Raw genomic sequence first — 67,000 nt, forward strand, 5'->3', positions numbered from 1 at the left:
ATTTTATAATACTAATGTCTGCATCTACGAAGTTTCGGACTTTCAAGACAACGTTGACTCAAAAGTTCATACTTCCATTTAAGGATGAACCCTTAGTCTTGCAATTTTCTCCCCAACAATATTCTCATATAGAGCAAGATCATTGGACATCGTTCGTCAATGAACGATTGAGTGAAGAATGGGAGGTAAGTCATTCACAATAAATTATATGTCAACATTATCATTATTTTGATAGGTAACTTCAATAGATTTTTTGTACAGAAAATCAGTCGTCTTAAAAAAGAAAGACGTGCAAAATGTGTATATAATCATCACATTTATCGGAAGGGCTATGCGAATCTTGCTCAAGAATTAGTGAGTTATTCGACTTAAATTAAATCTTTTATACTAATATGTTTATACTAATTAAATATGTATGTTCATGGAGAACCTATTGAATGGCCCTTCTTATAGGGAAATTTTATGGAAAGAAGCAAGAAAAGGAAGGAATAATGAATACTTTGATGAAGTTACTCGAGAAAGTTCCAATCGGATTGTAAGTATATATTGTGCAAAGTTTAAGATGACATATATATAATGTTTGGAACTTGTGATGATATAGATATTGTGTGAAAATTGTAATATATTTTATAGGATAAATTGGCTGAAATCTATGAAGGTGAAGATGTTCTCACCAAAGCATTGTGTACGGAGGAACATTGGAGACGTGTTAGAGGAATGGGTGATTTTGTTTCCCATTCTCAATATTTCAAATTAGTAAAACCAAAGTTCTCAATGAGCCAAGAAATTGAAGGAGGCTCTAGTGAAAAAATGTTCGACATGGTAAAGTGTCAAGAGAAAGAAACCACAACAGACAATCTCGTCAATCCAAATCATCTGTTGGAAGTGTTGCACTTAGTGCATCTGAAGAAGAAGATACTGAGAAGATGTCTAAAGAAGATTTGGAGGTAATTTATTTATTGTGACTTTTAAATTTTAATCATATTGTACGTGTTTAACCATGCATGACATAAGTTCTTTTAAATTTGTGAAGGAGAGGCCACTTGGCTATAGGAACTGTAGATAACATTGTTGCAGTAGCCACAACATTTGATGATGATGTGTCATGCTTAACTGTTAAAGTTCTGATTGACATTGTCATTAGAGAAGATTTGCCTACACCAATTCCATTTTTTAACCTTTTTTATTTATTATTTATTATTTATTTTGGTGTGTGAAGATTTGAAGAAATTTCATATATATCTCACAAACTATTTGTTTACCTCTAACCATGAAGGTACAGTCCCAGTTGGCTCCCAGGCTGCCATTCCACATTTTTGGCCTATTTAGTTAAAGAACAAAAACTTAGTCCTTTAAATCGTTTAATTACGTCATAAATGAAAAGATATCATGAAAATAGAAAAAAAGCACATTATGTTAAATTTAGAATTATTTTAAAAACTACAACTCAAAATATTTTGAATTAGAATTACTACACCTGTAAAGAAAGTATTAAGTTGACTGCATCGAAAAAACATTGTGGTTCCATAGGATCTCCCACAATGTCTGGAGACATTGTTGAAAATATCAAACAACACTAGAACATTATTGATAATACATTATTTACATTTTTAAAATTTATACATCTTAAAAAAATTTCAAACAAATGTCCATCCTCCTTTTGACATGTGATGATACATTCAGTTGAAGATGAAGAGTTTTAGGATTTTAGAGTCCTTTGGACTTCTTCCTTTTACCTTTTTTTTTTTTTTTTTTTTTTGTACTAAAATGAATGAATGTAATAGCTACAACCCTATTTCTTCTATACACTCATTGCCCTAATATGATTCATAATAATACAAAGAATAAGAATATCACACTTGGTATTGGTTGATTGGTGGTGAGCAAAACCAATTTTCAACAGAATGGTGGTGACTCACCTTCTTCTTCTTCCACCTTTGCTTTCCCTTTTCCATTTTCATTTTCTGCTCTAACATCTCTTGAAGCTGGAGGGTACTTCAAGTACTCCCAGTTTGGCTCGTAATGTGTAGAAGTGTGAGTTTTTGAGTGGTTTGGTGAGGCAGTCAGCTAGTTGGTCGGCCGAAGATACGTATCGAATAGTGATGTTACCTTTTAGAACATGGTCCCTGATAAAGTGAAGATCAATTTCTATATGCTTAGTTCTAGAATGAAATACCGAATTCGCAGCTAAGGCTCCTGCCCCTAGATTATCACACCATATGGTCGGTCGAGTGTTTGACTGTAATCCCATCTCACCTAGTAGTTGTTGAAGCCAGAGGACTTCGAATGTAGCATGAGCAAGTGCCCTATATTCAGACTCTATACTCGACCATGCAACCACCGCTTGCTTCCTCGAGGACCATGATATAATGTTATTTCCTACAAAGGTATAATAAGCAGCCACTGATTTCCTGTCATCAAGATTGGATGCCCAATCAGCATTGGAATAGGCAGAGATATATCGATTCGGGCTTGGTTGAAAGTAGAGTCCACAGTGTTTCGTGCCGCTGATGTATCTAAAAACTCTTTTAGCTGCCTGCCAATGGACATCAATTGGATTTTGAAGAAATTGACTGAGTTGGTTGATAACATAGGTGATGTCCGGCCGTGTATGTGTCAAGTACTGAAGGTCGCCAATGGTGCTTTGATATATATAAGGTTCAGAGACGGGTTGTCCATTAGTCTTTGACAATTTCCTGCCTTGGAAAGTTGGCGAGAGCATTGGTTTCACATCTGTCATCTGAAGTTTATGTAGTAAATCATCCACATATTTCGACTGGTTGATCAATAGGCCAGAGTCTATATAATGAATTTGTATTCCCAACGAAGTTGGCCCAAGTCCTTCAGTGCAAATGGTATATCAAGAGTTTCTATAAGTTGCTCTGTTTATTGTGAGTTGTTACCTGTGATAATGATGTCGTCGACATAAACAAGTAGGAATATGACAGAGCCCTTCGTGCGGTAGATGAACAATGAAGTATCTGATTTAGACTGATAGAATCCCCATTTTGTAAGAACAGAACTGAGGGTTGTATTCCAGGCTCGTGGTGCTTATTTCAGGCCATGGATGGCTTTTTCTAATTTGCAGAAATTGTTCGGGTAATGAGAGCTGACATACCCGGGTGGTTGACACATATATACATCCTCAGCTAGTTTTCCATTTAAGAACGCATTGTTGAAGTCTAGTTGCCTAAGAGTCCAGCCATGTGATAGCAACACTGATGACTACTCAGATTGTTGAAGACTACACTACCGAGCTGAATTTCTCAAAGAAGTTGACTCCATGATGTTGATGAAAGACCTTTGCAACTAGTCGGGCCTTGTATCTTTGTATTGTGCCATCCATGTTTTGCTTGAGTCGAAATATCCATTTGTTCCCAACTATATTTTGAGACGGAGATAGGGAACTAGTGTCCAGCTCTTGTTTTCCATGAGATTCGTGTATTCCTCATCCATCGCTTTCTTCCATTGAGGAGTTGCAAGTGCAGCTATGATTCTTGTGGGCTCTATTTGGGACTAATTAGTGCTTTTGCTTGTTATCTAGGCTTTTAGTTTAAACATGCCAACTTTGGCTCATGTGACCATCAGATTGTTGGGTTTGATGTCCTAAAAACTTGCAGTTTGTAAAATGATAAACATTTTCTATTATCAATATACTTGTTATTGATCTCATAAATTGTATGAAAGTCTAAATCCAATAAACTAAGACCCATGACTATTGTATGAGTACTTGAATTTTATATGGAGACATAAGAGTGGATTGGATTCGAGTAAATAGTCAAAATGATCTATGGTACTTGAATGAGATTGGGTACCTTATTCTGGTAACACCATTGGATGCGACCTACTCTGTAGTTGTTACAAAGAGTTGTAAAGTGCTACATACGATGTGATCCTAATTCGTACATGTTATGACATGAGGAGTGGGGGGTCCTATGCAATGAGTTTGCATAAAATCCGAACCAAGAAATAAGTCACTCTTACTTTATAACGCTGTTTACTATTTAAGACTGAATATTTCACCAAGATGATCTAGGTAACTCGATCTTAATCCTTAACTAACTATGAACTCCGATTTATTCGAGATTGCCCTTACATATGCATAGTTGAGGGTTGGCTCAACAGCGCCGGCTCACTAAGACTCTCATTTCAGGGGTAAAACCAGATAGATAGCTGGAGACATAAGGTGCAAGACGGAGTTCACACCTACCCGATTTAGGGATAGAAGAAAAGTTGTTCTCTCAAGTACTGAATCTAGGTCTTGAACAAAGGGCCCTACCCTCTCACTAGGCTGAGAGAGTTTGGTTTGGTGATTGGATCACAAACCAGTTGTTCATTAGAGGATCAGTAGGGACTTGAGGAATAAGACGTAATCTCGAGGGTAAAACAGATATTTGATCCAGCCATTATTATGAACAACCTGTGAAGGGTCGACTTGCTGATTATGGTAAAATCATGTGGACATAATATATCTACAGTGAGGGGAGTGCAACTATGGGCTTTAGTGGAATGACCCATTAGTTAACGAATGGCGATTAATTTGGTCTAATGAGTTTAGCCAATTAATCTCGGATCGTTGGAGCCCATAATCTATAGGTCCACGAGGTCCCCTACTAGCTCATAATGGACTAGCTCTAGAATAGCATGATAAGTTAATTTGAAACGTTCAAATTAGAATTAAGGAAATTAGTGATTATATGAGATATAATTATGCTTAATTTTAGAATTAAATGGAATAGATATTAAATTAATTAAGTTTTATTTAATAATTAAATTATGAAATTAATTAATTTTCATTTTTAAAATCAAAATTTGATTTTTAGATAAAATTGAAAAAGGAAAAGAAAACTAAAACACAAATGGAAAAATGGATTTTTCCATTATCCATCTTTTAAGTAGCTCACACATGAAATAACCATTTGTCTTGTCTTCTCCAAGCATGGGCTACAACTCATGTAGCTCTTCTCTTTGCATGTTGATATGCAATATAATGAGAAGATTGGAGTGAAAATTGGGCATGCAATCTATAGAATTTTGAGAGAAAATTCGCTTTGAAGAAAGGTTCTTCAACATAAGTTGCTGCAGTGAGCTTTTCTCCTTCATCCCTTGATTTAAGATTGTTTTGAGTCCAACAACTCAATGTAGAACCAAGAGAATAGCGGAAAGATCTTGAGGTGGTATACAAAAAGATATAGAGAAGATAGCAGCTGAAGATGAAGTTTTGAAGAAGTTCTACAAGAGGTATGTCTTGAAACCCATTTTTTCTGTAGAAGCATGCTTTATATTATGCCAAAATTAGTGAATTTAAATGTTTAGATGATCCTTGTGCTTCCGCTGCAATTGATACAATCCTACAATGGGTAATTAGAGTTTGTTTGAATTTTATCAGCATGTCAAATTCTTCTACTATAGTCACTTCCAATGTACATAATAGTAAAATCAAATCATCAAACAAATTACTCGTGGTTGATTATACCAAAAGAGTTTTAACAGAGGATTATCCTCTATCTCCCAACTCATCTGAAATTATGAATTATGTAGATGAAAATGCTGAATTCGAACAACAAGATAAATATGATTTATTTGTTATCGAAGCATGTTTAGTGGAAAACGATAAAATCTGGATAATTGATTCAGGTACCGCTAATCATGTATGTACTATCACATAGGAAAATAGTTCCTGGAGACAACGTTGAAAGAAGGTGAAACAATCTTTAAGGTAGGGACCGGGGAGATTGTTTCAACCAAAGTAGTGGGAGATATGAAGTTATTTATAGGAGATAAGTACATTTATTTGAAAAATGTATATTATATTCCTTCTATGAAAAGGAATCTAATTTCTGTCTCTTGTTTGCTAGAATAAAATTATAAAATTTATTTCGAAAATGGTGAAGTGTTCATCAAAATGGAAAATAAATAGATTTGCTCTGCAAAATTAAGAAATAACTTGTACATGTTAAAACCAACTGAGGTCAAAGCTGTTTTGAACATAGAGATGTTTAAAACTACTGGGACTCATAAGAAGAGGAAGATTTCTCCAAATGCCTATCTTTGGCATTTGAGACTGGGACACATAAATCTCAACAGGATTGAGAGATTGGTTAAGAACAGTCATCTAAATAAGTTGGAAGACAGTTCATTATCACTATGTGAGGGATGGGTGGGGCTCACCGTCGGGGAGAGATTTGGGCTATGGTGAGATGCATATCCTGGTGAGATTGTCTGGTTTATAGAGTTTGGAGCATAGTTGGGAGTAAAGGCTGGTGTTGGATTTACTCGAAGGAAGGACTGTGATTGAGGCAGGGTGTTGAGTATGGGTTGAAGGCTCGGGATTAAGGACTCAGTTATGGGAGGGGTTTTCGCCTGACGATCGTGTTGGACGATGGAATGTCAACGATCATGGGGTTCTTTGTAGTGATCTTTCTGTGTGATGAGCTTGCACCGATTTGTCTAGTTAATGGACTATTTGCGATCATTGTGTCTTTGGCCTTCGCAATCGTCCTAAACAATGAAGATTGAGCGATCGCTTTATCTTTCGTCTGGGTGATCGTTCTATACGATGGACGCTAAACGATTGCATTGTCTGTTGTCTGGGTGATCGTTCTAAACGATGAAGGCTGAACGATCGCATTGTCTGTTGTCTGTGCGATCGTTCTAAACGATGGAGGATGAGTGATCGTGTTGTCTGTTCTTTGGGCGATCGTTCTGAGCGATGATGCCTCAGCGATCGTGTTGTCTTTCTTTTGGCCTGTCGTCTGGGCGACTGTGCTAAAAGATGGATGTTTAGCGATCGTTTGGTCTGCCGTTTTGGCTGTCATTGTGCACGATGGGGATGCAAAAGGGAAGTCACTCTCATTAAATTTCACATGTCTGCTGGTGTAAATTTGGCCCGATGGACTGAGACATCTGTACTCTTTGTTATATGAGTTGGGACCAATATACACACATTTCTCCGAGTGTAATTGGAATTTTTTACTGTGGTATGGCCGTAGGTAAGGGTAGCAGGCACACCCAAATGTGCTAAGATTAAAAAAATGAAGATTAGAACCAAAGATTATAGGAATGGGTGATTTACCATGCAATACTGTGGTAGGCATTCCATTAATGAGATAGGCAGCTATTGAAAATGCCTCCCACCAAAAGGACAGAGGCATGGTTGCATGTGCAAGGATTGTGAGTCCGGTTTCAATGATGTGTCAATGCTTGTGCTCAGATCTGCCGTTTTGTGCAGAGGTATAAGGACATGACTTTCTGATTAAAATGCATTTGGACTCATAGAGATGTTGTATTCTGTCATAGTCTTTCCCATTACCTGATTGAAGCATTTTAATCCCAGATGTGAATTGAGTTTGGATCAATTGAGTAAAGTGATTGAACACTGCCAATGTCTCACTTTTCTGTTTTAGAGGATATATCCACACATATCGACTGTGATCATCTAAGAATGATATGTAATATCGGTATCCATCAGTAGATTCAATAGGGCTGGTCCTCATACATCTGTATGTATTAATTCGGACTTATTGGATGCTCGAGATTGAGAGTTAGGAAATGGTAAGGCACTTGCTTTTCCCAATTGACATGAATCATAAAATTCTTTTCCTTCATTCGATTTTACTGGTAAATTACATTCTCTAATAATATAGTCTAGAGTTTAAATTGATGGATGTCCTAATCTTCTATGCTAGACAGCTATTGACTTAACTACATTTATCCTAACTCCTGATAGAATTAGGGGGCAGTCAGGTTGTTATTTTCATACAGAGCAGTACCTCGTCTCTTGGTGTTGTCCTGTAGTACTTCAGCCCCTCGTATTCAGTATAATCCTCTGTCAAGCTCCCCTTTCAACAGTGTTCTGCCTGTAGCCTTGTCCTTAATGACATAACAATCAGTGTGAAATTCAACAACCACAGCATTATCATGAGCTAACTTGGATATGCTAGTCAGATTCTTTGCTATATTAGGCACACATAGGACATCATTTATTATAAATTCATTCCTTCCATTAGACAAACATGATTGACCAGTGTGAGATATGTGTAATTGTTCACCATTACCTACGGTGACCAGTCCATTACCTCCATACTCGGTTGGGTTGTTAATGTTGTTATAATATGGAGTGACATGGTTAGTAGCTCCACTGTCAATGTACCAGTTCAGATCCGCTAATGTCTCTGGTGTGGCTATAAAGGGGTTGGAGGGCTGTGATGATGTGAACATGGCAGCAACATTATTGTTGGGGCCAACTGACCCATGATTTCCTCTGCCTTGTCCAGCACTCTGAGAGTAATCCTTGTCAAACTGATGATAACATAAAAACTTGATGACGGAAAATTAGAAGTCAATTTTACTCGACAACTAAAGTCCCTTGGATGCGGTATGCGATGCATGTTCCTAAGATATGTGTTGATAGTCATGCGTCGATGGTCATATGTTAGAATGGTAATGCGCTAACGAATGTATACCATGACCATGCGTCCTATCACAAGTTTTCTTGCGCTCACGCCAATTATAACACGAAAGCATGTTTCTCAGATAATCCGAGGTCGAACGCAGGGACTTGTAGCCATATGTATGTGGTATTATGCATGCGGTGGTTTAAATAAAAGAATGGAACAGAGGTTGCTAAGTTAACCCTACTCCTACTCCTATCTAACAGACAACGCAATGAGAATATGCATGACAGGTAGAGACACAACAACACTTGACATGAAATAAATGTATGGGAAAATAGATAAAATGTGGAGATGATTTCATTGCAACCCTTAAGAGTGACTACAAGGGCAACCTTAGTTAATGTAAGCCATGCAGTTATGCTACACACACGTGAACCTAACTTTAGGACGTATGCGGTGTATCTACAATATTGCTGAGAAGCTTATGCCTGCCTAGACCTCTATAACCAGCCCACTAGCTTCCGCCGCATGGGCGTGGCTGCCGCATAACCCCTTGTCCTACTTCCTGGACACATGCAATATCCAATCTGTAGGGTGCATATGCTGTGTGAAGCAAACAAAGTTTATCTCTAAGATCCCCATTCTTGCCTATGCATTCCAATTCGCTCTCCCGAGTCTTAGATTTGTGTTTTAGACTACTTTCCCAAGTATGACTAAATGATAATGAAGCATTCATAGGACAAGGTAACCACATGAACTTTGCTGACCTAAGATTGTTTCTATCCTAGTGAACAATGCATACATTGCTTAATGCAATCAACCACTTACCCTCCCGGGCAGTTGGTTGTTTTTGACTTTACTCATAGACAACCAATGCGTTAGCCTATAAACAGGCGTTGCCGTAGCTTCACACTAAGCAAATAAGGTTACTCACACATTCACACAACGCACACCTCTCGGTGGGTCGCTACATGCTTCATATCCCTAATCCGCATGACTAAGTGTGCGATACCCAAACAATCTCACTAAGTGTTGCAATGAAAGTAAAGATGCTAAGCAAAGAAGATAGAGATGGAGTCGAAGGAAACTCAGAAATGTATTAAAAACAAATTGTATTATTTTCTTAATCACAAATGTCATACAATACAATATAAGAAAAGAAAGGAAAAGGAAATGACCGGGTGGAAGCAAAGACTTGCTTCCAGCGGATGTGCGTCAAGGTTGCCGGTGGTGCCATGGATGGGCAGAGGAGCTGACTCTCTCCGGTCGAAGGCTCCGGTCGTCACTCGGAATGGATGAAGGAGGTGAAGAACTCTCAAGCGTCTTCTCACATATTTTGTTTGAATCGCGGGGAAAATCCTCAGATATCTTGAATTTCTGCTCATTGACTTATATTTATAGAGCTTGGGTCGTCGACAGCATTAATGAACTGCTCTGAGTCTGACATTCGGCGCGTTAATCCTTTTTGAACCTCTGCTACTAATAACGTGGTAGGTGAAATGTTAACATCATCTTTTGGCTTTTCTCAAGGTAGATGCATTGATACGTTCATTCCACCAATCTTGCGTTGATCCCATTAATATTCGTTGTCGTGTGGCTGCAATCATTCAATGATCACATTCACTTAATACCGCAACTCTACATGATGACCGCAATCGCTTGACGAGCGCGACTCCCAGGCGATGGACACATACGGCTGATTATCGCAACATCTATATGTTGATCGATGCGTTTGCCTTTGCGATAGAGAGTTTCTCCGTATGCGATCATCTATGCGGTGGTCCAGTTTTTGCATTTACGTCCATTTCCTGCATTGGCTACAAAAATAGAATATTGAATGTATAACTAACGCAAAATAACGGGTTAGCTGAGATTCGACATGCTGATCGACGCAAGCTCACTTTCTCGTGAATTCCTAGCATAATTGCCGCATATTCTGCCTAACAACCTTCATAATTCTAAGTAAAGGCTTAAGATGATATGCATTTCTGCATGTCATCACATACCAGGGCTGAGTGATCGTACTTCCTACAAACTTGACATGTTGGTTTGTTTGAGTTGTTATTTCGACCTCTTCCTCAACCTCAGCCGCCCCCTTGTCCATTGAATGTATTATGACTGAAGTTGTTGCCTTTGGAATTGTTCCCTTGCTGCTTATTCCCATTGAATGGGGGATTGAAATATGGCCCCTCCATTTGTATTCTTATTAAATGCTACATTGACGAAGGCTACTGTGCAAAGGAGCTATGTATTTTGATAAAATTTTGGTGTTCCAATCTTTTTTCATAAGAGATAAGTTCGGATTGCATATCTAACCAAGAAATACCTGGTTTATCTTGGATGCCTACGACAACAGGATTATATTCTTCATCAAGGCCAAGGAGAACTTGTGCGATTAGAGCTCTTGTCGACACAAGGCTGCCTGCCTGTGCAAGGTTGTCAGAGTGCATATTCATCAAGTTGAGGTACTCACTCAGTTTCTGACTGTCTTTTCTTGTCTATTGGAACAGTTTCCTTAAGTAGTCTTCTTCTGCTTGAGATTGAACACCGAATAGCTCTTGAGGCTTGCCACAATTCTTTGGCATTCTCGTATCCCATGAGTTGAACTACTACGTCTGGAGCCATGGAGTTATATAGCCATCCTAGCAGAAGTTGATCGATGGCAAGCCATGCCTCGTATTGAGGATTCAGTGACCGTTCAACAGATGAACTGACTCTGTCATCACTTACCATTTGAGAGTTGGACATCAGAGGTCGTTTAGATAAACATTGATGGGTAGGGTATTTGTTCTGAAAGATGTCCTTCGAGCTTGTAGCTTCGGAGGATGGACAGCACGAGCGTCTTCCACAACATGAAGTTCCTGCGTTCTAGCTTTGTGGTGGTGAGCTGATTCAAGAGCTAATTGAGGGGTGGTGTGGTGAACTTTACTGGTTTGGCAGTAGGGGAATTTTCGGTGAGTGTGGCGTCGGCCATGGAGTTCTGATACCAAGTTGAAGATGAAGAGTTTTAGGATTTTAGAGTCCTTTGGACTTCTTCCTTTTGCCTTTTTTTTCAATATTAAAATTAATGAATGTAATAGCAATATCCCTATTTCTTTTATACACTCATGGCCCCAATATGGTTACATAATAATACAAAGAATAAGAATATCACACTTGGCATTATTTGATTGGTAGTGAGTAAAACCAATTCTCAACAGAATGGTGGTGACTCACCTTCTTCTTCTTCGACCTTTGCTTTTTCCATTTTCATTTTATGCTCTAACACATTCTTCTAAAATTGCCATGAGGATTCTCTTTGCCACACCCCGCCCCCAAACCACCTTTTCAGCCTGGAAGAGGGATGCGACTGCAGCAGTTATCAACCCTTGAGCTGACACTTACTGCCTAATGACTCTTGCGGAATAACTCGGATACTATACTGTAACTTATACATAGCGGAATGATTAAGTCAAGGAGATAAACTATAATGGATTAAGTAGGCCCATCTTTTATTATGATAGTGATATAACGTTTATACAACTTAAGGATTTAACAACAAAGTTTACAAAAGACAACCGTAAAAACCCTCCGGAAGTGTAATTGGGGCACGTGGAAGACCTTGACCTTAGCAGTACCCTAGAACTCCTCATCTTCCGCTACCTGGGGGGGGGGGGGGGATTAAGAAAAATATTTTGAAGAGTGTGAGCTACTAAGCCCAGTGAGTGGTTCTTTTTAAGATGAAAATCATTTTGAAAATCATCATTTTGGGAAATCAATCACATAATAATAATCACAGTGTACCCATGCATGATCATGGATTTATTCATGCAATGATTAACCTTTATTCCAAAATGATACAGCGGCATGCATATCATATCTTCAATCAATACAATCACCTATGGAAACTTTCCTATGACCCCAATTCCCGACAATGTGCACATCGACCATTTTATTTATCCCGCTAGTCATGCTTAGGTACTTGACCATTTTATTTATACAATCACGTGGCATGCATATCAAATAAAAAAAACTTTTACTTTTTTTTTTTTTAATTCTTCAAATTTTGGATTAGATTTTAAAAACACTCCTAAAACGTAAATAATAAAACAAATACATCAAAAGATGAAATGAAAACTGTTTACTAACTTAATTAATTTTCAAAAATAAAAAACTAAAGCATAAGTAGTTATTAACTCTCATACTAATTACAATAATCAATCAACTACTTAAGTTATGAGCAAAATGTTTTCCACACATCCAACTATGATGTAACGACTACAATGATCTTTATAATTAATGTAGAGCTTATTTATTTGGATAGCACGATTTCTGATTCTTCTAAATGTCTTGCTATTGAGAATTGACTCTCCAAGATATTGAAGAGCATCCGATACTAATTTTTGAATTAGTGGACGTTCAAAGTATTTAGCATGTGCAATCAACATATAGTGAGAGCCCAAAAATAATATATAATATTATTCCATAAATTAAAAATTCCTCAGTTGATCAATTATTAATGGTGTTCTTGAATTTTTTTAGTTCGATCATTTGTACCCATACAAACATTCGAAACTATGATTGAGTCCTCACCTTTGTTAAATTTTGCATCAATAAATGAGTAATGATTATTCTCATGCACCCCTTCACATATAGAAAAACAAAATTAAAATAAGAAAAATACTTAAGTGCATCTTGAATAATACATATTTGTATGCATTCAATTCAATTATTTTTTTAATATATTTTAATCATTATTCTGTGTGAATGATGTGAAATGGATCCATACAGATATGTGTTTTTTGAAATACACCCAAATATTATCCTAAAAATAATTCAATTTAAAAATAAATTTTTATTTTAAAGTATTTGAGTTACACAAAATCAATGTGGGTGAATAAATACCTTGCACAATAATTTTGAGTTCAACTCCATTTAATGTTGGTGTAAGATTAAGTATATATTTCTTGTCGTAGTTGTAAAATGAGAGAAGTGAGAGGTCCCACAAAGCGCTTGCCATATAAGTATGACATTGGAAGATATGTTAATCGACAATAGCAAAAAAGTTCTCTTGAATTCATAGCTACTTTTTCTGATCCAAACATCCAAATTTCTGGTGGCATTGGGATTGTTCCCTCCCACTCGTACACCCCCAAAATCTATATAATATTCATATGGAATTACTCACTTTAATAGAAATTAGGTAAAAATAAAAAAGGAAAATTATAATTTTGATCAATAAGTTTTGGGTCTAGCTAACTTTTATTTTGTTCTTAGATTTTATAATATTACATCATTAGTCGTTATGTTTGATTTCAATTTAGTCCATAAATTTCAAATTAAGATTTTAGTTTTGTTTCAATTTAGTCCATAAATTTCAAATTAAGATTTTAGTTTTGTTTCAATTTAGTCCATATGTTTTAGGATTTAGACTATTAACCTCACTTTCAATATTTGGCATCGATTAATTTAAAGTAATTATATAGTGAAATTTTTTAATTTTAATATTGATAAAATTAGTAAAATTTAAGAAATAATAATACTATTAATTAATGGACTATTTTCAAATAAAAGAAAATGAGTCTATTTATTTACAAATATAGCAAAATTTCACCATTTATCACTTATAGATCGTGATAGACTGCGATAGATATTTATCTGTATTAGCGATAGAAATCTAATGTGGTCTATCTCTGATAAACAACAATATTTTGTTGTACTTGAAAATATTTTCAACAATTTTACCATTTACAATAATAATCCTAAATTAATTAATAGACATTAACGCTAAAGATGAAAAATGAGTGTTTAGTGAAAAATCAAGGTTAAGAATATAAATATTGAAACCTATATAAACTGAATTGAAACAAGACTTAAATCTCAAAGGTAACATGGTAACATTTTAAAACTTAGCAGGCGTCAAGGACACTAATTTGGTTATAATATTCAGTGAGTTATAATAGTCCATGAGTTACAATAGTATATATTCGAGATGTAAACTATGTTAGTATGGATAGAAAATAGTGCACTATAACAAAGAGACAAAGAGAGGATGAATAGAAAATAATAAATAAACACTACAACGATGAAGGTTTTAAATAATAATATCAATGGAGTGGTTATAATAGTCACTCCACCTACTTAAAATTGCGGCCCCAAACAACCATGAAACTCAAAACTTAAAGGATTAAAAATGTATTATTTTAAAATCCGTGTACCAAATAAAAACTTAAAACTGAAAAAAAAAAGTATTTTTCCCAAAGGTAGAAATTAAATATTATACTACTCACTGCAAGCCAAATCTTTGCTCAAGAAGGTATGTAAAGTGCACCTTCATGATCTAGATCCATTTTCGAGCTTTACTGCAGGCTTCCTCATCAACTTCTTCTCCCAATAAACGAAGTTGAATATAGTTTAGGACAGTGCAAAGTATGCAATTTTCTCCCATAATCTGCAGTTCCCATCCACCATCTTCCTTCTATTTTAGCTCATTCAATGGATAGAGACGTCAATTACCAATCTAAAGATAATATATTTCATTTTGAAAATCAAAACAAGATTTGAAAAGGAATATATATATAAAAATCAAAACAAGATTTGAAAAGTAAAACCTTTAATAAGGAGTGTTTCAAGCCCTTGGTTCCAGTTGTATTATTTAATTTTATATAAGTGGAATTTTAATAATTATCTATAGAGATGATTAGTGACCAAAGACTAAGCTTTCTCCCAACCAAATCCAACTAATATTTTTCCCTTTCAAATAACTCCCATCTTTTCTTTCCAAAAATAATAATAATAGTAATATAATAATAATTTTTCTTGGTGTGTTTCAACGTGAAAGACAAGTGAGTTAAAAAAGTTGTCTTTTATATTTATTATGAAAATGACGTCCAATTTATTTTAATTTAAAATTTTGGGGCAATATAAACCTAAAATGTTAAGTCGTATTGTTAGAAAATTGTTAATTTCTAGGAATATTTAACTAAATTGAAATTTGAAACGGCTAAATTAAAACTTTAAAATATTATAGGACTAAGTTGTAATTATTTACAAAATAGCAATGCTTATAATTGAAGCAAAAATTATAGAAAATATCTTTAAATTACAGTTAGTATTGTATGGAAATTGTTAAAACATGTGTGATTTAGACAAAATTTGATACTTGCTTATTTATTTATTTAATCTCTCCCACAATCAATAGAATATGAATGTGGATGTGATTTTAATACTCGTGCGTAGACAATTATTATTATTATTATATTTTGTAAATATATTGATGTTTTTAGTTTAATAATATGTATAGTGGAGGGATAAAAAATTTAACGTCTTAATATATACTTTATGTCAGTTGAGATATACTCATGTAGGTTCTTAATAGATTAGTTTGAACTCATCTCTTCTTTGACATAAATATTTGTGCATGATAGTTTGAGATCATCTCTTCTTTACCATGATATCTTATGTTGAAGGTTATCCTAAGGAAGGTCCAAAGTCTATGGGCGAACTTATATTCAAGGAAATCGGGAAGTGATAGGGAACATGCATCCCAAAAGAAAAGTTAGACCTTCGAGTTCCAAGCATCCCAAAAGGAGAAAGCTTAGTTTCTACGTTTTTCTTCTCCCAACTTCTTATAGTGAATGATATTTTCCAAGTCTGATTACTTCTTCTTTCATCTTCTCATATGTCTTTTCTATCCAAAAACAATTTTCTTGATTTTGTTCCTTTCTTCGATGAGTGTACATCTAAGATTAGAGGTGGTGGTAACCTTGGGGAGTAACCAGCAATTGCGCTTTAATACTAAAGTCGTATCGATTTTTGCTTTCAAGGTAGTGGGACACAAGTAAAGGTGTCTCGAGACTGAGTATAGATCTCACGGTGTGAATTTATAAAGAGATACGTGAAAAAAGAAAAATGAAGTATCATATACCTCATTTTCCTCCGTTTTACCTAGGGCTAATTTAACTTAGAAAAATACGGCTAATTATTTTATCAAGTGATTGTTTAAATTTACCCAAAAGTAACACTTACTTTGGATAGTTAAACAATCTTAGTTAATGTTCATTAAACACTTTAAACTTTAATAAAAACTTGTATGCTTTTAAAACATCTATCTAATTCACCTTTTCATGTCTGTTCTTAGGTACGGGTGTTTCGTTTCTGCCAACTTAAATACCCCAACTTAGACAAAACTAGCCTTAGAAAAAAAGTCCCTTATAGATACATTTCCTACAAACTCAATCTTTTAATTAAATCAATTTAATCTTATTAAACTTATTTATAATCTCATTAGAAATGTGATCTTAGGTCTATGTAAATCATATTTTAAAACTATTTTAAAAAATGATTTTAACATAAGGTTTGCATGCAATATTGAATTATTGATTTTAATTTCTAATTTCATTAATTATAACTTTTATAAAAGAAATGAAATAAAATAAAACCAATTATTGCATGTTAAAGCATAATTATGTAAATTATAACAATTATAAAATAATCTAAAGGTAGACACGCTTTATGCAATTCCATTTCATTACTTAACATACATAACCCTTATATATTAAAGTAATGAAATAATTAATAACATACTCCATCCATACATTCAACTATATATTATAACACTTGTAAAATAAATGATGCATGACTATGTTACTAATGTGTGCAAATATATATGATAACATTTATATTATATGATCCTTGAGCATGCTATAGAATTAAATCATGCAACTATATATTATAATGTCAATGATGCATGAATAATGCATAACATATTGTGGGATTTTAATATATAACATACATTATGACATATAAATATATAAAATAAATCATACATCATATACATAATTTAAAACAATTATTGGACAAGGATTGGACTCCTAAATAATTAATTAAATTAAAACAGCACTTATATTAATTTAATTAATTAAAAACAACTAACTATTACAAAAAAAAAAAAAAGCCAACCAGTTCAAAACAAGCGAATTGGGTCTTGAACCGCACGAACTGGACCGCCAACATCCGAACCGACCACGGACCGCTCAAACCAAGCGAACCAGACATGAACTAATTGAGCCACGAACTGAACCATGCGTGAGCCGATTCATTCTTGCCATCTCGGAGCGTTGCAACGCTGTGATCTAGTGTTGCAATCCTACGGAAAGAACATTCCGTTCTGCCCTTCGCAATGTTGCAACGCTACTGTATAGTTGCAAATTCCTTTGATTTTCCTCCGATTTTGACCTCATTTCGTTCAGATAAACGCCGAAATGATCACGAACGATTCAAGACTTTCAAAATACAGACTCTATTGTAATTAATGCCTAAAAACAAAGGCCCTTACAAACCAACATTTGTAAAACAAAGATGTAAAACTATGATCCAATCCCGAAAAAATCCAATAATTGCAAACCAAAAAATTTTTCATTCATCACATGAATCAATTTATAAAATGCAACCCATTAGAGGTCTATAGATGCATTTTGAAAAATTAAAAAAAAAAAAAAAATTGGGACCAAAACTACGCTCTGATACTAATTGAAGTAACTGTAAAGTTTCGTAGCAGAAACAAGGATTGACCCAATTTTTATTTTCACATAACAATGAAATTACAGAACATAAAATTATGCATTAATGAAGAATTTACGACATGCAACTTTACGGAAAAAAATAGAGAAAGGGTTGGGAGAAATAAGTATCCTTGAAGAAACCAATTTCTTCACCAAATTCCTCCTCGAACAGTCACGATCCAAAATGGCCACCACCACAAGTGAGACCTCCGTATTCTCTTTTGGGATGAGAATTTCTCAAGAGTATGTGGCTTTGTGATTTTGGAAGAGGGAGAGAGAAGAGATTTGTTGTAGGGAGTCTCCTATATGTTTTTTTAGAGAAAAAACTAAGATCTTTTGTGAAATAGATGAACATCACCCAAAAAAAAAAAAAAAAAAAAAAAAACCACCCCTATTCCCACGTCTAATCAGAGAAAATTGGGGGAGGTCCCTTTAGTTTTGAAATTTTAAATTAAATTAATAAATTTAATTTAATAACTAATTTGTTATATATATATATATATATATATATATATCAAATATAACAACAAACCTATAGTTTATATTGTATCAGATACAATATAACTTACAGTTTTATTTCTCTCATACGTGTATGGTATTTAATATAAATCACATTTATAATAAATTTAATTATACGAATCTCATTCATATAATTAATATTTAAATCATATTCAAATATTTATTTTCTCTCAATTAAACTTTATATTATAATGTATCAAATGCAATGCATCATATTAATTATATCATATATAATTATGTTAAATTAATTATATCACATATAATAAATTTCCTCAATTAATTTAACCAATTCAAATTAATCCAAAATTAATTCTCAATAATCCCAGTTGAGCTACAGAAGAGAACTTATGGACTTGTAGATTGAAACTTCAATTGTACTTGAATAATTAATTAAATTTCTTTAATCAAATTATTCAACATCCATTAATGGCGGGCCACTCTAGTAAAGACCGACAAATTAATTCTTCGCACTACAAATATATTTTTGTGTCCATTTAGTATATCTAGTCAACTGCACGATGACCCTTCACAAATTCCTCGAAAGTACAGCTGGACCAAAAGTACCAGCGGTCCATCTAATGAACAATAAGTCATAGTCCAACTATGACCATACTCTTTTGGGGCCAAGAGAGGGTGTGGTGCCACATTGTTCAAGCCCCGAAATCAGCCTTTAAGGGAGTAATTTATCTACTTACCCAGACATCAGGAAAAGAATGAATTCCGTCTTGTGTAGTTGTATTCTCAACTTCTCAATCACACAAATTCCCAAGATGGTAGACTTATTGAGTCGGTGATCTGGCCACCATCACACATACAAATCAATGGAATGCCTTCATGCGAAAGAATTCACAACTCATTTAGGATTCAGGTCATGTCATCTAAGGATATATTGATATTGATCTATACAAACACCATTCGTAGGGGGACACTCACGATGCCGCGAGGCCGAGTATAAATCTCACGATGTGAACTTTTAGAGAGAAACGTGAAAATGATAAAATGAAGTATCATATATCCCATTTTCCTCCCACTGGGTGTTTTACCTAGGGTTAATTAACTTGAAAAAATCCGGCTACTGATTTTAACTAAGTGATTGTTTAATTTGCTCAGAAATAACATTTTCTTTGGATAGTTAAACAATTTTCATTAAAGTTCATTAAACACTTTAACAAACGTTAACCAATAATTGGATGTTTATAACAAATCTATCTAATTCACCTTTCTAGGTAAGTTTCTAAGTAGGATGTTACGTTTCAGTCAACTTAAACACCCCAGCCTAGACAGAACTAGCATTAGACAAAAGGTCTCTTATAGATACATTTGTTACAATGTTAATCTTTTAATTAAAACCAATTTAATCCTATTAAATCGGTTAAAAGATTAAATTAAATTTCTAATCTCATTAGAAATTTGATCTTAGGTCTATATGATTCAAATTTTAAAACTATTTTAAAAAATGAATTTAACCTAATGTTTGCATGCAATTCTAATTTATCGATTTTAATTTATAATTTCATTTTGTTATAATAATTATAAGCAAATGAAATAAATTAAAACCTTACATGACATCCACTGATATACTTAGTAAATTATAACAATTATAACTTACCTAAGGTAATGTCATGTATCATGCAAATTTATTTTCTTACTAATATACATAACAATTATATAATAAATTAATGAAATTATTATAACATACTTTAAACATACATTCATACTATATATTATAACTCTTATAATATAAATCATGCATATATATGTTATTAATGCATGCATACATATATTATAACATCTATACTACATGATGCATGAGCATGCTATAAAAATAAATCATGCAACTAAATATACATTATAACATTTATAATATAAATGATGCATGAAATTAAATGCATAACCTATAGTGGGATTTTATACTATGGCATACATTATGACATATAATAATAAAAATTAAATCATACATCATATGCATAATTTAAAGGCAATTAATGGACTGGGATTGGACACTTGAAAAAAAAACTAACTATTACAAATTAATAGTCATTCGGTTCAAAACAGGTGAATTGGGCCTTGAACCACTCGAACCAGACTACGAACTACTCGAACCAGCCATGAATCGTTCCAGAAGAACCCATAAAACTCAAACTTGAGAACCCACAAACTGAACTGGACCAGCAAACCACGAACTGCGCGTGAACTGGACCTGGATCATGCATCTTCTTTGTCTTGGAGCGTCGAGACGTCGTGCCATAACGTCGCGATGCTACGGAGATGACTTTCGTCTGCCGCATCGCACCATCGCAATGCTACGGCACAACGTCGCGACCCTACTGTACAGTCGCCCACTGTACAGTTTCGAACTCCTTCAGAACGCTTCCGATTTTTGCCTCATTGACTCCAAAAATCGACCAAGAAACAGCACGAGTGACTCAAAACTTAAATATACAAACTAGATAACAATTTTATGCCCCAAACTATGGGCCCTTACAAAAAAAATTTGTAAAAAAGAAGCAATAATCTAAATTTCAAATCTCGAAAAACATCCATAATTGGAAAACCAAACACATTCACAAAGATTCATCAAATGAAAATTACACAATGCTTAAATCCCACTAGAAATTTTAAAAATATTTTGACACTTTGGAAAAATTTAGGCCAAAAAACCTGGCTCTGATACCAATTGAAGGAAACGTTGAAAGTTCTTGAGCGAAAAACAGGATTGGACCCAAAAACCCTAACTTAGAGAATATGAACTTTACAGCAAACATACAGAAAAATTATGCATTTGATTAAAATACAACATATTTGGAGAAATTATAGAAGAAAAAAGGGGTTTAGAAAACCTTTGAAGACCGATCTTCAAATGAAATCTCTCGAATCGATAGGAACACCACCACGATGGAAACCTCTATATTCTCTGGCTGAGAATCCAGGCGTTTTGTAGACTCTGACTATTTTGGATTATGGAATTTGAGAGAGAAGAAAGGAGGAGGAGAATTTAGTGATTGTGAAGGATTGGAAAAATTACAGGACCTTTTTGTAAAAGGCACATAGAGGAAGAAGATGAAGAAAACTGTTTTACTCTTCTCACTATCACATTGTAGATAGAAAAAGGGGGAGGGAGTTCCCTTCCTAAAATTATTTTAAAAAGTCAAAATTAAAAAATAAAATAAATTTTAATAAAAACTTTAATCTATATTTATATGATAACCATGTTGTCATGTAATATATATTAAACTATATATTTATCAAATATAAGATATAATCTATAGTTTAATATTGTATCCAATACAATATAGCCTATAGTTTAATTTTATCAACAAAGAAATTTAATATAAATCCCATTTATATAAAATTTAATTATATAAATCCAATTCATATAATTAATATTTGAATCATATTCAAATATTTATTTTCTCTCAAATAAATTTTATAACGTATCAAATACATTATCGTAATTATATAATATAGAATTAAATTAGAATAATTATATCACATGTAATTAATTCCCTCAATAAATTTGAACTTAATAAAAAAATTGATTCTTATTAACTCTCGTTGAGCTACAGAGGGGGATCTCATGGACCTGTAGTTTGAAGCTCCAACGGTATGTGAATAATTAAGTAAACTCATTTAATTAAATTATTCACCTTCCATTAATTTTCGGGCACTCCACTAAAGATCGACAATTGTACTCTTCGCACTACAAATATATTTCTTTGTCCAGCGGATATAACCAGTCAACAATACGATGACCCTTCACAAATTCCTCATAAATACAACTTGGCCAAAATTATCGTTTTGCCCCTATAGTTACATCTAACTCCTCAAGTACCACTAATCCCTCTAATGAACAATAAATCGTAGTCCAATTATGATCAAACTCCTCCCGGGCCAGGAGAGGGTGTAGCACCCCATTGTTCAAGCCCCAGATTCAGCTCTTAAGGGAACAATTTATATACTTATACCGACGTTGGGGAAGGAGTGAATTCCTTCTTGTGTGGTTGAGTTCCCAGCTCTCCAATCCACAAACACATTTCGACAAGTAGAAACACAAAGTTCATCCTTTTTGAAGTCATTCTTGACCTCTTGTACCAAAGTTCGTCCACAAAGGTACAAAATTCCTTTCCAGAGTTAGAAGTACCTTTTGAATCAAATTTCGTCCAAATTTGGACTTGGAGCACATTTCCACAAGTAGAAACCCATAGTTTATCCTTTTCCAACTCTTCCTTGATCTTTTGCGTCAAAGTTCGTCCACACAGTTACAAAACTCCTTTTCAGGGTTCAGATGTATCATCTGAACAAAGCATCGTCCAAATTTTATCTTGAAGTACATTTCGACAAGTAGAAACCTAAATTCGTCCTATTCAGGCTCTATTGTTGACCTCTTGTGCCAAAGTTTGTCCACAGAGGTACAAAACTCCTTTCAATGGTTCATAGGTACCTTTTGAACAAAATTTCATCGAACTTTGAATTTGGTGCACATTTCGGTATGTAGAAACCCAAAGGTCATCCTTCTTGGGCTTTTTATTGATGTTTTGTGCCAAAGTTCATGTCCAAAAGTACATAACTCTTGTCTAGGGTTCATGAGTACCCTTTGAACCAAACTTCTTCCAAATTTGGACTTGAAACACATTTTGACAAGTATAAACCCAAAGTTCGTCCTTTACGGACTCTGTTTTGATCTTTTTTGTCAAAGTTCATCCAAAAAGGTACAAAACTCCTTTTTAGGGTGCATAAGTACCTTGAACCAAACTTCATCCAAATTTGGACTTGGAGCACATTTCGAAAAATAGAAACCCAAAGTTCTTCCTTTTCGAAGTCTTTCTTGAGCTTTGTGCCAAAGTTCATCCACAAAGGTACAAAATTCCTTTCCAGGGTTCAAAAGTAACTTTTGAACTAAACTTCGTCCAAATTTGGAATTAGAGTGCATTTCCACAAGTGGAAACCTAAAGTCCGTCCTTTTCGAAATCTGTCTTGACATTTTGTGTTAAAGTTCGTCCATACAAGTACAAAACTCCTTTCTAGGGTTCATAAGTAGCTTTTAGACAAAACTTCATCCAAATTAGGTAGGGGTGTTTCGTTTCTACCAACTTAAATACCCCAACATAGACAAAACTAGCCTTAGACAAAAGGTCCCTTATAGATACATTTGTTACAAATTTAATCTTTTAATTAAATCAATTTAATCCTATTAAACTTATTTATAATCTCATTAAAAATGTGATCTTAGGTCTATGTGAATCATATTTTAAAAATATTTTTAAAAAATGATTTTAACCTAAGGTTTGCATGCAATTTTGAATTATTGATTTTAATTTCTAATTTCATTTAATTATAAATTTTATAAAAGAAATGAAATAAATTAAAACCAATTATTTCATGTTAAAGCATAATTAGGTAAATTATAGAAATTATAAAATAACCTAAAGTAGTAACATGCTTCATGCAATTCCATTTCATTACTTAATGTACATAACCCTTATATACTAAAGTAATGAAATAATTAATAACATCCATCCATCCATACATTCATCTATATATTATAACACTTATAATATAAATGATGCATGACTATGTTATTAATGCATGCAAACATATATGATAACATTTATATTATATGACGCATGAAGATGCTATAAAATTAAATCGTGCAACTATATATTATAACATTTATATGTTAATGATGCATGAATAATGCATAACCTATTGTTGGATTTTACTGTATGACATACATTATGACATATAAATATATAAAATAAATCATACATCATATGCATAATTTAAAACAATTATTGGACCAAGATTGGACTCCTAAACAATTAATTAAATTAAAATAACACTTATGGTAATTTAATTATTTGAAAAACAACTAGCTATTACAAAAAAAGAAAAAAAGCCAACTGGTTTAAAACAAGCGAACTCGGTCTTGAACTGCACGAACCGGACTGCCCAACATCCGAATCGACCACGAACCGCTCAAACCAAGCGAACCAGACACGAACCAACCTAGCCATGAACCGAACAACGCGTGAGCAAGTTCATTCTTGCTGTCTTGGAGCATTGCAACGCTGTGATCTAGCGCCTCAATCTACGGAAAGAACATTCCGTTCCACCATTCACAATGTTGCAACGCTGTGCGGCATTGCAACGCTATTGTATAGTTAGGAATTCATTCGATTTTGACCTCTTTTTGTGCAGATAAACACTGAAATGATCACAAACGATTCAAGACTTTCAAAATATAGACTCTATTGCAATTAATGTCAAAAAACAAAGGCCTTTACAAACCAAAATTTGTAAAATAAAGTTGTAAAACTATGATCCAATCCTTTCAAAATCAAATAACTGGAGACAAAAAAAAAAATCATTCATCACATGAATCAATTTATAGAATGCAACCCACTATAGGTCTATAGATGCATTCTGGAAAATTAAAAAAAACAAAAATTCGGACCAAACCTACGCTCAGATACTAATTGAAGGAACTGTGAAGTTCCGTAGCAGAAGCGGGGATCGGTCCAATTCTTATTTTCACAGAAAAATGAAATTACAGAACATATAATTATGCATTAATGAAAAATTTACGGCATGTAACTTTACGAAAAAATAGAGAATGGTTAGGAGAAATAAGTATCATTGAAGAAACCAATTTCTTCACAAAATTCCTCCTCGAATAGTCACGATCCAAAATGGCCACCACCACAAGTGAGACCTCCATATTCTCTTTTGGGATAAGAATTTCTCAGGAGTGTGTGAGCTTTGTAATTTTAGAAGAGCAAGAGAGAGAAGAGAGAGAGAAGAGATTTGTTTTAGGGAGTCTTCTATATGTTTTTTTTTAGAGAAAAAACTAAGACGTTTTGTGAAAAAGTTGAACATGACCAAAAAAAAAAAAAAAACCCCTATTACCACGTCTAAGGAGAGAAAATTGAGGGGAGGTCCCTTTAATTTTAAAATTTTAAATTAAATTAATAAATTTAATTTAATAACTAATTTATTATATATATATATAACTATATGTTATATCAAATATAACACATAACCTATAGTTTATATTGTATCAAATACAATATAACCTACAGTTCTATTTCTCTTATACGTGTATGGTATTTAATATAAATCACATGTATAATAAATTTAATTATATGAATCTCATTCATATAATTAATATTTAAATTATATTCATATATTTATTTCCTCTTAATTAAACTTTATATTATAATATATCAAATACATTATATTAATTATATGATATATAATTATGTTAAATTAATTATATCACATATAATAAATTCTCTCAATTTATTTGAACAATCAAATTAATCCAAAATTAATTCTTAATAATCTCAGTTGAGTAACAGAGAGGACTTTATGGACCTGTATATTGAAACTTCAATGGTACTTAAATAATTAATTAAACTTCTTTAATCAAATTATTTAAGATCCATTAATTGCGGGTCACTTCATTAAAGACCGACAACAGAACTCTTTGTACTACAGATATATTTTCGTGTCCATTTAATATATTCAGTCGATAGCACGATGATCCGTCACAAATTGCTTGTAAGTACAACTGGACCAAAATTACCGTTTTGCCCCTATAGCTACATCAAACTTCTTAAGTACATGAAGTGGCAACTCCACTCGAGCAAAGAGAGGGTGTGACACCACTGATCCCTGTAATGAACAATAAGTCATAGTCCAACTATGGCCAAGAGAGGGTGTGATATCACATTGTTCAAGCCCCAGAATCAGCCCTTAAGAGAGCAATTTATCTACTTACCCAGACGTCAGGGAATGAATGAATTTCATCTTATATAGTTGTGTTGCCAGCTCCCAAATAAAATGAATCCCCAAGTTGGTAGGCTTATTAAGTCGGTGATCTGGCCACTCTCACCCATATAAATCAAAGGACTACCTTCATAGAAAGGAGTTCACAACTCACTTAGGATTCAGGTCATGTTATCTACAGTCATCCTAATGAAATATATGTCACTATTATGAATGGTGTTATATAATGAGACTAAGATCCAAAGTTATTTTATGTAACTTAAACATATATGTGATTGACATAAAGGTAGATCATGTTTAAGTAATAATCTAAATGATTTGTAACATATGGATAAGGTTGGGTGCCTTAACCTGTTGACACTACATATACGACTCATTTTGTAATTGTTACAATTGTTATAAAGTGTTATAAACGATTTGATGTTAATCCTTCGTGGAGAAATGTGAGTGGAAGGTATCCTATACAAAGAGTTTGTATATGACCGGACCGCGAAATGATTAATCTATTAACATAGCTAATAGCATTAATCTATCTATTAACCTTGGATTTTTGTTATTGGATTTTAGTTATGCAATTATAAAAAAGTGAAATAACAAATTATTTTATTAATAAATCATTTACAAAATCACAAACCACCCCTTTAAGCATAAAACCCAACAAACCAAACCAACTATATCCAAGTAAAATCCCTCTCTCAAATTGAAAATTTAACCCATGCACATTCAATCAATGGCCAGTTGATCAAAAGATTTTACACCGATAGATTAGAATGCTATTGTATATTTATTAAAAAATTCCAAACATCAACAAGTAACTAAAGATCAATCCATGCTCAAATTAACACACTAGAATCAAAGAATTTAGGTACACATATTCATGAATTTAAACGATTCCTATACAAAAGTATACATCAGAACAAACAAGAGAAAGAATATATATAAATATGGGTGAATCGACCTCCCTTTGCCGACACAATCTCACGATCGACAAGCTTTTGACCTTCATCTTCGAGTTCTTGATTGATCTTCAGCAACTTCAACCTCCTTTGACATCTATCCTTTGCTCTAGGTTTAAATTTCACGAAGTCTTGATACCCCTCGGATGAAAAAACATCATTTAAAATAAAGCCTCAGGTCAAGGCACTGTGGTGCCATAAAGTCATTGCCTGCTTGTTCGAGGCGCCACTACGCGAGCACAAAACACCCTCTCGAGTTTTTAGGGCGCTGCATCGCCACTTTCTCTAGGTTTTTAGCCCAAATTTTCCCTCCCTTTTTCATGGTTGGCCTTAGACATCATATTTTAGATGTTCATTAATTAAGTTTACAAAACTTAATTTACATTTTACCACCTACTAAATCCTTTCATTGGTGTTGAACTAACTATAGTGAAAACTCTTATTTATTTTGTTTGGAAGATTCAGAAGTTTTTTTCAATATGGCTCCATTATAGGAATTTATAAATTTTTGTATGTCAAATAAGATCAAAAGTATTATTGATTTCAGAAAAAGTTGCCAATTAATCAATATTGGGAGCCATTAGTCAATATTAAGGTTATATACGGGGGCTCCTCTTCTTGCATTGTCCCACTTATAACGAGGGTTCATGTTGCCTTGAGAACTAAGGTTCTTCGTCATTATAGGGTAAAGTCTCCAAAGTACCTCATATAATAAGTAGAGATTAAAAAAGGAAGGTAAATTTATGCATTCCATTCCTACGCTATAAAAAAAATGAATTTACAATGATAGTAAAACACAAAATTTTTAAAAATGATCATATTAGTAAAACACTAAATTTTTTAAAATGATCATATTTGTAAATAATTTATTGTGGTGACACACAATACAAATATCCAATACATAAATATTTTTACCACAACTAATTTGGGCCAAAGAGTTATACTTGCAATAAGATTCAAAATTAAACTATAGAATAAAATTAAATTTATTATATTTGAATAAGATTCAAATATTAAAATGAATTGGTTTCATATTAAAACTATAGGTTAAAAGTTAATATGAATGAGATTCATATTAAAAATTAAACTATAGGTTATAAGAGAGATATATATTTGTATAAAATTCAAATATATAATTAAATATTAGATAATTAATTTTTTAAATTAATTAATTATTCAATTAATTAACTCAAGTTAAATATAGAAAAATGAATAAAAATATTTACAAATATAGCAAAATTTCATTGTCTATCTACAGTAGATCGTAATAGACTGCGATAGATTACTATTTTTGTTTATCTGTGTCATGATAGTAGTTTTCAAAGGTAAGTTTCTTCTTCTCTGTAGAAGTTTTTTTCATACTCAACTAAATACATATTGATGTATGTTACTTCTTTTATGTGATGTAATTTTAAAATAAAACCGAAGAAGACCGATCACTCGCTTCCGCTGTGAGATTTGATCCCTTCAGTGTCATCTCTCTTCAATTTTTTTAATTTTTAATTCGCCATTAAATTCAATTAATATTCTAAATATTCATTAATTAAGTTTACAAACTTAATTAAACATTTTAAGAACTTATTAAATTATTTCATTCGTGTTGAACTAATTATAGTGCAAAACTTTATTTCTTTGGTTAATAAGATCCAAAAGGTTTTTCAATATGTCATGGGCAAATAATTCATAATAGACATTGATAAATTCTTATACGTCAAATAACATCAAAATACTATTGATTTCACAAAAAGTTGTCAATTTGTCAAGGATGAGAGCCATTAGCAAATGTTAAGGTTAGATATAGTGGACTCCTTTTATTGTCCCACACATAAAAGAGGATTTATGTTGTGTATTCTTGCCCCTTGTATGGTAAAGTCTCCTAGGTGCCTCGTACGATAAGCTATCTAGGATTAGAAAAAATAGGTATTAAGGCGTAGGCACAAAATATTTAAGCATACTATCCATACACTATAAATATTGAATCTACAATGATATCAAGACCCGAAAATTTTAAAAATTATTATATTTATGCAAATTACTCACTTGTGTGACATATTTACGAATATGTCAACTAATTTTGCCACGCCTTACAATATTTCGAAATGTAGGAGGTAGAGACTTAAGGCAATGAAACAAAATTATAATACTCTGCAAGTGTCCATAGGGGAAATACATTCCTATATAGTGCATAATGTAGCATGCAAGTGTCTATAAAAACTCCAGCTATTTCCTGCCATATAAACAACCTTTTTACATAAGAAATAATAAATAACAAGTAATTATCTATTGCAAATATAATTTTAATTAAAAATGAACCCACCTGTTGAGGGTAATCACCATCTTCCAATTGAGAGTTAATTAGCAGTTTAGCAGCACGATGGAGAGGAGTTGGATCCCTCCTTGCCTGCAACCATTATTAATCTCATACTTACTTTTATATGCATGTAATTTTACACAATATTATAATTTGAAGAAAAAGAAAGAAAAAAGAAAAAAAACAAACCTGTTGAGAGTGGATCAAAGCCATTAAAGCAAAAGAAGTTTGAACCTCACGAATAGGTAAAGAATTTTCTTTTAACTCAATTAGAAGTTCATTCTTGACCAGTCTCTCAATCCTATTTAAATTTATGTGTCTTAATCTTAGGTGTCAAAGATGGACATTTTTTTCTTTATGAGAAATTTTCCGTCTTTTATTCTAAGTTAACACGGTTTTAGATAGTTTAATATTAAGGAGAACCTTAGTTGCTAACTTTCTTAACACATAAATATTATCTTCGAGATTTGCAGAACAAATATATATTCTAGTTTTGTAAACGAACACTTTATTTACATTAAAAGATAAATAGTAGTTCTGTTCAAGCAAGCATTTTATAGAAATAAGGTTCCTTTCAAGCCTGGAACCATATATACATTATCTAATAAAATATATGATTTATGTAAACAAAGTCGAAGTCCTCCCACTGTCATAGCTGAGACGGTGTGCCCACACGTATCGTCATCTCCCCAGCCTCCAGTTGCCGCCAGGAACTAATTCTCTAAAATGAAGAACAAACATGGTTAGTGGTGCTTGAATCTATTATCCAGGTCGAATCATCATTCTCCAATAACCAAGTCTCCAAAACAAGTAAATCACATTTACCTTGCTTGACCTTATTCTTTTCTACCAAGTATTTGGAACGATTTCTCTTTCAATATCCTTCCTGGTTGCAATGGAAATAAATTTCCTTTGAAGCCTTGGCCTTCTTGCGCTTCTGGACAGCAGTTGGTGGGTTAGCTTCCTCTTTTCCACATTTCTTCTTCTTCCACTTTTTGGTGCCAGAAGAGAAAGACACGGACTTAGTTCCAGAGGTCGAACCTCTGAAGAACCTTTTAGAAGACGAGGCAACATTTGTCACACCCTTCTGTTCCTTGACTTTCATCAAAGATTGAAAATTCTGGAACTTGTTGAGCAAGGCGGTTAGGTTGTAGTCAATCCTAGGGACCTTTTGTCTAAGGCAGGTTCTGTCTAGGCTTAAGTACTTAAGTTGATGGAAACGAAACACCCCTACCTGAGAACCTACCTGGAAAGGTGAATTAGATAGATTTTCTGCAAGCATGTCACAGTTGGTCAAAGACTATGTTAAAGTGTTTAATGGATGATGATCAAAAGTTGTTAAACTGTCCAAGGTAAATGTTACTCTTGGGCAAACCTAAAAAGTCACTAAGTTAAAATTCTTAGCCGTGTTTTTCTAAGTCAACTAAACCCTAGGTTATAAAACACTCAGTGGGAGGAAGAGATGTATTTGATATGTCAAAGATTCCACTTAGATTGGAAGTATTGCCTGGAAGAGGAGTATGTCATTTTTTTAAACAAGAAATATGGCTCTCTCCCCATCCACCATTTTCACATTGAATTTTAAGTAGAAAATCCACAGCTTTCGTTATTGCCAAGAAATTTTCATATGTGTTCCCAGCTGCTGTTAATCCTTTAATGGCAAAATATGTACCATAAATGTGACATATTGTAGCATAAATGTGACATATTCCCCAATTTCCATACCATGATCCATCTTCTTTCTGCATTTGTTTGATGTAATTTGTTGCTTTCTCTATAAAATTATCGATCTCTTTCTTCTCGTGACTTGGAAATAGCTTCTTAAATAGAATTAGAGCTTGTATTGCTGATGATGTGCATTCTACGTATCTAATTTTATTGATTTCATTAATCAAACAATAGTATCAAAAATTAAATTCAACTATTAGAAGTGGGGGTAGGGACTACGGTGTGTGTTTAGATTGCCTTTTTAAGGATTTAATTTTGGAAAAAACAAAGTCAATTTTGTAAAATTTGTAGTGTTTGACAACTTAAAATGACTCCTTGAAAAATTAGTTTGATAAATAAGTTATTAACCATATAGTTTTTTTTTTTTTATTTTTTTTTATTTTTATTTTTTATTTTCGAAAATTAAAGCTTAATTATAAATACTTCTTCTATCCCTATTTTTTTTGCATTTTATCTACTTCCAATATTTATAAAAATCGAGATAAATTTTGAAAATTAAAAGAAGTAGATGCAAATCATTGAGTGTTTAAGTGAAAACTATAAAAAAAAAACTTGGCGAAGAATACGACTCATGTATTTAAGTACATGCAAATCATTGTAAGAAATTGTGAGGAAATAGATTTAATTTTTAAAAACTAAATAGTTACCAAACTGGACTTTAAATCTTAATGCGAAGATAAGTGCTTTTGAATGATTAAGTGAATGTTATCTATCGCAAACAACAACCACCCCCGTCTACCGATAGCAACAATCCGCATCACCCCCTCATTGTCTGCGAGTCCACGACCACCGCCACCAATCACCACCATCTATTGTCAGCAACAATTATTAGTGATCACCATTATTGTTCGTTGTTGGTGACCGCTACCACTTTACCGTCGACGAGGATCACCACCGATCCACCTACAACCTCATTTTCCGAATCAATTACTGGCTATCACTCCGCTAATTAAACCATTGACAGTGGTCAACCATTGAGGGGGGCGTTTAGAACAAAGATTATTATAAGATTATAATAATCATCTCTTGTTACAGTAAATACTATTTTGAAACCCCTAATTCAACTATTAGAAGTGGAGGTAGGGACTAGGGTGTGGGTTTAGATTGCCTTTTTAAGGGTTTAATTTTGGAAAAATAAAAAAGTCAATTTCGTAAAATTTGTAGTGTTTGACAACTTGAAATAATTCTTTGAAAAATTCATTTGAGAAATAAGTTATTGGAGTGAAATTTTTAAGCCTCGTTTGGTAACCATATAGGTTTTTTTTTTCTCCGTAATTTTTGAAAATTAAAGCTTATAAACAATCGTTCTATTTTTTTTCTTTTTTACCTACTTTTTACCAATATTTATAAAAATCGAGATAAATATTGAAAACTAAAAAAATACATGTTTAGAAAGGGACAGTTGCAAATATAGACATTAGACCCAAAGTATTAGCAGATATAACATAATGTAAAAAAAATTGCAAATATGGCCAAATTTAAATAGACCATATTATTTGTAGGAGTCTATCAGTGATAAACCATATCATTGGTAATGATAGACATGTCATATTTGCAATTTTTGAAATGATGTTACCCACTTGGTTATTATTCCTAAAAATTCTACCAATTGTAATTACCATTTTAGAAACTTATTTTCTAAAAAAAAAAAAAAAAAAAAAACTTGGGTAAGAATACGACTCTTGTATTTTAAGTATATTAAAATCATTGTAAGAAATTATGAAGAAATAGATTTAATTTTAAAAAACCAAATAGTTACCAAATTGGACTTTAAATCTTAATGTGAATATAAGTGTTTTCGAGTGTTTAAGTGAATGTTGTCTATCGCAAACAACAACCACCTCTATCTATCGATAGCAACAATCGACATCACCACCTTACTGTCTGCGAGTCCTTGACCATCATCACCGATCGCCATTACTGACAACCACCATCGTCTACTGTTAGCAACAATTACTAGTGATCACCATTATTGTTCATTGTTGGTGACCACCACCACTTTGCCATCGACGAAGACCACCACCCATCCACCTACCACCTCATTGTCCGAATCAATTATTGGCTATCACTTCGCCAATTAACCACTGACAGTGGTCAACCATTTAGGGGACGTTTGGGGTAAAGCATATTATAAGATTATAATAATCACCTCTTGTTACAGTAAATATTATTTCAAAACCATCAATTAGCTACAGTAAACACTATTTCAAAACCCACATTTGCTAAAATATTTACTATTTACTACCATTTTTACTAATTTACATTCATCATTTTTTTATTCTTTGCTAAAGTGCTTACTATTTTCTTTTTAAACTAAACTAGTTTACAACTCAAACACATACTATTATAATCCAAACTAAGATAATCTACACCGAAACACAACTATTAAAACCCAACTATAATAACCTAGGAGTATAATAACCAACTTTTTGCTCCAAACGTCCCCTTATAGTATTTGAAATACAAATTTGAAGTTATTAATTCATAATGTTTGACAACTGTTTTTCTTTTATATAAATTTGACATTTGTAAAAGCATTTTGATGACAAACCAAAGAACCTAAGAATATTTTAAATCTAAATGGTTTTAATAAGAAAAAGTGGGAAAATTATTTTAAATAACCAAACTTCTAAAAATATTTACAAATAATAACAAAATATCACAGTCTATCTGCGATAGACTGCGATAGACTACTATTTGTATCTATATGTCTTATGATAGATAAAAATAATAGTCTATCGCAATTTATTACAGTCTATCACATATAGATATTGAAATTTTGCTATACTTAATAATATTTTAATTTATTTTCTTGTGTTCGGAAGCAGTCCAAAAAAATATTTAAAAGTAAATGTATTTTTAAAGAATTCTGTGTTTTTAAGGCAATCTAAATGGACCTGTAATATTTGGTAAAAAAATAACATTGAATTATTACATACTCACGCTCCAATACTGAGTATTCGTAGAACTCCACCGGATTTAGTTTTTGAAAAATGTAGGACAAAATTTTTTTAATTAACATAAGACCTTTTTCCATTTCTTAACCCTTTTTTATTATTATTTTTTTTTTATTTTGGTGTGTGAAGATTTTAAGAAATTTTGTGTATATCTCACAAATTATTTGTTTACCTCTTACCATGAAGGTACAGTCCCAGTAGGCTCCCCAGGCTGCCATTCCACCATTTTTTGCCTAACAAAAACTTAGCCGTTTAAATCGTTTAATTACGTCATAAATGAAAAGATATCATGAAAATAGCAAAAAAAGCACATTATGTTAAATTTACAGACCTATTTTAAAAACTACAGCTCAAAATATTTTGAATTAGAATTACTATACCTGTAAAGAAAGTATTAAGTTGACTGCATCGAAAAAACATTGTGGTTCCATAGGATCTTCCACAATGTCTGGAGACATTGTTGAAAATATCAAACAACACTAGAACATTATTAATAATAAGAATTAGCACATTATTTACTTTTTTAAAATTTATACATCTTAAAAAAATTTGTTCATATTAATTATCATTAAATTTTATGCTGTAGAATCAGAAATTTGCCATCCATGATCTTGATCGAAGAATGTCCATCATCTTTTTGACATGTGGTGATACATTCTTTTGAAATCGCCATGAGGATTCTCTTTCATCTTCATATATATCATAAAAGAAATGTTATGGAATCCACAAATAAATAAAAAAATAAAACGTATATGAATAGAGATGGGCACATATATTTACATGGTTCATTAATAGTATGTTAGTTACATCCATAAATAGAAGGAGAGACCAAAATCGTAAATAATATAAATATGCCAAAAACGAATCCAACTTAGGTTTTGGGGGGTAGCGTCCCCAAACCCCACTAGGGTGCATCATTCCTGAATTCCGACTTGCTAATTGGTCAATAAGATCCTCATACTTGGTCGTTTGAAGCGTCAGATATCCAATTCAAAATATTCCAATAAAAAATAATAATAATAATAATAAAACAAGGTTTATGAAATTTCACTAAATCATGCTCATTAACAGCTCATCCATGGACAAGATATGTACCTGTGATTTTTTTATGAAGTCATGCCCTTTTTTAAGTGTGTCTGAGAATTCTTCATGAAGATTAGAAGCAAGAATTGCTTGAATGGCAAAGGCAGCATCCCAAGATTGGCTACCAAAGCTCTGGTCAGGTAGGAATATATATGAAAATATAGTGGCAAATATATATGTTTAATTTATAACATGCTTGAAAAAAATAAATAAATAAAGGAATAATATACTAACTTGCATCTTCATTCCATCTTCACCAACCCATAAGTAATCTTTGACTCTAGCAAGATGTTTCTTGTAAGCTTCACCATTAGGGTCGTCTGCCCAGCAAGCAATCATGCATAACGGCTGCATGTTTATTAGACCACGACCATGTCAATTATATAACCAATAGCGTTACTTACACTCCTTTCGATAACCATTTGTTATTTTGTATCTTGTTTTTTAAAATTATGTTTGTTTTCTCCCCGTTTTTCTACCATAATTTTCATCATTCTTAAGAATAAGTTTTGAATTCTTAACTGAATTCCAAAAATAAAAGATAAATTATTTTTAAAAACCTATTTTTTGGTTTTCATAACTTATTACTCGGAGTTTAGAAATAACCCTGAAAAGTGGGTGACAAAATGAATAAACCACAGATAAATAAAGTAGTGTTTATAAACTTCATTTTGAAAAATTAAAAATCAATGCCCGTTTGATTACCATTAGATTTCTTGGTTTTAGTTTTTGAAGATTGTATGTTTTATTACAATTTCTTTCCTGTGATTTTCATAATTCCTAACTAAACATTTCAATTTTATTTAATTTTCATAAACAAAAATAATTTTATTCTTTTTCTTTTTCCTTTTTTTTATTTTTTAAATTTTGGATTAACTTTTAAAAGCACTCATAAAACGTAGATAATAAAATAAATAAATTAAAAGATGGAATGAACAATGTTTACCAACTTAATTAATTTTCAAAAATAAAAAACTAAAACATAAGTAGTTCAGTATTATTAACCCCCATACTAATTCCACTAATCAACTAACTACTTAAGTTATGAGCAAAACCTTTTCCACACATCCAATTGTGATGTAACAACTACAATGATCTTCATAATCAATGTGGAACTTATTTATTTGGATAGTACGATTTCTGATTCTTCTGAATGCCCTGCTATTGAGAATTGGCTCTCTAAGGTATTGAAAAGCATCCCATACTAAATTTTGAATTAGTGGACATTCAAAGCATTTATCCTTCTATATTAGCAAGTGCAATCAACATATAGTGAGAGCCAAAAATAATATATAATACTATTCCATAAATTAAAAATTCCTCATCTCATCAATTGTTAATGGTGTTTTGAATTTTTTTAGTTCGATCATTTGTACCCATACAAACATTCGAAGCTATGATTGAGTCCTCACTTTTGTTAAATTTTTGCATCAATAAATGAGTAATGATTAGTCTCATGCATCCCCTTCTCATATATATATATATATATAAAAATACTAAAGTACATTCCGAACAATACATTTGTATGCATTCAATTCAATTATTTTTTTAATATTTTTTTAATCATTATTTTGTGTGAATATATGAAATAGATGCATAGAGATATATGTATTTTGGAATACATCCAAATATTATCCTAAAAATAATACAATTTAAAAAGAAATCTTTATTTTAAAGTATTTGAGTTACACAAAATCAGTGTGAATTAATAAATACCTTTGCACAATAATGTTGAGCTCCACTCCATTTAATGTTAGTGTAAGATTGAGTATATATTTCTTGTCGTAGTTGTAAAATAAGAGAAGTGAGTGGTCCCACAAAGCGCTTCCCATATACGTATGACATTGGAAGATATGTCAATTGATAATAGCAAAAAAGTGCTCTAGATTCATAGCTACTTTTTCTGATCCAAACATCCAAACTTCTAGTGGCATTGGGATTTTTCCCTCCCACTCTTACACCCCAAAATCTATATAATATTCATATGGAACTACTCACATTAATAGAAATTAGGTAAAAAGAAAAAAGGAAAATTATAATATTGATCAATAAATTTTGGGTCTAGCTAACTTTTATTTGGTTCTTAGATTTTATAATATTACATCATTAGTCGTTACATTTGATTTCAATTTAGTCCATAAATTTCAAATTATGATTTTAGTTTTGTTTGAATTTAGTCCATATATTTTAGGATTTAGACTATTAACCCACTTTCAATCTTTGGCATCGATTAATTTAAAGTAATTATGTAGTGAAATTTTTTAACTTTAATATTGATATAAAAAAAATTAGTAAAATTTAATAAATAATAATGCTATTAATTAATGGGCTATTTTCAAATAAAAGAAAATGAGTTAATTTATTTACAAATATAGTAAAATTTCACTATCTTTAATTTATTTACAAATATAGTAAAATTTCACTATCTATCACTAATAGATCGTGATAGATTACGATAGATATTTATTTGTATTAGTGATAGAAATCTAACGCGGACTATCTCTAATAGACAGTGTGTTGTACTTGAAAATATTTTCAACAATTTTACCATTTACAATAATAACCCTAAATTAATTAATAGATGTTAACGCTAAGGATGGAAAATGAGTGTTTAGTGAAAAATCAAGGTTAAGAGTATAAATATTGAAACCTATGAACCAAATTGAAACAAGACTTAAATCTCAAAGGTAACATCGTAACATTTTAAAACTTAGTAGGCGTGAGGGACACTAACTTGGTTATAATATTCAGTGAGTTATAATAGTCCATGAGTTACAATAGTATATATTTGGGATGCAAACTATGTTAGTATGGATAGAAAATAGTACACTATAACAAAGAGACAAAGAGAGGATGAATAGAAAATAATAACTAAACACTACAACGATGAAAGTTTTAAATAATAATATCAACGGAGGGGTTATAATAGTCACTCCACCCACTTGAAGTTGTGGCCCCAAACAACCATGAAACTCAAAACTTAAAGGACTAAAAATATAATATTTGAAAATATGTATACCAAATAAAAACTATATTCAAAATCTTAAAGTTGAAAAAAAAAATGTTTTTCCCAAAGGTAGAAATTAAATACTATACTCAATGAAAGCCAAATCTTTCCTCAACAAGATATGTAAAGAGCACCTCTATGGTCAAGAATCCACTTCCTTGCTTTAGCACAACCATCCCTGTCTGTTCCTTCCCCAAGCAAACGCAATGCAATGTAGTTTAGGACATTGCAAAGCATGCAACTTTCTCCCACAATGTGCAGTTTCCATCATTGAATAAAGACGTCAATTACAAATTTAAAGATAATATACTTCATTTTGAAAATCAAACAAGATTTGAAGAGGAATGTATATATAAAAATCAAAACAATATTTGAAAAGTAAAACCTTAAATTTTGAAAAAGGACATCAGGATTAATTATATTAATAAGGAGTGTTTCTAGACCTTGGTTCCAGTTATATTATTTAATTTTATATAAGTGGAATTTTAATAATTATCTATAGAGTTGATTAGTGACCAAAGACTAAGCTTTCTCCCAGCCAAATCCACCTAATATTTTTCCCTTTCAAATAACTCCCATCTTTTCTTTCCAAAAAAAAAATAATAATAATAATAAAATAAAAATTCGTTTTTCTTTGTGTGTTTCAACGTGAAAGACAAGTGAGTTAAGAAAGTTGCTTCTTTTATATTGATTATGAATTGACGTCCAATTTATTTTAATTTAAAATTTTGGGGCAATATAAACCTAAAATGTTAAGTCGTATTGTTAGAAAATTGTTAATTTCTAGGAATATTTAACTAAATTGAAATTTGGAAGGGCTAAATTAAAACTTTAAAATATTATAGGACTAAGTTGTAATTATGTACAAAATAGCAATGCTTAATATTGAAGCAAAAATTATAGAAAATATCTATAAATTACAGTTAGTATTGTATGGAAATTGTTAAAACATGTGTGATTTAGACAAAATTTGATACTTGCTTATTTATTTATTTAATCTCTCCCACAATCAATAGAATATGAATGTGGATGTGATTTTAACACTCGTGCGTAAACAATTATTATTATTATTATATTTTGTAAATATATTTGTGCTTTTAGTTTAATAACATGTATAGTGGAGGGATCAAAACTTTAACGTCTTAATATATACTTTATGTCAGTTGAGATATACTCATGTAGGTTCTTAATAGATTAGTTTGAACTCATCTCTTCCTTGACATAATATTTGTACATGATAGTTTGAGATCATCTCTTGTTCATCATGATATTTTATGTTGAGGGTTATCCTAAGGAAGGACCAAAGTCGACCGACGAGCTTAAGTTCAAGGAAATCGGGAAGTGACAGGGAACACGAATCCTAAAAGGAAAAAGTTAGACCTTCGAGTTTTAAGCATCCCAAAAGGAGAAAGCTTAGTTTTTACGTTTTTCTTCTCCCAACTTCTTATAGTGAATGATATTTTTCAAGTTTGATTACTTCTTCTTTCATCTTCTCATCTGTCTTTTCTAAGCAAAAACAATTTTCTTGACATTATTCCTTTCTTCGACGAGTATACATCTAAGATTAGAGGTTGTGATAACTTTGGGGAGCAACCAACGATTACGCTTTAGTACTGAAATCGTGCCGATTTTTGTTTTCAAGGTAGTGGAACAGAGGCAAAGATGCCTCGAGGCGGAGTATAGATCTCACGATGTAAATTTATAAAGAGATACGTGAAAAAAGAAAAATGAAGTATCATATACCTCATTTTCCTCTGTTTTACCTAGGGCTAATTTAACTTAGAAAACTACGGCTAATTATTTTACGAAGTGATTATTTAAATTTGCCCAAAAGTAACACTTACTTTGGATAGTTAAACAATCTTAGTTAATGTTCATTAAACACTTTAATAAACATTAATCAATAATTGTATGCTTGTAAGAAATCTATCTAATTCACTTTTTCATGCCAGTTCTTAGATAGGGGTGTGTCGTTTCTGCCAACTTAAATATCCCAACCTAGACAAAACTACCTTAGACAAAAGATCCGTTATAGATACATTTGCTACAAACTTAATCTTTTAATTAAATCAATTTAATCCTGTTAAACTTATTTATAATCTCATTAGAAATGTGATTATTTGTCTATGTGAATCATATTTTAAAACTATTTAAAAAAATGATTTTAACCTAAGGTTTGTATGCAATATTGAATTATTGATTTTAATTTCTAATTTCATTTAATTATAATTTTTATACATGAAACGAAATAAATTAAAACTAATTATTACATGTTAAAGCATAATTAGGTAAATTATAGCAATTATAAAACAACCTAAAATAATGACATGCTTTATGCAATTCCATTTCATAACTTAACGTACATAACCCTTATATACTAAAGTAATGAAATAATTAATAACATACTTCATCCATATATTCAACTATATATTATAACACTTATAAAATAAATGATGCATGACTATGTTATTAATGCATGCAAATATATATCATAACATTTATATTATATGACGCATGAGTATGCTATAAAATTAAATCATACAACTATATATTATAACATTTATAATGTCAATGATGCATGAATAATGCATAACCTATTGTGGGATTTTACTATATGACGTACATTATGACATAAATATATAAAATAAATCATACATCATATACATAATTTAAAATAATTATTGGACAAAGATTGGACTCTTAAACAATTAATTAAATTAAAATAACACTTATATTAATTTAATTAATTAAAAAACAACTAGCTATTACAAAAACAGAAAAAAAAAACCAACTGATTCAAAACAAGCGAATTGGGTCTTGAACCACACGAACCGGACCACCCAACATCCGAACCGATCACGAATCGCTCAAACAAAGCGAACCAGACAAAAACCAACCGAGCCACGCAAATCACACGTGAACCGGTTCATTCTTGCCGTCTCGCAGTGTTGCAACAATGTGATCTAGCGTTGCAATGCTACAAAAAGAACATTCCGTTCTGCCTTTCGCAATGTTGCAACGCTACTGTTTAGTTGCGAATTCCTTCAATTTTGACCTCGTTTTCTCCAGATAAACGCCAAAATGATTATGAATGATTCAAGACTTTCAAAATACAGACTCTAATGCAATTAATGCCTAAAAACAAAGGCCCTTATAAACCAAAACTTGTAAAATAAAGATGTAAAACTATGATCCAATCTCGAATAAATCCAATAATTGCAAACCAAATTTTTTTTTCATTGATCACACAATTTATAGAATGAAACGCACTATAGGTCTATAGATGCATTATGAAAAATTAAAAAAATAAATCGGGACCAAAATTACGCTCTGATGCTAATTGAAGGAATTGTAAAGTTTCGTAGCAGAAACGGGGATCAACCCAATTTTTATTTTCACAAAACAATGAAATTACAGAGCATACAATTATGCAATAATGAAGAATTTATGGCATGCAACTTTACGAAAAAAATAGAGAAAGGTCTGGGAGAAATAAGTACTCTTGAAGAAACCAATTTCATCACAAAATTCCTCCTCAAACAGTCACGATCCAAAATAGTCACCACCACAAGTGAGATCTCAATATTCTCTTTCGGGATGAGAATTTCTCATGAGTGTGTGGGTGATTTTGGATGAGGGAGAGAGAAGAGGGAGAAGAGATTTGTTGTAGGGAGTCTTCTATATGTTTTTTAGAGAAAAAGCTATGATCTTTTTGTGAAAAAGATGAACATCACCACAAAAAAAAAAAAAAAAAAAAAAAAAAAAAAAAAAAAAAAAAACTGCCCTTATTCCCACATCTAATGAGAGAAAATTGAGAGGTCCCTTTAATTTTGAAATTTTAAATTAAATTAATAAATTTAATTTAATAACTAATTTGTTATATATATATATATATATATATATATATATCAAATATAACAACAAACCTATAGTTTATATTGTATCAGATACAATATAACTTACAGTTTTATTTCTCTCATACGTGTATGGTATTTAATATAAATCACATTTATAATAAATTTAATTATATGAATCTCATTCATATAATTATTATTTAAATCATATTCAAATATTTATTTCCTCTCAATTAAACTTTATATTATAATGTATCAAATGCATTATATTAATTATATCATATATAATTATGTTAAATTAATTATATTACATATAATAAATTCTCTCAATTAATTTGAACATTCAAATTAATCCAAAATTAATTTTCAATAATCTCAGTTGAGTTCAGATGGGACCTTATGGACCTGTAGATTGAAACTCCAATGATACTTGAATAATTAATTAAACTTCTTTAATCAAATTATTCAACATCCATTAACGGCGGGTCATTCCACTAAAGACAGACAACTAAACTCTTCACACTACAGATATATTTTTGTGCCAATTTAGTATATCTAGTCAACCGCACGATGACCCTTCATAAATTCTTCATAAGTACACTTGGACCAAAATTACCGTTTTGCCCTAATAGTTACATCAAACTTCTTAAGTACCACTGGTTCATCTAATGAACAATATGTCATAGTCCAACTATGGTCATACTTCTCTGGGGCCAAAAGAGGATGTGGTGCTACATTGTTTAAGCCTAGGAATCAGTTCTAAAGGGATCAATTTATCTACTTATCCAAACGTTAGAAAAGGAATGAATTCCGTCTTGTGTAGCTGTGTTCCCAGCTCCTCAATCACACAAATCCCCAAGATAGTAGGCTTAATGAGTCGGTGATTTGGTTAACATCTATACTATAACATCTATACTATATGATGTATGAGCATGCTATATATTATAACATCTATACTATATGATGTATGAGCATGCTATAAAAATAAATCATGCAACTAAATATATATATCATAACATTTATAATATAAATGATACATGAAATTAAATGCATAATCTATGGTGGGATTTTATACAATATGACATACAATATAACATATAATAATAAAAATTAAATTATACATCATATACATAATTTAAAGACAATTAATGGACTAGGATTGGACACCTAAAAAAAAACTAACTATTACAAATTAATAGTCAATCGATTCAAAACAGGTGAATTGGGCCTTTAACCACTCAAACAAACCACGAACTGCTCGAACTAGCCATGAGTCATTCCAGAAGAATCCACAAAACTCGAATTGGAGAACCCACGAACCGAATCGGACCAGCAAACCACGAACTGCGCGTGAACTGGAGCTGGATCATGCATCTTCTTTGACTTGGACCGTTGAGACGTCGTGCCATAACGTTGCGATGTTATGGAGATGACTTTCATCTGCCGCATTGCAGCATCGCAATGCTAGGGCACAATGTCGTGACGTTGTACAGTCGCCCACTGTACAGTTTCGAACTCCTTCAAAACGCTTCCGATTTTTGCCTCATTAACTAAAATTGACCGAGAATAGTACGAGTGACTGAAAACTTAAATACACAAACTAGATAGCAATTTTTTGCCCCAAAATATGGGCCCTTACAAAACAATTTTATAAAAAAAAAAAGAAGCAAAAATCTAAATGTCCAATCTCGAAAAACCATCCATAATTGCAAAAACAAACACATTCACAAAGATTCATCAAATGAAAGTTATAGAATGCTTAAATCCCACTAGAAATTTTAAAAATATTTTGAAACTTTGGAAAAATTTAGGCCAAAAAACCTGACTCTGATACCAATTGAAGGAAACATTGAAGGTTCTTGAGCGAAAAATAGGATTGGTCCCAAAAACCCAAACTTACAAAATATGAACTTTACAGCAAAAAAAACAAAAAAAAATTATGCATTTGATTAAAATACAACATCCTTGGAGAAATTACAGAAGAAAGAAATGGGTTTAGAAAACCTTTGAAGACCAATTTTCATATGAAATCTCTCGAACCGATATGAACACCACCACGATGTAAACCTCTATATTCTCCGGTTGAGAATCTAGGCGTTTTGCGGGCTCTAGCTATTTTGAATTAGGGAATTTGAGAGAAGAAAGGAGAGGAGAATTTAGTGATCGCGAAGGATTGGAAAAATTACCGGACCTTTTCGTAAAAGGCACACAGAGGAAGAAGATGAAGAAAACTGTTTTACTCTTCTCACTATCACATTGTAGAGAGAAAAATGGAGAGGAAGTTATAACTCCCTTCCTCAAATTATTTTAAAAAATTAAAATTAAAAAATAAAATAAATTTTAATAAAAACTTTAATATATTTTTATATATCAACCACTTTATCATGTAAATATATATTAAACTATATATTTATCAAATATAAGATATAACCGATAGTTTAAAATTGTATCCGATATAATATAACCTATAGTTTAATTTTGTTAACAAAGAAATTTAATATAAATCCCTTTATATAAATTTTAATTATATAAATCTAATTCATATAATTAATATTTGAATCATATTCAAATATTTATTTTCACTCAAATAAACTTTATAGCGTATCAAATACATTATAATAATTATGTAATATATAATTAAAATAGAATAATTATATCACATGTAATTAATTCTCTCAATAAATTTGAACTTAATAAAAAAATTGATTCTCATTAACTCTCGTTGAGCTACAATGGGGATCTTATGGACTTATAGCTTGAAGCTCCAATGATACATGAATAATTAACTAAACTCATTTAATTAAATTATTCACCATTTTTTAACTGTCGGATACTCCACTAAAGATCGACAACTGTACTCTACGCACTATAGATATATTTCTTTGTCCAGCGGATATAACCAGTCAATAGTACAATGACTCTTCAAAAATTCCTAGTAAATACAATTGGGCCAAAATTATCGTTTTGCCCCTATAATTACATCTAACTTCTTAAGTACCACTGATCCCTCTAATGAACAATAAATTGTAGTCCAATTATGACCAAACTCCTCTCGGGCAAGGAGAGGGTGTGGCACTTCATTGTTCAAGCCCTATATTCAGTCCTTAAGGGAGCAATTTATATATTTACCCCGACGTTGGGGAAGGAGTGAATTCCTTCTTGTGTAATTGTGTTCCCAACTCCTCAACCCACAAAATACATTTTAACAAATAGAAACCCAAAGTTCATCCTTTTTGAATTCATACTTGACCTTTTGTACCAAAGTTCATCCACAAAGATTCAAAATTCCTTTCTAGGGCTCAGAAGTATCTTTTGAATAAATTTCATCCAAATTTGAACTTGGAGTACATTCCCAAGTAGAAACCCATAGTTTATCCTTTTCTAACTTTTCCTTGACCTTTTGTGTCAAAGTTCGTCCACGCAGTTACAAAACTCATTTGCACGGTTCAAATGTACCTTTTGGACAAAACATCGTCTAAATTTTGACTTGAAACACATTTCGACAAGTAGAAACCTAGAGTTCGTCCTTTTTGGACTCTATCTTGACCTTTAGGCCAAAGTTTGTCCACAGAGGTACAAAACTCCTTTCAATGGTTCATAGGTACCTTTTGAACAAAATTTCATCGAACTTTGAACTTGTGCACATTTTGGTAAGTAGAAACCTAAAGTTCATCCTTTCCGGGCTCTTTATTGACGTTTTGTGCCAAAGTTTATGCCCAAAGGTACATAACTCTTGTTCAGGGTTCATGAGAACTCTTTGAACCAAACTTCATCCAAATTTGGACTTGAAGCACATTTCAATAAGTATAAACCCAGCGTTCATCCTTTTCGGACTCTGTTTTAATCTTTTTTGTAAAAGTTAATCCAAAAAGATAAAAAAAAAACTCCTTTCTAGGGTACATAAGTACCTTTTGAACCAAACTTTATCCAAATTTGGACTTGGAGCACATTTCGAAAAGTAGAAACCCAAAGTTCTTCCTTTTTGAGGTCTTTCTTGAGCTTTGTGTGAAAGTTCGTCCACAAAGGTATAAAACTCCTTTCCAAGGTTCAGAAGTAACCTTTGAACCAAACTTCGTCCAAATTTGGAATTGGAGTGCATTTCCAAAAGTAGAAACCTAAAGTTCGTCCTTTTCGAAGTCTGTCTTCACGTTTTGTGCTAAAGTTTGTCCATACAAGTACAAAATTCCTTTCTAGGGTTCAAAAGTACCTTTTGGATCAAACTTCATCCAAATTAGGTAGGGGTGTTTCGTTTCTGCCAACTTAAATACCCCAACCTAAACAGAACTAGCTTTAGACAAAAGGTCCCTTATAGATACATTTGCTACAAATTTAATCTTTTAATTAAATCAATTTAATCCTATTAAACTTATTTATAATCTCATTAGAAATGTTATCTTAGGTCTATGTGAATCATATTTTAAAACTATTTTAAAAAATGATTTTAACCTAAGTTTTGCATGCAATTTTGAATTATTTATTTTAGTTTCTAATTTTATTTAATTATAAATTTTATAAAAGAAATGAAATAAATTAAAACCAATTATTTCATATTAAAGCATAATTAGGTAAATTATAGCAAATATAAAATAATCTAATGTAGTGACATGCTTCATGCAATTCCATTTTATTACTTAACGTACATAACCCTTATATAATAAAGTAGTGAAATAATTAATAACATACATCCATCCATATATTCATCTACACATTATAACACTTATAATATAAATGATGTATGACTATGTTATTAATGCATGCAAACATAGATGATAACATTTATATTATGTGATGCATGAGCATGCTATAAAATTAAATCATGCAACTATATATTATAACATTTATAATGTCAATGATGCATGAATAATGCATAACCTATTGTGGGATTTTACTATATGACATACATTATGATATATAAATATATAAAAGATATCATACATCATATGCATAATTTAAAACAATTATTAGACCTAGATTGACTCCTAAAGAATTAATTAAATTAAAATAACACTTATGTTAATTTAATTAATTGAAAAACAACTAGCTATTACAAAAAAAAAATGATCATAAATGATTCAAGAATTTAAAAATACAGACTCTATTGCAATTAATGCCCACAAACAAAGGCTCTTACAAACCAAAATTTGTAAAATAAAGCTATAATCCAATCTCGAAAAAATCAAATAATTACAAACCAAAAAAGTTTTCATTCATCACATGAATCAATTTATAAAATGCAACCCATTATAGGTCTATAGATGCATTCTGGGAAATTAAAAAAACAAAAATTGGGACCAAAACTACGTTTTGATACTAATTGAAGAATTGTGAAGTACTGTAGCAGAAGTGGGGAACGATCCAATATTTATTTTCATAGAAAAATGAAATTAAAGAACATACAATTATGCATCAATGAAGAATTTACGGCATGCAACTTTACGAAAAAAATAGAGAAATGGTTGGGAGAAATAAGTACCCTTGAAGAAACCAATTTCTTCACAAAATTCCTCCTCGATCAGTCACGATCCAAAATGGCCAACACCACTAGTGAGTATTCTCTTTTGGGATGATAATTTCTTAGAAGTGTGTGGGCCCTGTAATTTTGGAAGAGGGAAAGAGAAGAGAGAGAAGAGAGAGAGAAGAGATTTGTTGTAGGGAGTGTTCTATATGTTTTTTCTAGAGAATAAACTAAGACCTTCTGGGAAAAAGTTGAACATCACCCAAAAAAGAAAAAAAAAAAAATCAAAACAAAACAAAACAACCCATATTCCCCGTCTAATGAGATAAAATTGATGGGAGGCCCCTTTAATTTTGAAATTTTACATTAAATTAATAAATTTAATTTAATAACTAATTTATTATTATATATATAAAAAACTATATGCTATATCACATAACATATAGTTTTTATTGTATCAAATACAATATAACCCACAATTCTATTTTTCTTATACGTACGTATTTAATATAAATCACATTTATAATAAATTTAATTATATGAATCTCATTCATATAATCAATATTTAAATCATATTCATATATTTATTTCCTCTCAATTAAACTTTATATTATAATGTATCAAATACATTATATTAATTATATCATATATAATTATGTTAAAGTAATTATATCGCATATAATAAATTCCCTCAATTAATTTAAATAATTCAAATTAATCCAAAATTAATTCTCAATAATCCTAGTTGAGCTACAGAGGGGACTTTATGAACCTGTATATTGAAACTTCAATGGTACTTGAATAATTAATTAAAATTCTTTAATCAAATTATTTAACATCCATTAATTGTGGGTCACTCTACTAAAGATCGACAGTTGAATCTTTGCACTACAGATATATTTCCATGCCCATTTAATATATCTAGTCAACAACACGATGACCCTTCACAAATTACTCGTAAGTATAGCTGGACCAAAATTACCGTTTTACCCATATAGTTACATCAAACTACTTCTCTTGGGCCAAGAGAGAGTGTGGCGTCCCTAATCCCTCTAATGAAGAATAAGCCATAGTCCAACAATGGCAATACTCCTCTCGGGCTAAGAGAGGGTGTGGCGCCACATTGTTCAAGCCCCAGAATCAGCCCTCAAGAGAGCAATTTATCTACTTACCAGATACTAGGGAATGAATGAATTCCGTCTTGTGTAGCTGTGTTGTCAACTCCCAAATCAGATGAATCTCGAAGATGGTAGGCTTATTGAGTCGGTGATCTGGTCACTTTCACTCATATAAATCAAAGGACTGCCTTCATAGAAAGAAGTTCACAAGTCACTTAAGATTCAGATTATGTCACCTACAGTCATTTTAGTGAAATGTACGTCACTATATGACCATGTTTAAGATCCAAAGTTATTTTATGTAACTTAAACATATATGTAGCTGACATGTAGATAGATCATGTTTAAGTAATAACCTAAATGATTTGTAGTATATGGATAAGGTTGGATGCCTTATTATAAACGAGTTTATCTTAATCGTTCATGGAGACATGTGAGTGGAGGTATCATATACAAAGAATTTGTACATGACCAGACTGCGAAATGATTAATCTATTAATTTAGCAAATAACATTAATCTATCTATTAACCTTGGATTTTAGTTATGCAATTATAAAAAAAATCAAATAACAAATTATTTTATTAATAAATCATTTACAACATCACAAACCATCCCTTAAAGCATAAAATCCAACAAACCAAACCGACCATGTCCAACTAAAACCCTCTATAGATTAGAATGCTATTGTATATTTATTAAAAAATTCCAAACATCAACAACTAACTAAAGATCAATCCATGCTCAAAACAACACAATAGAATAATAGAATAAAAAACATCATTTAAAATAAAGCCTCAGGTCAAAACACCCTTAGGGCGCTGCATCGCCACTTTCAATAGGTTTTTAGCCCAAAATTTTCCCTCCCTTTTTCATGGTTGGCCTTAGACGTCATATCTTAAATGTTCATTAATTAAGTTTACAAAACTTAATTTACATTTTACCACCTACTAAATCCTTTCTTTGGTGTTTGACTAACTATAGTGAAAATTCTTATTTATTTGGTTTGTAAGATTCAGAAGTTTTTTCAATCTGGCTTGGATGGAGAATCCATTATAGACATTTATAAATTTTTGTACGTCAAATAAGAACAAATGTATTATTGATTTCAGAAAAAGTTGCCAATTTTTCAATGTTGGGAGCCATTAGCCAATATTTAGGTTAGATATCGGGGGCTCCTCTTCTTGGATTGTTCCACTTATAACGAGGGCTCGCGTTGCCTTGAGAACTAACATTCTTCGTCATTATAGGGTAAAGTCTCCTAAGTACCTCATATGAAAAGCTAAGATTAGAAAAAGAAGGTAAATTTATGCATTGCCTTCCTATGCTATAAAAAAAATGTATTTAAAATGATAGTAGAACAATAAAATTTTTAAAATGATCATATTTGTAAATAATTTATTGTGGTGACACACAATACAATTATCCAACACATAAATATTTTTACCACAAATCTAGAATGTAGCGGTTTAAGGCAAGGAAACAAAATTATAATACTCTGCAAGTGCCCATATGGGAAATACATTTCTGTATAGTGCATAATTTAGCATGCAAGTGTTCATGAAAACTCCTATTATTTCCTGCAATATAAACAACCTCAATACATGAGAATTAATTAATAACAAACAATTAGCTATTAAAATTAAAATGGAATGCTAATTAATAATGAACCCACCTGTTGAGGGTAATCACCATCTTCCAATTGAGAGTTAATTAGCAGCTTAGCAGCACGATGGAGAGGAGTTGGATCCCTCCTTGCCTGCAACCATTATTAATCTCATACTTACTTTTATATGTATATTTGATTATACGGTATGGTTTGAAGAAAAATAAAGAAAGTAAAAACAAACCTGTTGGGCATGGATTAAACCCATTAAAGCAAAAGAAGTTTGAACTAGATTGGAAGTATTGCCTGGAAGAGGAATATATTTATTTTTTAAAGTGGAAATGTGGCTCTCTCCCCATCCACCATCTTCACATTGAATTTTAAGTAGAAAATCCACAGCTTTTGTCATTGCCAAGCAATTTTCATAAGTGTTTCCTGCTGCTGCTAATCCTTTTATGGCAAAATATGTACCATAAATGTGACATATTCCCCAATTTCCATACCATGATCCATCTTCTTTCTGCATTTTTTTGATGTAATTTGTCGCTTTTTCTATAAAATTATCAATCTCTTTCTTCCTGTGGCTTGGAAATAGCTTCTTAAATAGCAGTAGAGCTTGTATTGCTGAAGATGTGCATTCTACACATCTAATTTTTGTAATTTCATTTATTAAACAACAGTTTAATTTACAAGAGATAAAATTGCATTCTACCGGTTTGTTTAGATTGCCTTTTCAGTTTAATTTTGAAAAAAACAAAAAGCCATTTTTATAGAATTTTTACGGTTTGATAACCACTTAAAATGACGTAACTTCTTATCAAATGAGTTTGATCGATCAATAAACCATGTTTTGAGTGAATCACTTGAATCCTAATATATATATATTTTTTAAATGAGTGTTTAATTAAGCATTACTTCAAAGCTTCATGATATATAAAAATGATACCAAAATGTCCTCACATTTTACTTCTCTATGACTTCGATAGCCACTTAATGTCGGAAACCCTTCATGACTATAGTCTCCTCAGTACCCTTAGGTTTGCAACCACCAACTAAGATCGTCGTTGTCAACAACCAGCGCCATCTCCTACTAGCAACAATCGTCAATGACCATCACTGCCTTACTGTCGATGGTGATTCATCGTCCACCTATCACATCATCGTCGAGAACCACTAATGACAACGACTCTACTAATCACTAACAATGGTCTTTTAAATATAAATTTAAAGTTCATGTCTTTTATAGTAATTTGATATTTATAATAACTTTTGTCTGTAGAACAAACGAAAAAATAAACTTGTATATATAAAAACACTTTTAACGTAACTTATGAATATTTTGATTCCAACAATGTTTATAAAAAAAATGTTCAAAAGTAAATACAGTTTTAGAAAAAATTATTTTTGCTGGCAATCTAAACAGACCTGTAATATTTTTTTTTTTCAAATAATAACCATATGAATTATTTTACATACTCACGCTCCAGTACTGTGTATTCCATGAATTCCACTGGATTTAGTTGCTGAAATGTAGTATTAAAAAAAAAGAGAATTAATTAAAAATCCTTTTATTATTATTATTATTATTTTTCTTTTGGTGTGAGAAATTTTATATATATCTCATAAATTATATGTGTACCTCTAACCATGCAGGTAAAGTACCAGTTGGCTCCCAAACTGCCATTCCACCATTTTTTGCCTATTTAATTAAGAACAAAAATTCAATAGTTTATGTTGTTTAACTGCATTAGATGAAATCATATCATGATAAAAGAAAATAATAATAATATGACATTGTTTAATGGTAGAGACCATCAATTATATAAACAAACTTAATCTATGTTGAGCATTAAACTCAAATTGTCAGGTTTTTGGACGGTTTTTAGTAGGCATTTAGAAGATCAAACGATGTCCAAATTAAATGTGTGACCTATAGAGTTTGGAAGATCAAATTTTTGAAATTCTATCTTAATTATTGTAATCCCTTTCATTTGCTTTTATTAGTGATTTATTGAAGAAATTTAGTGAGACACTTTGTGAGACTATATATATAGTGGTATTGTAATTTTTGTCAAAATAATGTTGAAAAAGAAATCAATAGAAGATTGAGTATTAGTGTCCATATTTTATTTTTTCGCTCTTCAATAAAAAGCCCCATCACTCAAATAATTTTGTTTTCTTTTTTTCAATCTAAACATCTCCATTTTAAAAAACTATAATTCAAAATATTTTGATTTACAATTAATACCTGTAAGGAAAGTACTAAGTTGACAGCATCAAAAAAACATTCTGGTTCCATAGGATCCCCCACAATGTTTGGAGATATTGTTGATAATATCAAACAACACTGAAACATTATGTATATTATAGATTAATAAATCATTAAAAAATTTTAAATTTATACATGTTAACAAAATTAGTGAACATTATTAATAATTACCATCAAATTTTCTGTTGTACAATCAGAAACTTGCCATCCATTGTCTTGATCAGTGAATGTCCATCCTCCTTTTGATATGTGACGATACATTCTTTTGAAATTCCCGTCAGGATTCTCTTTGATCTTTTTATATTATATCAAAAGGAAAGTGAAAGGAAGGCAAATAAAATTTACAGATATTTCTCTAAATTAATCAAACTCATTATTATTAGTAACATATGTACCTGTGATTTTTTAATGAAGTCATGCCCTCTTTTTAATGTGTCTGAGAATTCATCATGAAGATTAGTGGCAAGAATTGCTTGAATGGAAAAAGCAACATCCCAAGATTGGCTTCCATTAATGCCCTTCTCACCGTCAAATGAGAATGATATATATATGAGAAATATATATGTTTAACTATGATATTGTTGAATAAAAAAAATAGATTTCGATACTATTTTGTAATCATTTGAAAGATCATGACGAACTAAAGTTGAAAGTGTAGGAACCAAAATAATATTTTAAAGGATAGGTATCAAAATCAGCGAAAACCATAAATACAAGAACAAAAATAATAATTAAGGAATAATATACTAACTTGCATCTTCATTCCATCTTCACTAACCCATAAGTAATCTTTGACTCTAGCAAGATGTTTCTTGTAAGCTTCACCATTAGGGTCGTCTGTCCAGCAAGCAATCATGCATAATGACTGCATGTTTATTAGCCCGTTACTATGTCAATATAATTAATACTTATTTACATTCCTCCAATAACCATTTGTTATATTTTGTTTTGTTTTTGAAAATTATATTTTTCTCTCTCAATTTCTTACCATGATTTCGAATTTTTAACCAAACTCTAAAATAAAATAAAAAATTATATAGTTTTTGAAAACCTACTTTTTGGTTTCTATAACATATCACTTAGAATTTGAAAATATCCCTAAAAGGTGGATAACAAAACGAATAAACCTTAGGTTATAAAACAAAGTATTATTAACTCTTATATTAATTGCAGTAATCGACAACCACGTTAGTTAGGAACAAAACCTTTTCCACACATCCAATTGTGATATAACGACTGCAATGATCTTCATAATCAATGTGGCGCTTGTTTATTTGGATGGCACGATTTCGAACTCTTTTAAATACTCTACTGTTGAGAATTGGTTCTCCCAGATATTGAAGAACATCCCAAGCTAACTTTTGAATCAGTGGACGCTCAAAGCATTTATCCTCCTATAGTATTAAGGGCAAACAATTTATTGTATGATTAGAATTCCATATCGAATAAAATATTATTGAAAATTATTCCTCTGCATAACTATAGTATTAAATAATTACCTTTGCACAGTAATGTCTTGATGGACACCATTTGATGTTGGCGTAAAGTTGAATATAGATTTCTTGTCGTAGTTGTAAAATGAGAGGAGTGAGAGGCCCCACAAAGCGCTTCCCATATAAGTATGACATTGGAAGATATGTCAATCGACTATAGCACAAAAGTGCTCCTGGATTCATAGCCACTTTTTCTGATCCAAACATCCAAACTTCTGGTGGCATTGGGTTTGTTCCCTCCCATTCATACACCCCCAAAATCTATATAATCATATTAAAATTACTCCATTTAATACAAATCACAAGAAAAAAATAATAATATTTACGTAGGTAGAAATTAAATACTATACTACTCACTGCAAGCCAAATCTTTCCCCAAGAAGGTATGTAAAGAGCACCTCCATGGTCAAGAATCCACTTCCTTGCTTTAGCACAACCATCCTTGTCTACTCCTTCCCCAAGCAAACGCAATGCAATGTAGTTTAGGACAGTGCAAAGCATGCAACTTTCTCCCACAATGTGTAGTCCCCATCCACCATCTTCATTCTATTTCCATTCATTCAACGGATAAAGACGTCAATTACCAATCCAAAAGATCGTACTTAATAACAAAAACTTTTTATTTCATTAGTTGAAATCAATTAAAACTAATTAGCTAATTAGTTTTCACCTGATGACAATAAACATAGTGGAGAATTTCCTTTTGATGCTCTTTTGAAAATACAGTATTAAGATCTCTTGTGATGTACAGTGTAAATACCTTTCCTCGAAAAAAAAAAAAAAAAAATATATATATATGTTAAAATGTAGAAAGTATATACATTTCCAAATCATTAAAGACTATGAATTAAATGAATTACAGTTACCAAAGGAGGTAGACAGAATAAAGGGCCAGCATTTTCCGCAGGCCAATGGCCATGGTCGCTTTGTAAGGCTACAAAGAAAGTTGCCGCTCTTTTCAATGCCATTTTTACAGTTTCCTTCTTCATGATTCCTCCATTTCCTTCTTCAACTACCACTTTTGGAATTGTTTGTTTGAAATTTTTCTCTCCTAAAAACTGCATCCTTCCAAGATAATCAAAATTATGCAATTATATTGTTATGACAATCATGATGGAAGAACAAAAAAAGAAAATGACCTGAAATCTCCAAAGCAAATCACTACTACATTGGATTTTATTTCGATTTTGGTAAAAATTTAGACGTGCAGCTTCAACTTGAGCTCGTTCTTGAGGTGTCCCTGCATCAGGATCAAATTCCCATGTTTGCCTTCCAATGAAATTGTTTGTACTGAACAAATTATTCTCATTCTCTCCCTTTCCCAACTTAAGTCTCCACATCTTTCACTAATAAATTCGTCTCCCAAACAAACTTAATTGCCTTTACACTCAAAACCCTTCCCTATATATATATATAAACCTTATAACACTTTTTAAATGTCTTGTGCAATACAAGACTAATTTTTATTTATTTATTTTTAAGAAAAATCAAATATGACCAAAAACAAACTGTCAAATTCAGTGATTTACTACACACAACTATTTTAAGAGAGTGGTCTAAAGGGGGCACGAAAATGTCGACTTTGCACTATGCCATATGATATATATAGTATATATAACATAAAATATATCATATCATATAGGTAGTAGAAGAAAATAGGTAAAAGTAGAAGGATATAACGAGGAAGAGAGGAACAATAATATTGACATTGGCACTTGCTTCATCAATAGCTTTCCATTGAACGCCCTAAATTTTTTGTATTGTTAGTCATATTATGCTAGAAAACTCTCTACAAGTGAACCGCGAAAGTTATTGTTGAGCGATGAAAACATGGCATTAGTAGGTATGGGTGTTACAATGACAGACAACTCTTAAAAAATTGATTCTACCTAATCCAATCTAACTCATATATGCCCTATGAGTATTAATAGCATTCTAATCAGTTAGTTACTCAGGCGTAAAGTATACCGTTTGGATTGAGCATTAGAATTAAATGTAGAGAGAAAATAATGTAACGTACGAGCAAGAAAATCAACCCAACTGTAGTTTATTGCATTAAATTGCCAAAAAAAGTAAAGAATAAAAAATAATGGTAGTGGTTGGTTTACTATAATAAGCTTCAACAATCAATTCATACTAATGCTTCCTTTTCTATTTTACCATCAATTTTAAAGCCAACTGCCTTCGATTTCATTCTTTTGACTACGGATAGCTTTACAAAAAAAATTATTATTCCAACTTAATTCAGGCTTGCTAATAGATTTTATGTATTTATTGCCTTATTTTGTAGTTACCGAACAATCAAGAGGTAGGACCGAGTATTTGGAGTTGAACGGAGTTAATTTGAAGCAAATTAGAGTTGATTTGAGCATTCGGACTTTAAAAGAGCAAAAAGACCAAAATGGCCCTGCTTCAGCGTCGCAACACTCATCCCTTACCTAGGTCTAACACTTGCAACGCTGCCAATAGCATTGAGATGCTCCGATTGGAGTAACGTTTCCCATGTCGTCTGCATGTGCTTCTTCTTTGGCCCAAACATAGGGCAACATTGCAACGCTGTGATTTATTTTATAAATATATATCTTCGCCTTTAGGTAAAAAAAAAGGCTGAATTTGGAGGTTGAATTGATGGAGGCTGAGGTTGATCTTCATTCTTCTTATTTTTCCTTGTAGGTTAGTTTTTCTTTTGATTTTGGGTCGTAATCAACGAATCGGATGTTTATCTCGGATTTGTCTATGAATTAAAAGGTATTTTTTTATCTAATTTCTTTGAGCAATAGCCATATATCTAATCTCTTGAGAATTTTGTGATTAAATTTCTTGTTCTTCAATTCTATGTTTTCTTTGAATCTTGGTGTAATTAGATTTGCATTTTGTGTGTTGGACTGACGACCCTATCATAATTGCATGTCTCTGCTAGTTAATTTCGAGCTCGCACGTTTTCTTGTGTTCGCCTATGCTTGATTTTACTCCAGTAGCAAAAGATTATATGTGAATGCTTAGATTTATAAGTTGACCTTAAATCTTGGTAATGCATATTTAATCTGGATTCGAAGAATAATTTAGTTAATTGAATATGGCTTTTCCTAACAGTTAATCGGTGTTATTGAATCCTCAATCTTAATGCATATGATTTTTAATTCTATATGTTCGCTAAGAATCCAGTAGAATTAAAAGCATACAGTTTAATTAGGGTATGACCTTTCTAGCCTTAATTAATAATTATGACGATTGATTGGTTTTGATTTAATTAATTGTCGGTTTTTGTAGAGATTAATTAAGTCGAATCAATTTTGTAGCAATGCATGCATAGACTATAATGTTTCTTTAATTATTGATTTTCATGATATAAATTGCATGAGAAACTCTCTCTCTCGCTTTGGAAATTAGACAGATCTCTATTTTAGATTACATTTACTCTTTTATATCAATTTCACGCATTTATCTTTTTGACACCAAAATCTCCAATTTATCGCCTAGTTAGAAAATTGGTTTAACGAAATAAATCGTGGTTTCCTGAGGATCGACTCGGACTTATGATTGTTGTTACGTTCTAATATTGATAGGAGTAGTTTGATATTTCCAAATTTTTCTTTTGATCTTTAGGCTATTGAGATTAAATGACGCCCAAACAAAATCCCTGTCAACTACCGAGAATACAAACTTTTCATTGCATTCTGTGTATGAATAATTTTATTGAGGACTGGTCGTGGAAAGAAAATGAAGCTGCGGCAAGTTGGCTTCTTTAGAGCTTAAAATAACGCGCAGAAAAGTATTTGAAAAAAATTCAATCTCATCATTCTCACTTGTTCGAGGCCTGTTCGGATCTAAAATAAATAAATTTATAACCACTCTCATAGGCTTGTATACTAGTAGAAATGAGTCATCTCTATATAGAACTTTGAGATATTTTAACTAATTTATGAATTCGAATGGTCACAAGGTGGGAATTATGAGATTGTTTTGATTGCAATTAAAATTAAATAGCACCTAAAATAAATAAATTTTTAACAACTCTCATGAGCTCGTAGATTAGTAGAAACGAGTCATCTCTATATGGAACTTTGAGATATTTTAGCTAATTTATGAATTCGAATGGTCACAAGGTGAGAGTTTTGAGATTGTTTTGATTGCAATGAAAATTAAATAGCATAATTGTAAAAGAGAAATATAAAATTGTAGTTCCATTTGGTTAAAGGATCTAGCCAATGGATTTAATTAACTTGGTTGACCATAGAACTTATAAAATCATGTCATGCTGGCTTGTTTGAATCTTAGCTCATATGCTTAAGAGACCCAAGCTACATGCCCTAACGTGTTAATTAATTTCTTAATTAACCTAGATGTTCAATTATTTGGGTTGAATAGTATCCACATTAATTAAACACCCTGAATTAAAAAGGTAGTCTAGCTAAGTCAATTAAATAATTCGAATAATTTAAGTTACTAAGAGTGTATTTAGTGATCAATAGAGATGTTCAATTTCTCCACGGGGACGGGGACCCGTGGGGCCCCACCCCATCTAGAATGGGGGAGGGAGTGGGGACATTCCCCATCCCCACCCCTGCCCCTGCTCTGTTCCCTGTCGCCACCGCGATTAATTTCCATATATTAATGTAGTATAGTTATCTAATGTTATGTTATTATTGTTATTATCTAAATATTACATTTAAATTTCAAATTTGATTATTTATTGGGCAATTTTGCGAGGATGGGGAATGAAATAGAGAGCGGGGATGGGGATAGGGAATGACATCCTTGGCCCCGGCCTGCATTATAAGAAAAATGAGCTCCTCCGACACCTAAATCGATCGTTGGGAGCTCGATCGTCGGGAAACAGGATGTTTCCTGACGCCATAAAGCACCGTCGGGAGTTCTTTGGAAACTCCCATTGCCATAAGGGACCTTTATAATAGGCATTGGGAGTTCCTAAGGAAATCCCGACACCTTAAGCTACCTGTCGGGATTTTCTATAACGGTTCTCCTAATGCCCAACCAAATCCCCTTCTCCTTCATTTTCCCCTTCTTCTCTATATTCAAACCCTACCCCCCCCCCCAATTTTCCCTCTTCTCCGCCACTCCCTCTTCACACCCACCACCCCCCTTCACGCCCGCCGCCCCATTTTCTTTCTTCCCTTCACTCCCCCGCCTATCCCCCGCCTGCCCTTCCCCCTTCACGCCACCGTCCACCGCCGCCTTCTCCCTTCATTGCTTGCGAATTTGTTGTTTATTTCAAAGCTTTCAACAAGGTTCGTGCACATCCATTTTATTTATTTTCTCTTAGTTTGTAAATTAATTTAAGCCATTGTTTTTAATTTCTAGCATGTTGTTAAAGTTGGTAATTAATGTTAGTAATGTCTAATCCATGTTATTGTTTTTTATTACAAGTTGGTCAAAAAATATTTGTTTTTAAGGATGAATAAAGAATGGATTAAATTAAGGAATAAGTTATCAGTGAAGTATAGAGAAGGACTATCCTAGTTTTTAGATATAGCGAAGTTTCATGTTAATGATTCCGAACGAATAAGATGTCCATGCAAGAATTGTATGAATTCAATTTGGGAAAAAATAGATATCGTGGAACGACATCTATCAACATATAGAATATCTCCCTCATAGTATGAATGAGTATATCATGAGAGTCAGTAAACTTATCTAGAGGTTTTGAAAGTCATACAACTCATTCAATACACAAAATGTTGAAGTAGATGGTATAGAGGGTAATGTTGTCGAGGAAAATGAGATGTTGAATGTTATAAAATATTTACAAGTTCCAATTGAAAACAAAGATGCAAATGAAGAAAGGATTGAGAATGAAATGTCCTTTAATGCTCAAGAAAGAGATACCACGAACTTATTCGAAGATTTAATGACCGAAGCACATAATGAATTATACCCTAGTTGTTCGCAATTTTCGTCCTTGAACTTTTTAGTGAAGTTGATGCATATCAAAGTTCTCAACGGCTGGGGTAATAAATCGTTTAACTTGTTGCTGGAATTGTTAAAAGCAGCGTTTCCAGCCTGCACTGTAATACCTACTTCCTTTTATGAAGCCAAGCAAAAATTGCGTGATTTAGGCCTAGGTTATAGGTCTATTCATGGATGCAAATATGATTATGTATTTTATTGGAAAGAGTTTGCAGATTTGCAACAATGCCCCGTTTGTGGTGAGTCTCGGTACAAAGTTAATAATGGCAAGGGTAAAAAAATATCACATAAGGTATTGCATCATTTTCGATTGATACCAAGATTAAAACGATTGTTTGCATCAAAAGAAGGTGCTTCTAATATGAGATGGCATAAAGACAAGCGAGTTGAAACGGAAGATGTATTGCGACATCCAGCTGATGCAGAGGGGTGGAAACATTTTGATCGTGAATTTTTTCATTTTGTTTTAGATCCCCGAAATGTTCATTTGGGATTAGCTTCAGATGAGTTCAATCCATTTGAAAATCTGAGCACTTCTTATTGTATGTGGCCTGTGGTGATTACTACATTATTTAGTTGTCTAATATGTTGTTATCCTGCAGTTATGGTAGCAAAGTAATTATGTCTTAAGTAACTTTATGATAAAGAATTATTTGCTATCCTGCAGTTATGGTAGCCAAACAGCTGGATTTCGATGTGCTTTTTGTCGTTTTGTCGTTTTTGTGTGTTTTTGTGTGTTTTTTAATGTTCGGGAGGTTTCATGTTGTCGTGGGGGGTGGGTAGAGTTTGATTATACTCGTTTTTTCATTGAACTTGGAGTTTTTGTGTGTTTATGAATGTTTATGAAGTTCTAATGTGTTCTTATTTATTTATGCAGTTTGGTTAAGCAATTATGACATTTGTGGATGTTTTGTTTAAGAAGTTTGAACGTGTTGTGGATGTTTAAAGATGATGACATTTGAATATTTTTGTTTTATTGTAGGATGTTATTCGGAGACGAGGTTGGACAATTGTTCAAGATAATATGTTCCAGACGTTGTTTTCTTTTTTGTATTTATTGATGTTGTTTTCATTTTATTTATTTTTATGTATTTGTGAAAACAAATTTCTTTTATTTAGTTTCGTCTTTGTTTTTTTCTAGGATATTATAATTTTCATTTATTTGTTATAGTATGGACTTCGTTTTCTTTGTTTTATTTATTATTTGAATCTTTTTAAGTTTGTTAATTATGTTTTACAGGTTATTCAGATCAAATTTAAAAAAATTAAAAATTAAAAATATTTAAAAGACAATTTTCAACTAATGAAGGAACTCACCACGCATATTTTACTGCATTGGGAGTTCCTGTAACTCTCGACAAATAAAACCTGTCGGGAGTTCTCGGACTCCCGACGCATGAAACAAAGGCGTCAGGAGTTGTCAAAGAACTCCCAACGAATGTATAGGGCGTCGGGAGTTTTTCAAACTGCCGACGTCGTATATAATGCGTCGGTAGTTTGAAGAACTCCTGACGCCCTATACATGCGTCGGGAGTACTTCGACAACTCCTGACGCCTTTATTTCATGTGTCGGGAGTTCCTCTCCCGATGAAATTTTTCCGACCAAACTCCCGATGCATTTTCCACCTTTTTCTGGCGAATTGTGATGTCGGGAGAAGTTCGATTTCTTGTAGTGCCACTCCGTGGATATCTCTAGTGGCCAACTCATCTTTTGTTTTATGTGAGTTCAGCCAACTTGTGTTTGGTAGGCAGTCTAAATTTTGTTTACAAAAACTATTTTCGGATTCTATGATCCAAACAATATAAATTATGACAATAACATTTTTATATTTTCAGATAATTCAAATTTTGAGTTTGAAAGTTTAAGATACAGAATTATATTAAAAGGAAAAATAATATTAACAAATATAGTATTATTTCATGTTATAAACTCAACCGGTTTAAAACAAGTGAACTGAGTCTTGAACCGCACAAACCGGACAGCCCAGCATCTGAACCGACCATGAACCGCTCAAACCAAGCGAACCAGACACGAACCAACGATGACGGACAGAAATGTACGTTATTATAGGCCTTTTATTTAGAATTATGAGAGCTGATAAGAAGAATATGCGTTGATTATTCTAAGAATTTATGAGAAAACGAGCTTGCGTCGACCAGCAATGAGAATCTCGGCTAACCAATTATTATGCGTTATTTTGCGTCCAATTGTCTATTTTTGTAACTAATGTAGGAATCGATCGCATGCGGTGAATCTCACCATCGCAGAGGCGTCCCATACGCAATCGCATACGCTCGACGCATAGATGTTGCGGCCATTAACCGCATGCGTCCATCACATAGAGGTTGCGGCTACAGAGTATAACCATAATAGAGGGATGACAGCAAGGGTGGTGGAATTCGATGATACTTCGGAAACCAAGTATGAACGCATACCTTAGGAGTATCAAAAGGTGATGTTGACATTTCACCTACCACGCCATTAGCAGCAGAGATTCATAGTAGGTCCATCACGTCGTTAGTTGTAGAATTTTAAAGAAAGACCATTCATGCTGTCGGCGATCAAACTCTATAAATAGAAGCCTTAGAGCCCAACTTCAGATCATCCGAGGTTTTCTGTCTTAGGGCAGATCCTTGTGATCATGATGAAAGTGTGAGGAGATATTCTTGAGAGTTCTTCATTCCTCCTACCATTCTGAGTGACGATCGGAGCCTCCTCGGAGATAGATCTTGAGAGAGACTACTCCACCGCTTATCCGTGGCACCACTAGCAGCTTTGACACACATCTGATGGACGCAAGACATTGCCCATCTGGCCCTCCATATCTCTTCTACCTCTATATTGTATTACATTATGGCTTAAGAGATTAATACATTTTGTGATCAATGCATTTCTTTACTTCCTTTGATTCCATCTTCATTTTCTTATCATCCTTTACTTTCATTGCAAAGACTAAGTAAGATTGCTAGAGTATCAAGATTGCTAGAGTATCACATACTTAACCATGCGGCATAGACATATGAAGCATGTAGCAAACCACCGAGAAGTATGCGTTGCGCGAGTGTTGTGCGAAAATCCTATTAGCTTAATGTGATGCTGTAGCAATACTTGTCTATGAGCTGTTCAGCGATAGATAACTGCCCGGGAGGGTAAGTGGTGGAACGCATTAAGCAAAATAAGCAGTGTTCTTAAAGATAGGAATAATCTTATGTCAGCCATATTTATGTGATTACTTTGTCTTATGAGCGCATCATTCATCATTTATGCATACTTGAAAGAATATATAAATATGGGTGAATTGATCTCCCTTCGCCGACACAATCTCACGATCGACAAGCTTTTGACCTTCGTCTTCGAGTTCTTGATTGATCTTCAGCAACGTCAACCTCCTTTGACATCTCTTCGTTGCTCTAGGTTTAAATTTCACGAAGTCTTGATACCCCTCGGATGAAAAAACATCATTTAAAATAAAGCCTCAGGTCAAAGCACTGTGGTGTCATAAAGTTATTGCCTGCTTGTTCAAAAACGAAACACCCTCTCGAGTTTTTCTCTATGTTTTTAGCCCAATTTTCCCTCCCTTTTTCATGGTTGGCCTTAGAATCATATTTTAAATGTTCATTAATTAAGTTTACAAAACTTAATTTACATTTTACCACCTATTAAATCCTTTCATTATAGGAATTTATAAATTTTTGTATGTTAAATAAGATCAAAAGTATTATTGATTTCAGAAAAAGTTGCCAATTAATCAATATTGGGAGCCATTAGTCAATATTAAGGTTATATACGGGGGCTCCTCTTCTTGCATTGTCCCACTTATAACGAGGGTTCATGTTGCCTTGAGAACTAACATTCTTCCATTATAGGGTAAAGTCTCCGAAGTACCTCATATGATAAGTAACGATTAAAAACAGAAGGTAAATTTATGCATTCCATTCCTATGCTATAAAAAAAAATGAATTTACAATGATAGTGAAACACTAAAATTTTAAAAATGATCATATTAGTAAAACACTAAAATTTTTAAAATGATCATATTTGTAAATAATTTATTGTGGTGACACACAATACAATTATCCAACACATAAATATTTTTACCACAAATCTAGAATGTAGCGGTTTAAGGCAAGGAAACAAAATTATAATACTCTGCAAGTGCCCATATGGGAAATACATTTCTGTATAGTGCATAATTTAGCATGCAAGTGTTCATGAAAACTCCTATTATTTCCTGCAATAAAAACAACCTCAATACATAAGAATTAATTAATAACAAACAATTAGCTATTAAAATTAAAATGGAATGCTAATTAATAATGAACCCACCTGTTGAGGGTAATCACCAATTTCCACAATGAACCCACCAGTTTACTGCTGCTGCTAATCCTTTTATGGCAAAATATGTAGCATAAATGTGACATATTCCCCAATTTCCATACCATGATCCATCTTCTTTCTGCATTTGTTTGATGTAATTTGTCGCTTTTTCTATAAGACCCTGCGAGATTTAAAGTATCAATCGCAATAGAACTATAGCGAAAATTCTTATTTATTTGGTTTATACGATTTAGAAGTTTTTTTTCAATCTGGCTTGGATGGAAGATGAGGACTTAGGTGGAAACTAACCCATCTGATGATTAGCGGGTCATGCAGTCAGTAGGGCCAGAGTCGCATCCAACATCAACCATTATCATAAACGTAAGATTAGACTGGAAGCATAACTTACACCTAATTAAAACTTGATTTTAATGTAATCGTGAACAAACATAATGCATGGGGTCCCTTGTAGAGAAACGTGTTCTAAATATGTAATGCAATATAACAATTAACATAATCATGCAACATAATAAAAGTACACTACCAGGGAACATTTAAAGAGAGGGTGAGATAAACTACTTACTGTGATCTAGTTATTCCTTATTATTCTTTATGATTTGATCAATAGAGCTGTCCCTTTTTAAACTATAAGGGAATTTGGGCAGAATTTGGGCAACACCTTACCCGAGCTTTTCTCTTTTAGCCTCACAGGACTTCCTCACTCACACTTACTCTTTCACACGATTCTTTGTTACTGAGATTTGTTTGAGAATGGGTTACATCTCCAGGCAAAGGGTCCTATTTATAATAGTTTTCAGCTCTTCTCAGTGTGATAAATCATCCTATAGGTGGCTTCATTAAAATTACTTAGGGTTTAAGGATTCCTCTCAATAAGACACCTAATCTTGGTTAACATTTGCCCTTACGTCATCATTCTTTGTTTGTATTCAATTTTAGGGTTTTTTCATGTATAATCTATAAGATCGTGGCCAAATTCAATGCACAATCTATGCTTCTGTCCGAATTTCGCTCTTTCTGCTCTCAGAATCTCGCTCTCTCTAGCTTTCTCGCTAGTCTGCTCTTGTGACTCTCGCTCCCGCTCCCGCTCCCACTCTCGCTCTCGCTCCCGCTCTCGCTCCCACTCCCGCTCCCACTCTCGCCTGCTGTCTCGCTGAGAATCTCACTCTCTCCAATTTTCTCTCCAATCTCGCTAGTTTTCACGTGTGGGTTTCCTTCACTGCTTGTGGATTCCACTTATCCTTTTTAACTCTTTCAAATTTAAGAGTATATGGACAATTAATTCACCTCCAATTCTTCCAATGAGAAGTGTCCAAACAAAAAGTTATCTACTGCCCGTTGTCTCCTGAATTAGCTAGCGTCAAACTTCCAATTAATCCCCTCTGATTCTGCTCCCTTATTCATTATTTTTGGATAATGAATAAATTTCCTATTTTTTTCCCATTCTAAATTTCCCTCCCTTTAAATAAAATTTCATCCTACTTAATATTTGACATTTAATTTCCTGTATGGGTATAAATCTGGATTGTTACATTCTTCCTCCCTTAAGAACTTTCGTCCTCGAAAGTTTCTTGGTTCTTAAACAGATAAGGGTATTTGACTTTCATCTCTTCTTCTCGTTCTCATGTAACTTCTTCTACTTGCTGATTTCTCCAGAGAACCTTCACTAAACTTATTTCCCGATTACGAAGTGACTTCTTTTCTCTTGCTAGGATGCAAACTGGAGTCTCTTCATATTCCAAGTTTTTACTTACTTGTAGAGGTTCATAATTTACTACATGTGATGAGTCAGACACGTATTTTTGAAGCATCGATACATGAAAGACATTATGTATTGTAGAAAGGGTAGGTGGTAATGCTAATCGATAAGCTACTTGGCCAATACGTTCTAATATTTCAAAGGGTCCAATAAAGCGGGGGCTAAGATTGCGCTTTTGTCCTAAATGCATAATGCCTTTCATTGGTGCTACCTTTAGAAATACATGATCTCCTACTTTGAATTCCAGCTCTTTTCGACGGTTATCAGCATAATTCTTCTGTCTGTTTGGAGCTGGTCGCATTCTTTCCGGAATTAGCTTAATTGACTCTGATGTTTGCTGCACCAATTCAGGTCCTAGTAGTGTTCGCTCCCCGACTTCATCCCAGTGTACAGGGAATCTGCATTTCTTTCCGTATAAGGCTTCGAAGGGAGTCATACCAATTTTCGTCTGATAACTATTATTATAAGCAAATTCTATAAGATATATCTGTGAATTCCATGCTTCAGCAAAATCCAAAGCACATGCCCTCAACATGTCTTTTAGGATTTGATTAACTCGTTTTGTTTTGCAATTAGTCTGTGGGTGGAAGGCTGTGCTGAAATTTAGCTGTGTGCCCATTGCTTTCTGCAAACTTTTCCAGAACTTGAAGACCAAACGAGGGTCTCAATCTGAAACAATTGATACTGGGATTCTATGTAACCGGATGACTACTTTTAAGTACATTTGTGCCAGTGCTTCCGTAGTGTGAGTAGTCTTGCATGGTAGGAAGTGGGCTGATTTGGTGAGTTGAGCTACAATCACCCAAATCATGTTGTGGCTTTTAACAGTTCTGGGGAGTCCTGAGATGAAGTCCATAGAAATATGCTCCAATTTCCATTCTGGAACATTTAGAGGCT

At 32.4% G+C, this 67,000-nt stretch overlaps 1 protein-coding gene and 2 pseudogenes across 10 annotated transcripts; all 3 read right to left on the reverse strand.

Annotated features, from left to right (window-relative positions):
- The window catches only part of LOC150035502 (beta-amyrin synthase 1-like), a 35,701-nt pseudogene extending 22,878 nt beyond the window's left edge, over positions 1-12,823 (reverse strand).
- A 16,494-nt stretch (positions 12,824-29,317) lies between these two features.
- Positions 29,318-37,387, reverse strand: LOC120069942 (beta-amyrin synthase 1-like; annotated as a pseudogene).
- Positions 37,388-47,610: 10,223 nt separating this feature from the next.
- On the reverse strand, positions 47,611-55,989 carry LOC120069943 (beta-amyrin synthase-like). Of its 10 annotated transcripts, XR_016530245.1 has the most exons (16): positions 55,220-55,988; positions 54,941-55,138; positions 54,751-54,840; positions 54,438-54,626; positions 54,087-54,341; positions 53,793-53,981; positions 53,339-53,452; positions 52,983-53,105; positions 52,759-52,881; positions 52,567-52,665; positions 51,958-52,017; positions 51,795-51,841; positions 50,563-50,965; positions 50,388-50,471; positions 48,769-48,898; positions 47,611-47,732 (listed from the first exon to the last, which is right to left on the reverse strand). XR_016530245.1 is itself a non-coding variant. In XM_090314920.1 (15 exons), the coding sequence occupies exons 1-14, from the start codon at positions 55,418-55,420 to the stop codon at positions 50,434-50,436; spliced, it is 2,067 nt and encodes a 688-aa protein (XP_090171046.1). In that variant the 5' UTR covers positions 55,421-55,988; the 3' UTR covers positions 48,391-48,898; positions 50,388-50,433. The 10 variants fall into 10 exon arrangements, 9 of the variants coding, with proteins under 9 accessions (XP_090171046.1, XP_090171047.1, XP_090171042.1 ...); XM_090314920.1 differs by lacking the exon at positions 47,611-47,732 and having other exon boundaries at positions 48,391-48,898; positions 50,625-50,965; XM_090314921.1 differs by lacking the exon at positions 47,611-47,732 and having other exon boundaries at positions 48,391-48,902; positions 50,625-50,965.
- Positions 55,990-67,000: the final 11,011 nt, after the last annotated feature.

This window comes from Benincasa hispida, chromosome 6 (assembly GCF_027475165.1).
Source record: "Benincasa hispida cultivar pf3 chromosome 6, pf3_genome.v1.1, whole genome shotgun sequence".
Lineage (NCBI taxonomy): Eukaryota > Viridiplantae > Streptophyta > Magnoliopsida > Cucurbitales > Cucurbitaceae > Benincasa > Benincasa hispida.

What these genes read in the sequence shown, in the direction of transcription:
- LOC120069943 (XM_090314914.1), bottom strand. Translation starts at nt 55,420, where the DNA reads ATGTGGAGACTTAAGTTGGGAAAGGGAGAGAATGAGAATAATTTGTTC. An exon ending in CAAGACATTACTGTGCAAAG is followed by an intron (nt 53,982 to 54,086) that starts GTAATTATTTAA and finishes TTAATACTATAG; the next exon opens with GAGGATAAATGCTTTGAGCG. An exon ending in TACACAGTACTGGAGCGTGA is followed by an intron (nt 50,966 to 51,794) that starts GTATGTAAAATA and finishes TACAAAAATTAG; the next exon opens with ATGTGTAGAATGCACATCTT.